Raw genomic sequence first — 72,089 nt, 5'->3', positions numbered from 1 at the left:
CACTCACACACCCATCATTGATCTGTAATTTTGATTTCTTCTGTTTTTATTTCAGTCTCTGTTCTTTTTATACCTTTTATATTAATGATTGAGTTGTTTTTCAAAAAAATAAAACAATCCATCCAGTTTGGTATATATTATTAGAAATTATTTTCTATGCATATACATATGTAAAAGAAAACTTTATTAAATCAGGGGAGAATTACATAATAAATGTGAATTTCTTCTTTAAGGATAGTACAAAATTATGCTTCAGAGCAAGATGAAAGTTTAAAGAAAATAACGTTTTAAAGTCACTACATTTTTTCTATTTCTCTGTAAAAGAAACTATTGTTCACTACTCAACTAAGTTTTTTTAATGAATACACTTATTTTCTAATGCTAAAACTTGTAACAATTTCATGGTCATAAAAGATTATTTGTCCTTTTTTATTTCAAATGCTTTAAAATAAAAGATTGTCTTTTTATTTCAAATAGTTTACGACATTAGAAACATTGTAATATAACATGGGTCATAAAAGATTAGTGGGAAAATTATTGTTGCTTTAAAAATTCTAACAGCAAATGTAAAACAACCCTTTGTTAAGTTTAGTAAGATTTTATTAAAGAAAACTTTGTATTCAAATGCTACTAAAACTCAGGTTTTCCTGATAATATTAATAAACATGGTTCAAGATAAACCTCTCTTTTATAGTAGAAATAAAGGGATTCCACTGTCTTTCCTAAATCTTAAACACATTACAAAAGTTGTTTGCTTCTATAGTAGAAATAAAGGTGATTCTACTGTCTTTCCTAAATCTTAAACACATAACAAAAATGTGTGCTCTATAAAAATATGTTACTGAAAATAACACATACTTTACATATGCATATATTTTAATTGAACAATACAGGGGCCAGCAAAAGTAGGTTTACAGTTTGGGATATACGAAATACAAAGTTTATTCTTGTATTATTATTTATTAATTATTGTACTATTTTCCATATGAAAAACTGTAAACTTACTTTCCCACCCCTGTATATACTTTTTTGAGATTTGCTTTCTTTTTTTTCTTTTTTTTAATATAGTTTATTGATTTTTTACAGAGAGGAAGGGAGAGGGATAGAGAGTTAGAAACATCAATGAGAGAGAAACATCAATTAGCTGCCCCTTGTACACTCCCCACTGGGGTTGTGTCCGCAACCAAGGTACATGCCCTTGACCGAAATCGAACCTGGGACCCTTGAGTCCGCAGGCAAACGCTCTATCCACTGAGCCAACCCAGTTAGGGCTGCTTTCTTTTTTTAACCTAACAATATATTTGGGCATATTTCCATATCAGTAAATAAAGTAAAATCTGTATTTGTTTTCTATTGCTATGTAACAAATTACCACAAACTTAGAGGCATATACAAAAAATTATTATCTCAGTTTCTATCGAACAGAAATCAGGAACAGAATGCCTAGGTTCTCTGCTCAGAAAATAAAGGTGTTGGCTTTTTGTGTCCTCATCTGGTGGTAAAACCAGGGAATTGCTTCCAAGCGCATTTTTGTTATTGGCAGGATTCAATTCTGTGGGGATATATGACCAAGATCCAGGTTTTCTTACTAGCTGTCAGCCAGGGACTGCTCTCAGCAACTACATGTGGTTCCCTCAATCCCAGCAAGAGTGAACAGCCCTTATTTCAAATCTCTCTAACACTTAGAATTCCTTTAATTTCTACTTCTCCAGCTGGAGAAAATTGTCTATTTAATTTTTTTCCTTTTTATTAAATTTATTGGGGTGACACTGGTTTAAAAAATTATACAGGATTCAGGTGCAATTGCACAATACATCATCTGTACACAGTACCATGTGTTCACCATCTCAAGTCAAGTCTTCTTCCATCACCATTTATCTCCCCCTATACCTTCCTCCACCTCCCCTACCCTGGCAGTCACCACACTGTTGCTCATGTCCATGAGTTTTTTCTCTTTTTTTCTTTTTTGCTCAATCCTTCCATCCCCCAACCCAGCCCTCCACCCCTCCCCCATCTGACAGCCAGCTTTCTATCTATGACTTTGGTTCTATTTTGCTTGTTACTTCATTTTGTTCATTAGATTCTACATATGATGAAATCATATGATACTTGTCTTTATCGGACTAGCTTATTTCACTTAGCATAATACTCTCCAGTTCAATCCATGCTATAGCAAAGGGTAGATAAGATTTTCTTCTTTTTTACAGCTGAGTAGTATTCCATTATGTAGATGTACCACAGCTTTCTTATCTACTCATATACTAATGGACACTTGGGCTGCTCCCAAATCTTTGTCATTGTAAATAATGCTGCTATGATCATAAGGGTGCACATAGTCTTTTGAAGTAATGTTTCAGGTTTATTTGAATAAATTCCCAGAAGTGGAATCACTGGGTCATAAGGTAGTTCCATTTTTAATTTTTAAAAATATTTTATTGATTTTTTTTTTTTAGAGAGAGAGAAACATCAATGTGAGAGTGAAACATATATTGGCTGCCTCCCACACGCCCCTTCCCCTCCCTCCCCCAGTGCCTGTAACTCGGGCATGTGCCTGACCTGGAATAGAACTGGCAACCTCTTAGTCCACAGGACAATGCCCAACCAACTTAGCCACATCAGTCAGGACCCATTTTTTTATTTTTTTGAGGTAATGTCATATGGCTTTATACAGTAGCTGCACCATCTGCATTCCCACCCACCAACAGTGCACAATGGTTCCCTTTACTCCATATCCTCGCAAACACTTACTGTTTGTTGATTTATTGATGATAGCCATTCTAATAGGTTTGAGGTAATATCTCCTTGTGGTTTTAATTTGCATTTTTCTGATGATTAATGACATTGAGGATCTTTTCATATATCTATTGGCCATCTGAATGTCCTCTTTGGAAAAATGTCTATTCAGATCTTTAGCCCACTTTTAATTGGATTGTTTGGGGGTTTTTGGTGTTGAGTTTTTTAAGTTCTTTATAAAATTTTGATATTAACTCCATATCAAATGTATCAGAGAATGTTTTTCCCATTCAATGGGTTGTCTTTTCATTTTTTTGGTGGTTTCCTTTGCTGTGCAAAAAGTTTGATGTAGTCCTGTTTGTTTATTTCTTTTGTTTCCCTTACCCAAGGAGGTATATCAGAAAAAAAATTATTGCTATGAGAAATGTCCAACATTTTACTGCCTATGTTTTCTTCTAGGATTTCTATGGTTTTGAGTCTATCATTTAAGACTTTAATTCATCTTGAGTTTATTCTTGTGTATGGTATTGGTGGTCTAGTTTCATATTTTTGTACATACCTGACCAATTTTCCCAACAACTTTATTGAATAGACTATCTTTACTCCATTGTATGTTTTGCCTCCTTTGTCAAATATGAACTGACTATAAAGGTGTAGGTTTATTTCTGGGCTCTCTATTCTGTTACATTGATCTATATGTCTGTATTTATGCCAGTATCATCATGTTTTGATTACTATGGCCATGTAGTATACAAGTAGTTTGATATCAGGTAGCATGATTCCTCCCAGTTTGTTCTTCTTTCTCAGAATTACTGTGAATCTTAAGGGTCTTTTATGGTCCCATATAAATTTTTGGAATATTTGTTCTAGTTCTGTGAAATATGCCATTGGTATCTTGCTAAGAATTGTATTGAATCTATAGATTGCTTTGGATGGTATTGACATTTTAATAATGTTAATTCTTTTTTTATATATTTTTTATTGATTTCAGAGAGGAAGGGAGAGGGAGAGAGATAAAAACACTAACGACGAGAGAGAATCATCGGTCAGCTGCTTCTGGAATGCCCCCTACTGGGGATTGAGCTTACTAGTACAACTGGGCATGTGCCCTGACCTGGAATTGAACTGTGACCTTCTGGTTCATAGGTCCATGCTGAACCACCAAGCCACACCAGCTGGGCAATGTTAATTCTTCTTATCCATGAACATGGTATATGCTTCTACTTATTTGTATCTTCTTCAATTTCTTTCTTCATTGTCTTATAGTTTTCTGAGTAAATTTCTTTTACATCCTTGGTTTAATTTATTCCTAGGTATTTTTTTGGCATTTTTATTCTTTTATTATTTTTAAATATTTTCCCTGTATTGAATAAGATATTACAAATGTGTCCTTATCCCCCCAATGTCCCCTCATCCCCCAATCCTGCCCTCACCCTCACCCCCTGTTGTCCACATCCATCGCTTATGCTTATATGCATGCATACAAGTCCTTTGGTTGATCTTTCCCCCTCACCCCCACCCTCCCCTGCCTTCCCTCTGAGTTTTGAGCATCTGATCGATGCTTCTCTGTCTCTACATCTGTTTTTGTTCATCAGTTTATGTTGTTCATTATAATCCACAAATGAGTGACAGCATGTGATATTTATCTTTCTCTGACTGACTCATTTCACTTAGCATAATTCTCTCCAGCTCCATCCATGCTGTTGGAAATGGTAGGAGTTCCTTCCTTTTTACAGCTGCACATGGGATATATTGGAACGTGAGTGACCAGTTTATTATGACCACCCCATCAGTACTTCATTGGGACCACCTTTTGCCTTCAATACTGTAGCGATTCTTCTTGGCATTGACTCCACGAGATGTTGAAAGGTGATGCAAGGAATCTGACACCATGCCTGATGAATAGCACTGTCCAGTTCTGTGAGATTTGATGGTTGTGGAACCAGCTGCTTGATGGCTCTTTTAACTAAATCCCACAAATGCTCAATTGGATTGAGATCTGGTGATTGTGGGGGCCACCTAAGCAAGGTAAAGTCTCCCTCATGTTCTTGAAACCACTCCTGCACAATATGAGCACCGTGGCATGGCGCACTGTCTTGTTGGAAGAAGCCATCTCCATTGGGATACGCCATCAACATGATAGGATGAACTTGATCAGCAACGATACTTAGGTATGTTGTGCTATTCAGATGTTGTTCCACACGAATTAAAGGTCCCAAATCATGCCAGGAAAACATGCCCCAAACCATAACACTGCCCTCACCAGCTTGAAGGGCTGTGCTCATGCATGTGGGGTGCATGCTTTCATGCTGTTTCTGCCCAATTCTCACTCTGCCATCTGCATGATGCAACTTGAAACGTGATTCATGGGACCACATGACTTTTTTCCAATGCTCGACTGTCCAATTCTTGTGTACCTGTGTGAATTGGAGACGTTTTATCTTGGTAACTGCAGGCAGCAAAGGTGTTCGAACAGGCCTTCGGCTTCCATATCCCATATGATGCAGTGTACGGCTAATCTGCCTACAAACGTCAGGTGGTCATAGTAATCTGGCCACTCATAATAATATATATCCCACGTTCAAAGGCTGTTAAATCACGTTGTTTACCCATATCTTCAGAAAAAAATCACTTCTACTGTCATGGTAAACAACCTGCTTCCCTATTTATAATGGTCTGGCCCTCTAGCAACTTCAGCGTGAAATTGTAGCTAATTTGTCTACAAACTTCAGGTGGTCATAATAATCTGGCCACTCAGTGTATTTTACAATCCAACTTTTGAAAGTTCTGATATTGCATTTTGTATTACACTTTTAGTTTGTATCTCATATCTGTGGTGAAATGATTTTTTGTAGGATTTGGTGAAATTCAAATATAAATTCACACATAAATATATTAGATACTTTTACAAGCTAGAAATAAAGCATGATTGATTAATAATAATTTTTTTAAAAAACTAAAGGAATCAGAACTGGTAAAACAGCCAAATATCAGGAATTTTACCTTAGTTATTAAAAAGTTATTAGGTAATATAACAATCATGAAAATGCACCACTCAGATCTAATTAGTGGTGAGCATTGCTGACTGATGGTCTCAGCTGCTGCCCCTCTGAATTTACCCCCACATTCATAATGAGGCAATGCATCCATGGGCTGATCCCTGCCAATAACTGGTGCTAATGTACTCGCATTTCTGTAAGGTGTGAGACTTCTCTAACCAGAGTCTTTGGCTCCAGGTCTCCCCTTCAGCCTGGCTTAAACCCTAAGATGCCACTACAGTCTAACTAAGGCTCTTCCTGTTAAATCCTCCTTCCTTTACTCCTCCTCACCAATATCAGACCTGCATTGTCATCTGAAGGCTCTCCCCACCTTCTCCCATTCCCTCCCTTTTATCATTCATGGCGTTTACTCCAGTTAATCTCGTAATCATCTATTCCCATTGGGACAGCTATTTCTCAGAGGACAGTGCTAACACAAATTGTCCAAGAAAACTGGTGGTAAAGTGAGGTTGGGTTCTGGCTCACCGCCCAACAGGCAAATAAAAAAATATCCTGAGTGGCATGGTGACACAGAGAGTCCCTACCATAATATGGCCAAATGGCTAGAGATTTCATCAGTCTTGAAGTGGAAAAAAAGCCTCCATGATAAAAACACCCTTGCTGGAATACAGGCATTTTAAAAGCTAGGAAAGGGATAATGCCTATTAGGAGAGTGGAGTTGGCTGCTTACTAGTTGGCTAAATTTATTGATACCCTGCAGAGGAAAAATGAGAACTAAAGGTCCTCAACAAGTATGAGAATCTGAAAACATTGCTGGTAGCTTTTAAAGAGGCTCTTATCTTTTTCAGTGAAAGGGCAGAAAAAGCTGAGCATAAGACTTTGGAATTGATAGAGATCCAGAGCTTCAGATACATTTAAGTCAAGCATGTCAAACTCATGGCCTGCGGGCCACATGCAGCCCACAATGAATATTTTTGCAGCCAGCCAATATAATGGTATGTAAGAAACATTTTTAAAAAAATTTCGTGACTTAATTTTTACAATATCCTGTTATACATAATTATTAATCACAAACTACAACGTTCGCTAATGACTGATTACTATAATCGTGTTGCATTCATTTCCCTAAGCGCCTTATACACAGGAGCACCATTTCTCTCCACTATACTAGCAGAAAATATTTTAGCAGCTGATTGCCACATCATTAGTCTTGTACTGACTTGTTTGGTGTGTGAATAGGAAATATTTCGCTTTCAGAGAACAAGAAAAATAGGTTTATTTTTTTGTTATGCTTATTAAGTTGTGCAATTATTCAGTATCTGGTAAGTTAATGTTCAAGAAAAAATACTAATTTTTATTAAAATGTTCTATTATTTTATGTTAACGATTACTCATTTATTTCAGCCCTTTGTATTCAGCATGTCTCTATGGAAATAAACCTACATTTCTATGAAAATTGAAGCTTTTGTTTTTTTGCAGCCCACATAAACTTAAACCTTGTTTATTTGGCCCATGTTAGCCTTTGAGTTTGACATGCTTAATTTAAGTACTCAGGCAAGACAGGTGTTATATTAATGTCAGGACTCTGGTTGAAAAATCTGGGATTCGGAAATATGGGGGCAACATCTGGATGAATACTTGTGAGCACATCCTTGAGGATTTTGGTTTTGCAGATTACTTTGAACCTCAGAAATTACAGATAGCCCATGATTGTTTAGTTACAATACACTCCCCTATATTTCTATCACCTCAACAATGTAACAGGTACTACCCTCCGAAGCTTCTTCTACACAAGGCTGCTAGACCATTAATTAATGTTAAGTCACAGCATGAACTAACTGTGGGTATTCTGAGCTTCATAAGGAAGAAAAGATATTTGACATTGAAGTTGCTGCATGTAAGAATTGCCTAGCATGTACCAGTAAGAGCTAAGGAAATACTCTCAGGATTGGGTTCTACAGGTACTTGATCAAGGTGGCCAGAATATAAGACTGGATAAGCAAGAATTCATTTACTTGGGAGCACTTTCTGGGGACATAGGATTTAATATCAGCAAGGACCCCAAGAGATAGGGCAAATTTGCTGTTAATGCAGTCATTAGAAGTCTGGAGAAAGCAATTATCTATGCTGAATTACATGGAAATGCCTCAGGTACCCTGGTATACAAGAGAGGGGGAAAATGCAAAGTCTCGTAGAGGTGGCCAGGATGAAATGGCTATTTTATAGGAGAAGAGAAGACCCAGCTGAGGATAATGTTCCATAGAAGGGCCAAGAGGAAGCACTATTCATCTAGACCAGTGGTCGGCAAACTGCGGCTCGCGAGCCACATGCGGCTCTTTGGCCCCTTGAGTGTGGCTCTTCCACAAAGAGCTGTGGCTGGAAGGGAACCCCTTGTGCGACACCTTCCCAGACCAGCCCACCCAAGGTTGGTGATAACCACTGTCACTCTTCCTGAGAATCTTGCCCCCTGGGAGACTGAACTACCTCTGAGAATGCATGTGTGCAAGAAGCTACAACCCTTATCCTCTGAAAGAACCACAGACCCCACTCTCTCCTCTCTCTGTTTCCCTTACCAGTGAGGAGTTTCCTTCTTCTGACCTGCTCACCTGTTCTCCTGGTCTAAGGTAAGTTCCCCACTCCTTTGCACCTAGCTTTTCTAGCATGCCCTCCCAAGAGTGTGCTCCAGAAGCATCAAGACCAGGAGGGTCCAGCCTTGAGTCAGATGTGGTGCCCTGCACCGAAAAGGGGCCAGGGCCTCATGCTAAGAAAGCCTTCCTACTGGGTGCTGAGATGGGGCTTCCTTCTCCTTCCCTGAGAAGAGCCCTGTTTCCCGTACACCAAAAGGGTGGCTGTCATGATGACATCTGTTCCTCTGACCTACTGCCATGAGCTGGGCCATCCTCAGAAAAAAATAGGTTTCCCTGAGTTAAGAGGCCAGAAGTGAGCCTCCACAAGTGAGCAGAGAGCCTCTGGAGGCAGCAGTGGAAGGCAGAGGGCAGAGTGGTTTGAGGAGACAGAAGGACAGTCCTCTCAGGGGCACTGCCCCTCCTTCCATATATCATTTCAAATGCCTGGCCCTTCAGAGTAACCCTGAGTAGCCTGACATAAATAGGATTCCTCAGGCAAGGAATCAGCTAAGACAGGCACAGATGCACAGGGGCCATGAGGTGAGAAGGCAATGATTATAAGAGGGCACCACAGACACCCCATCCCAAGCTCAGCTGGGGCCTGATGCTTTATTCCTTCTGGGAACGTCTCCTGATCCTGTGGCTGGTGTGTTTCCCCTGCTTAGTTCAGACTGAGCTCCCATGTGTGATAAAGGCTCAACTGGCTTCCTATGGGACTCAGGCCAACAGGTGCATGTTTTCCATTCTTAACTGGAGACCCAGGGCCAGCCAGGGGCAGATGAAGGAAAGGGCTGCTGCAGGGGAGCCATGTCCCCATTCTTCTCTTTTCTTCCCTGACCCCACCCCCACTGCCAGGGCTGAGCTTCTTTCCCGTCCCTTTGCTTTGCTTTCTCTTTCTCCCTTGTATCTGCACTCCTAGGTCTCCACAGTCCCCACTATCTTCACTTCCTTTCTGTCTTTATCCCTCTCCCTTCCCCACTCTGCCACTTTAGTCCTCCATATCTCACCTCCCTGCCCCAGTGTTCTGGGGAGTGTCCTGGTCCTGGAAGGATGGTGAACTCCCAGCGAGGTAGCAGAGCCCTAGGCTCCCATCCCATTCCTTCTCTGGGGATTTGGAGAAAGGAAGAGAGAGGCAAGAAACTTGGAGCCTGGGCTGCAAATGCTACTAGTTGTGGCACTGGAGAAGGGAGTCAGAGCTATTTAGGTGGAAACTACCTAAAGAGGAGGATAAAGAGCGAGAAAGGAGAGCTAGAAAGAGGCTTCACAACCCTGAACCGTGAGTACTTTCTATTTTTGGATTTGGACAGTACCATCAAGGATGGTTTCCCAGAGTTATGAAGGCACAAAGGCTGGCATGTGCTTTCATTCATCATCTCTTACTAACTTGACGACCTCCACACCTGCCCTCAAGCCCTTTGAGTCCTGCCTAGATTACATATTTGTATCAGACTATTATCCATTTGGGGGGATATGAACTGAAAACGACATGAACGTGATCTCTGGAAAAATGTTCTACACACAAACACACATACACATACACACAGGAAAAACTGAATATAACAGTAGAGATTTCCAGGATCTCATGATGCAGATGCCCACTGTAATCTTGCCATGAAATTTCCAGGATCCTTTCATTCTTGACCTCTGGCCTTCACCGTCTCCTGGGCCCATCCTTTCCCCTAATCATCCAAGACCACCTCCCTGGTCTATAGTGCTGACTTCCTCTTCCCTTTTTCAGGATGGCCAGGAGTTAGTTCTACTAATTACCATTGACATTGATGGACACCACTTAATAAAGTTCTGCAAAATGAGAAAGAAGGATCTAACATCATTGGGGGTATTATAAGGGAGGCTTTATCAGCGACTTGGTCTCAAATGTATTTGATTCCAGGAAAGCTGTAAAGGATCTGGTGTTCTGAAGACTCAAGACCTGCATTTCATGCAGCAGTAAGTACCTCTGAAAGTTTTCAAGTCCCCTTTGAGGCTCTGTCCATAGAGATAGACTGTATTAATTGCCCCCTCACATATATTACTTGATCTATGACTCTGGAGACCGGCACTGTCTTCTCTGTGCTTATCAAGATGAAGTCTGCTGCTCCCTGAGCATTCCTTTCATGCCCATGAGTATCACAGCTCAGATTCTCATTCTGGGGGCAGGGGGTGTCTCTCCAGCAGAAACTTGCCAGCTGATGCAAACACCCCCACTGGCCAGACCACCACACCCTGTTTTGTCTTTTTCCTCCTAGAAGCAGCTTGTTTGAGTACTTCAAGGATAACAGGAATATGAAGAACCTCCAGGACTCCAGTGCGTGTGGGATGGGGAAGATTGGGCAGGGAAATGGGGCATGAAGGGTCAGTCATAGGAACCAGGATGCAGCAAACCTGACTTTTGCTGTCCTTCCCCCACAGACTTGGCATTTTCAGCTGCTGAAACAAACACAACAAAACATGACATTGTGAGTTCCCTCTGTGTGTTTCCCAAAACTCAGCATGACCACAGCTCCTTCGTGGTGGACATGTGGTTCTAGTAACCTAGTTAGTGAGTTACCTGCTTTCTCCCTCAGGCAGTCCCAGAAAGACACAGGTGGGCAGGAGGCATAAAAGGTGCTGCAGCTGCACTCTTTTTTTTTTTCTTCAGGAAAGGATGCTCTGTTTCTCTGTCAGTGGGGTAAGGGGTCCTGGCTGGGCTCTATCTTAGAACTCCCACAGCTTTCCTGATTTCTTCCCTTTCCCTCCTATTTCTTCTGTGTTATTCTGCCTCCACTCTGCTCCTGAAGAGTAACCTGTGCTATTTTTAAATCGTAAATTCAATAAAAATTTAGAAATATATTTTGCACTGCCAAAAGAAAAAATTAAAGTGTGAAAGCAGGAAGAACATATTTGCAAATAATATTGCAGACTTTGTGCTAATATGCCTGTACATAAAGAACTTTTGCTAACCAGAAGTAAGGAAGACAAAGATATCAAAATTAATTAAAAAGCAAACTGTTTCTCCAATATATGTCTGCACAGAAGCCAAACCACATTGCCCAAAGAAATATTCAGAGATGTCACAATGAGTAAAAATCCAATTTGCATAAAATCATTTATATGATTGAAAAATTTAAATATATATATTCATATACACATGCACACACATGTATGTGTATATGTATATATATGTATATAAAACTGGGAAATATCTTTAGATAAACCCCAACCTTACACATCTAGAAAATCTGCACCAATTTATTTAAAGTGGGTTTCTTTGGGTCATGTTGAGAGGATCATATAGATGAAAGATATGGGATGATTTTATTTTCTAAATATATATTTAATAGTGTTTAATATTTTGTAATTAGACAAATTTGTTGAGACACTTGAAAATATCTAACATGTTGACAAAAATTCCTATATTTACTAACTTAGAAAATTGTTCATGTTATAGTGTTTTACAAAAAATTATAAAAACACAGTTTGACAGTATATATGTGTGTGTGTGTGTGTGTGTGTGTGTGTGTGTTTTGTCTTATTTTTCCCTCATTCCAAATATGCACATTCTTGCATGCTTATTTTTCTTCAGCTAATTCAGAGGTTGGATGTCCTCTTTCAGGGTATAGAAACCCAGGAAGGCACTGCTGCTGCGGGGAGGGGTGGCTGAAAAACAAGTTAAGTTCTGGCGAATTCATTGGAGCTCAGGCCCTTATCTCACTCTCTTCCCCTTAGGAAGCCTTCAGGTCAGACTTTCAAAGCTACAATTCTGGCTGTGACCACTAGGGGGAGCTTCTCCCGGTGCACCATCCCTTTCCACTAACCCGCCCCCCCCCCGCCCCTCCTCCCCCCCACACACACAGCCCAGCCACCCAAAGGAAAAGGTATGTTTTTTTTCCTACTTTCATTCCAGTGTCCCACCAAACTGTTTGCTATTTTCTTTATAAATTTCAGTTCGTCCCCTAGTATGACCTCTCTAAGGTGAACTGGAGTTATTTTTTGCCACGTGACTTATTTACAGATCTTTAACTTGGTCCTTCTTTAAGTCAATCTTATATATTTCACAGAGAGTTTATTAAAGCAATGCAAGGTGGAATAATGTCCATTCTATAAAGCTCAGCACCAGTGCCTGCATTACCATTTAATATCTTTATTACTCCAAACAAGCTTCTACACCTTCCTAAACCTCAGCAACTTCAGGGAGGACAAGGAGTGTTAATTTGCAGATACAGGTGTCCTCATGAGGAATACATGAAGGAGTACAGTGTAATACAGCCCACATAGAAACTAGTCACAATTGACTATCAGAGTTCTTTGGGAACTCTACGTGCAAACACCTACCTGGGAACCAGTCCTATTAAATCTACTTAAAGCCTACGTGGAGCTGGCTTGGTTGGAAACAGTTGCCTAGGTGTTAGGCTAGCTAGTAGCAAACGCAGGGGGCAGTGAGAACAGGAAGTTAAGTCTTCTCTAGCTGCTAGGACCCTCCTCTCTATGGCCTTGGGGGAAGGGATTTCCGGTAAGGACTCCATCTTACTTGCGTCGTCTCGATTTAAGTTTGGGACCCTCCTCATACGTGCCACAACCCGCCAGCTGCAGACTCCACAGATTCTCCTCATAAATACCGTGTGAGGACAGTGGTGACAGGTTACTGCCTTCAGACTACACCAGCGGTGAATTGGTCAGTGTGAGTACTCACAGGAACGGAGGGAGTCTAGGCCCCCTCCCCCACCCCATCCCACGGTATACCCAGCCAAGCCGCGTTTAGATGGGGGAGAGTTGAGAGGCCCAGGCTGACAATTTTCCACTCTCTTGAAGAAATGGGTAGAGTGGTCCCTGACACACCATCCTGGTTTCACATGGAAAACCTCCCACCCCCTGTGGGAAAACCTCCCCTCCTGTGGCTATGGTTATGACAGCTGAGATGTTCTCCTTGGATGAGGGGGAAAGTCTGAGTCATCTACTAGTATACCTCTCTGGTCCAGGATTTGGTGAGTGGGGAGGGTTACCTGAGGAAGGTAGTATTGGAAATTAACGTTCTTTGGATGCATACTAGAGGTAGGGGAGGGGCAAGGAATGCAGCATTATTACTGAATTTTTACACCAACTAGTCAGCATATATTGTACTAGAGGCCTGATGCACAAAAGTCGTGCAAGAGTAGGCCTTCCTTCACCCAGCTGCTGGCACCAGCTTCCCTCAGGCCGCCAGCAGGCACCCAGGACCCAGGCTTCCTTCACAGTCCCAGCTTTGTCCAGAAGGTCATCCCATCTAATTAGCATATTATGCTTTTATTATTATACTGTATTATCTCAATAGCAGCTTCTTTAGGCTTGCTTTATAGTCCAGCATATGATCTGTTCTAGAATGTTGCATGGGTTGTCATGTGCAGTGTTCTATGTCAATTAAGTAAATTTTGTTGTATGTGTTATTTAAATATTCATTTAACTCATTTTTTATATGAATGTTTTATCTGTCATTCAGTGAGGTGTGTTAAAATTTCCCACTGTGGATTTGTACATTTTTTTTACTTCTGTCATATTTTGCTGTGTGTATGTTCTCTACTTACTTCTGTCAGTTTTTGCTTTGTATTTTTTGGTTCTACGTTAAAAGGTACATACAAATTTAAAATTTATTAATATTTGCATGTTGAATTGAACCTTTAGTCATAATGAAATCTCCCTTTTTCTCTAGTAATGTTTTTACTTAAGCTATATATTTTTTTCTCTTTTGAATGTTTATGCCATCAGTCAGTCAGTGTTTAAATGGTATATCCTTTGCTATCTTTCTTTAAATTTTCTATACCGTTATATTTATATATGTTCCTTTTAACGAGCATATGACTGAATAAATGTTTTTATCTAGACTTAATGATCTCTACTTTCTCATTTGAAATCTTCAGTCAATTTGCATGTAAATGTAATTCCATATACAATTTCATTTAAATTATTCTGTTTGACTTATATTTATTTTTCTGTTCTAGTTTTATTTTCCTCTATTTTGTAACATTTAATATAATATATTTTTAATCAAGTTTTTGCCTTATTTGGCTTGGTAGTTAAACATTCTTTTGTTGTTTTTGTCATATTCATCCTTCAGATTACAACTTATATTTTTGCCTTATCACCGTTTAATATGAATTAGGTCTTTTACATCTTCTTGGTTAATACAAGTAACTTCCAACACTTAACTCCATTAATGCACCTCCTGATTTATTTTCATGCATTTTAATTATATATACACTAGGGGCCCAGTGCACGAATGCGTGCACCTTGAAAAGAACTGTGGGCTGCAAGGCTGCGGTGGGCACAGGGGTGGGTCACGGCCCATCCCCCACTCCTTGCCTGGCCCCTCCCATCGCAGCCCCCGGTCCCCTGTCTGCTGGCAACCCCGCTCCCACCACCACTGCTCCCATGTGCTGACTGTACTGGTCCCACTCGCACCTCCTGAGGGCACAGAGCAATTGGGGCCAGCACCAGCAGCAGGTGTGAGCAGGGCCAGCGCCGTCAGGGGGTGTGAGCAACAACTGCTTCCCTCAGGAGCAGGGGGAGGTGGAGAAGCCCTCAGGGGCAGTCAGGGCCGGCAGCTGCTGCTCGCACACACTGATGATGCCAAGTGATTAGGACCAGCACTGGGCACCAGCAGTGGGTGCAAGCAGCGGCTCTGGCACTGGCTATGGGTGTGAGCAAGGCCGCCACCAGCAATGAGTGCGAGAGGTGACTGCCAGCCCCGATCAACCCTCAGGAGCACAGTGGGTGGAGAATCCCTGAGGGGCAATAGGGGCTGGCAGCCACTGCTTGCACCCACTGACAGTGCCAAGTGATCAGGGCCAGTGCCATCAGTGGTGTGAGTGGTGGCTCTGGTGCCAGTAGCAGGTGAGAGTGCCGGGTGGGACCATAGCAGGCAGGAGCAAAGAATTTTCAGTAACCACCAGAGGCTCACCCTGATGACAACAACTGGCTCCTCACCTTGTTCTAGCACCCCTGCTCACCTGCTCCACCATCCCACCACAGCCAACACCCACCATGTTCCATAGTCTGCCGCCTCCTGCCAACACGCCCCCTGGTGGTCAGCACATGTCATAGCGGCCCTTTGTTCAGATGTTCCACCATTCGGTCTATTTGCATATTAGCCTTTTATTATATAGGACTAGAGGCCTGGTGCACAGATTCGTGCACCGGTGGGGTCCCTCGACCTGGCCTGTGGGGATTGGGCTGAAACCGGCTCTCAAACATCCTCCAAGGGATCTCAGATCACAAGAGAGTGCAGGCCAGGCTGAGGGATCCCACCAATGCACAATTGGGGCCGGAGAGGGACTGCAGGAGGGCCCCAGGGCATGTCTGGCCCATCTCGCCCAGTCCCAAGCAGCCAGACCCCAGCTGCAAGCTAACCTACTGGTTGAAGCGTCTGATCCCTGGTGGTCACTGTGCATCATAGCAACTGCTCAAACGTTCGAACAAACGGTCGGACACTTAACATATTAGGCTTTTATTATATAGGATATTCTCCAAAGAAATTATCACTATATTATACAGTAAATACTCATTTAGATTTTCCTCCATATTTTCCACTGAGCCAAACCGGTTAGGGCTTTTCCTCCATATTTTCTAAAGTCATTATTCTTTTTTTTTAATTAAACCTTTATTGTTCAGATTATTACAGTTGTTCCTCTTTTTTTCCCCCCCATAGCTCTCCTCCACCCAGTTCCCACCCCACCCTCTGCCCTTACCCCTCCCACTGTCCTCATCCATAGGTGTACGATTTTTGTCCAGTCTCTTCCTGCACCCCCACACCCCTTTCTCCCCAAGAATTGTCAGTCCACTCCCTTTCCATGCCCCTGGTTCTATTATATTCACCAGTTTACTCTGTTCATCAGATTTTTTATTCACTTGATTTTTAGATTCACTTGTTGCTAGATATGTATTTGCTGTTCATAATTTTTATCTTTACCTTTTTCTTCTTCCTCTTCTTAAAGAATACCTTTCAGCATTTCATATAATGCTGGTTTGGTGGTGATGAACTCCTTTAGCTTTTTCTTATCTGTGAAGCTCTTTATCTGACCTTCAATTCTGAATGATAGCTTTGCTTGATAAAGTAATCTTGGTTGTAGGTTCTTGCTATTCATCACTTTGAATATTTCTTGCCACTCTCTTCTGGCCTGCATAGTTTCTGTTGAGAAATCAGCTGACAGTCATATGGGTACTCCCTTGTAGGTAACTGACTTTTTTTCTCTTGCTGTTTTTAAGATTCTCTCTTTGTGTTTTGCTTTTGGCATTTTAATTATGATGTGTCTTGGTGTGGTCCTCTTTGGATTCCTTTTGTTTGGGGTTCTCTGTGCTTCCTGGACTTGTAAGCCTATTTCTTTCACCAGGTAGGGGAAGTTTTCTGTCATTATTTCTTCAAATAGGTTTTCAATATCTTGCCCTCTCTCTTCTTCTGGCACCCCTATAATTTGGATGTTGGTACACTTGAAGTTGTCCCAGAGGCTCCTTACACTATCTTTATATTTTTGGATTCTTTTTTCTTTTTGCTTTTCCAGTTGGGTATTTTTTGTTTCTTCGTATTTCAAATCTTTGACTTGATTCTTGGGATCCTCTTGTCTGCTGTTGGATCTCTGTATATTATTCTTTATTTCAGTCAGTGTATGCTTAATTTCTAGTTGGTCTTTTTTCATATCCTCCAGGGTCTCACTAAATTTATGAGCGGTTTCTAGAAAATTCTTGAAAAACCTTATAACCGTGGTTTTGAACTCTATATCCAGGCGTTTGCTTTCCTCCATTTCTGTCATTTGTGACCTGTTTCTTTGTCTCCGCATTTTTTATGCTTCCTTGTGTTAGTAGAGTGGCTTTGTGTGCTAGGTGTCCTATAGGGCCCAGTGGCTCAGCCTCCCCAATTACCTGAGGTGGACACTCTTGGTGCACCCCCTTGTGGGCTTTGTGCAGTCTTGTTGTAGTCTTGTTGTAGTTAAGCCATGATTGTTGTAGGTAACACTGGGAGGAATTGACCTCCAGGCCAATTGGCTGTGAGAATCAGCTGTGTCTACGGTGGGAGAATTTCTGTGCTGAAGACACCCTTCTGGGGCAAGACTTGCTTCAGTGGGGCTTTGGTGCTCACTGAGTCTGCCCCCTGAGTGTGTCACTTATGGATCTGAGGAGTTGTAATCTGGATGGTCCCACTCTGACCACTGGGTACACTGGCTCTTGGATCTAAGGAGGTGCTAATTTAGCCTCTGCCTGAGGCTACCCAGCAGGAGCTACGAAGAGATCTGCAGATTCCCCTTCCTTTTTGGAGGTTTGGAGGTGCCCAGATGAGGCCCAGCTGTGAAGCAATGCAAGCTGCTGTGGGTCCATGGGCCTTCTCTTGGAAGTTCTGGGTCTGTCTGGCTTAGCTGCAGTTTGTTAAGTAATTTTCAGATTGCAAAGGGCCAGGGAATTCATATGCAAAAGCCTCTGCCGCAGCCTGGGTGAGGCGGAGTCTCAAGGAATCAACAGGGCGGAGCAAGCAGCTATGGCTGATCCTCAGCCCTGCCCTAAGGGGCCCCACATTTCAGTGTCCCAGTAATTGCTGCAAGCACCTCTGAGGGAAAGCCGCCTCCAAGTTCCGAGTTCTGCCTGCTGCCAGACAGTCCAGTTTCTCCCTGTTTGAGTCCTGGGTCCCCAGAGACTTCCTGGAACTGGAGTTCAGAGCAGTCGGGAGCTTGTGACTCCCTCCCAATTCAAAAAGACAGTTGCGTCCTCAGGTGCCAGCCCCTTTCGGCGTGCGCTCGAGCCTCCGTATCTCTGCTCTTTACTTCCGCAGCTCCTCTGACTCTCAGTGTGCTTTTCTCTTTCCTTCTAGTTGTAGAATTTCCACTCAGCCAGCCTTCCTGTAGTTCTGGATGATGTCCATTTTGTCTTTTCGTTGTATTTTTGAAGTTGTTGTGGGAGGCAGCAATTTCCGGTGTTTACCTATGCTGCCATCTTGGTTTCTCCTAATGTCATTATTCTTTACTCTTTTTGTATCTATGTTTCTCCATTTGGGATTATATTTTGGCCCGAGGCAGTAGTGCAATGAAGGCCGGGGGAAGGGGTGGAAGTGGGGAGGAGGGAGTCAAAGGGGAAAAAAGGGGGAAATTTTTAATACTTTCAACAATAATGATACATTTTTTAAAAAGAGGATGAACCTTTAGAGTTAGACAGTGATAAATTTGCCTAGCTTTTCTTTGCATTAATATGCTTATTTAACTTCCATTTTCAAAAGATAAGTTTTTTAGTATTTATTATTTTTTTACTTTAACTATTTTTTATTTTTCAGTTACAGTTGACATGCAATATTATGTTCTTTTCATATGTACAGCCCAGTAATTGGACAAGATTTTTGTGAACACAAAATTCTGAGTATTCAGTTATTTTACTTCAGCACTATGAAGATATAATTTCAGTTTCCTCAAACTATCATTATTTCTGTTTCAAATTATATGTCAGTCTTATTTTTTGCTTCTTTGAAGATACTGTGTTGTTTTTCTCTCTTATCTTTGAATATTTTGGTTATCTACTATGATAGGCCTGGTTTTGGTTTTCCTTATACCCCACTATACTTGGCATGTATATTGCTTTCTACATCTGTTACTTGATGTCTTTTGTTACTTTTCAAAACGTCTCAAACATTACTAGTATATCTTGAAATACTATTTCTGTAATATTCTCTTCCCTTTCTTATAGGACTCCTATTAAACATATGTTTGATTTATTTATTGTGCCCTCTATTTCTTTGCCCCTTTTCTTACTGTATTATTCATCATTTTGTCACATCATACTTCATCCTGGACATTTTCTTCAGATATTTTTTGTATTTATCTAATTCACCCTTCAATGTGTCTAATATGCTGCTAATCATATAATTGTTCTTAATTCCAGGAATTACATTTTTGTGTTCTATAAATCCTGTTCCTTTTTTAAAAATTCTTTGTTGTTTAAAGTATTACATATGACTCCATTTTCCCCCATTGACCTCTCCCCAATCTTTCCCACTACTCCAGCACATGCCCTCACCTCCCTACTGTCTGTGTCCTTGGGTTATGCTTATATGCATTCATACAAGTCATTTGGATGATTTCTCCTGCTCTCTCACCTCACCTGCCTTCCAGCTGAGGTTGGATGGTCTGTTCAATGCCTCTATGTCTCTATGTCTCTGGATTGATTTTAATTCATCAGTTTATGTTGTTCATTATATTCCACAAATGAGTGATCATGTGATATTTATCTTTTTCTGACTGGTTTATTTCACAATGCATAATGCTCTCCAGATCCATCTGTCCTATTGAAAATGCTAAGAGTTCCTTCTTTTTTACAGCAGTGTAGTATTCCATTGTGTAGATGTATCACAGTTTTGTAATCCACTCATCTGCTCATGGGCACTTAGGTTGTTTCTAAATTTTAGCTATTGTAAATTGTGCTGCTGTGAACTAGGGGTGCATATATCCTTTGTGAATGGTGTTTCTGGTTTCTTGGGATATATTCCCAGAAGTAGAATTCAAGATGAGGTAAAACTTCCAAGTTTTTTTATGAGGCCAACATTATCCTAATTCCAAAGGCAGATAAAGACACCATAAAGAAAGAAAATTACAGGCCAATATCCCTGATGAGTATAGATGCTAAAATCCTCAACAAAATATTAGCAAACAGGATCCAGCAATACATCAAAAAGATCATATACCATGATCAAGTGAGATTTATTCTAGTGATGCAAGTTGGTACAGTATTTGCAAATCAATAAATATGATACATCACATAGACTGAAGGATAAAATGGAGAATAAAAGCCACATAATCATATCCATATTTGCAGAAAAACATTTGATAATATCCTGCACTCGTTTATGACAAAAACTCACAGCAAAGTGGGAACAGAGAGATCATACCTCAGAATAATAAAGACCACATATAACAAACCCACAGCCAACATCATACTCAATGGACAAAAACTAAAAGCATTTGTGCTAAGATCAGGGACAACACAGGGATGTCCACTTTCACCACCTTATTCAACATAATACTGGAAGTTCTAGCCACAGCAATTAGAAAAGAAGAAGAGATAAAAGGCATCCAAATTGGAAAAGAGGAAGCAAAAATGTCATTATTCCCATATGACATGAGACTGTACATAGAAAACCCTAAAGACTCCACCAAAAAAAACTACTAGAACTGATAAATGAATTCAGCAAAGTAGCAGGATACAAATTAATATTCAGAATTTGGTGGTATTTGTATACACTAATAATTTACTATCAGAAAAGGAAAATAAGAAAACAGTCCCATTTACTATTGCAGCAAAAGAAAATAAGGTACCCAGGAATAAATTTAACCAAGGAGATAAAAAACCTATACTTGAAAAAGTATTGGATACTGAAGAAAAAAATTGAGGAATTCACAAATAAGTGGAAATATATACCATGCTCATGGATAGGAATAATTAACATCATTAAAATGCCCATACTACACAAAGCAATTTATAGATTCTACGCAATTCCTATAAAAATACCAATGGCATATTTCACAGATTGAGAACAAATATTTCAAAAATTTATATGGAACCACAAAAGACCCCAAATAGCTTCAATAATCTTGAGATAGAAGAACAATGTTGGAAATATCATACTACTTGATATCAACCTATACCACAATGTCATTGTAATGAAAACCACCTGATACTGGTGTAAGAACAGTCAGATCAATGGAACAGAACAGAGAGCCCAGAAGTAAACCCAGGTCTTTATAGTCAATTGATATTTGACAAAGAAGGCAAGAATATATAATGTTGTAAAGAGAGTCTATTCAATAAATGATGTTGGGAAAATTGGAAAACTAGACCACCTTCTTACACCATACACAAGAATAAACTCAAAATGGATTAAAGACTTGAAACCATAAAAATCCTGGAAGACAGCATAGGCAGTAAAATCTTGGACATTTCTTGTAGCAATATTTTTTTGATATATTTCTTCAGGCAAGGGGAAAAATAAACACAACTACATCAAAATAAAAAGGTATTGCACAGCAAAGGATCATAAATAAAATGAAAAAATAACCTACTGAGTGGGAGAACGTATTCACCAACATAGTTAGTAAGGGCTTACTATCCAAAACATTTAAGGAACTTATGAAAAATACACCCAAAAAACAAACAATCCAATTAAGGAATGGACAAAGACCTGAATAGACACTTCTCCAAAGAGGACATACAGATGGCCAATGGACATATGAAAAGATTTTCAACATCACTAATCAACAGATAAATGTAAATTAAAACCACAATGAAATATTACCTCACCCCTGTCAGAATGGCTACTATCAATAAATCAATGAACAACTGTTGGTAAGGATATGGAGAAAAGGCAACCCTACACTGTTGGTGGGAATGCATATTGGTGCAGCCACTGTGGGAAGCAGTATGGAATTTCCTCAAAAAAATTAAAAAGGGAACTGCCTTATAACTCAGCAATTCTACTTCTGCGAAGATATCCAAAGAAATCCGAAACATTAATTTGAAAGAATATATGCACCCCATGTTCATTGCAGCGTTATTTATAACTAGTGGCCCAGTGCATGAAATTCATGCACATTAAAAGGGTATCAATTAGAGGAAATATTTTAATATTGCTATTTGCCCTTTCTCTATAATAGAAGTGTCAGAGATGAAAGAAAATAAGTAAAATGTATATGAAAATCTTCCTCCTGTCTTGAGGTCCCCCATCAGCCCTGCCAGGTAGGGGACATGGCCTGAGATCCCCTGGCCCAGTGCCGGGCTTTGGGCGCAGCCTCAGTTCCCCCGGCCCATCACTGGGTTGGGGGCGTGGCCTCAGGTCCCCTATCAAGGCCTGCCAGGTGAGGGGCACAGCCTGAGGACCCCCATCAAGCCCCACTGGGTGGGAGGCACAGCCTCAGGTCCCCTGTCAAGCCCCGCCGGGTGGGGGGTTCAGCCTCAGGTCCCCTGGCCCAGCACTGGGGTGGGGGGTGCACCTTGAGGTCCCCCATCAAGCCCCACCTGGCAGGGGGCATGGCCTGAGGTCCCTATCAAGCCCCACCAGATGGGGGAGCACAACCTCAGGTTCCCTGCCCTGGCCCAGCACCATGCAGCCTCAGGTCACTGCTGATTGCTCGTTAAGGCTCGTTACGGGAACTCAGCCTCCGCTGTGGGCACAGCCATCTTGTGTTACGGAAATCCTGCCTCTGCCGTGGGCTGCCATCTTTGTGATGGCATGGTGGTCAATTTGCATATTCCCTTTTTATTAGATAGGATAGCCATCATTTGGAAGCAGCCCAAATCTTTAACAGTAGATGAATGGATAAAAAAGCTGTGATATATTTGCACAATGGACTACTACTCGGCAATAAAAAAATAAGGTAATCTTACCTTTTGTGACTGTATGGATGGACCTGGACATTGTTACGCTGTTAAATAAGCCAGTGAGAGAAAGACAAGTACCATATGATTTCATGTATATGAGGAATCTAATGAACAAAATAAACTTACAGAGTGGAGACAGGCTCATGGATACAAAGAACAGACTGACAACTGTCAGAGGGGAGGGGCTTGGGGGCTGGGTGAGAAGGATGAAGGAATTAAGCAAAAAATAAAGACTCATAGACACAGACAATAGTAAGGTGATTATTAGATGGAAGGGGGGTGGGAGAGGTAGCAGAGGGTAAAGGAAGGATAAATGGTAATAGAAGGAGATGACTTGAGATAATGTACTGTAGAATTATATACCTAAAAGCTATACCATTTTCTTAACCAATGTCACACCAATAACTTCAATAAAAATAAAAAGAATTGAAATAATACAGACTATGTTCTCTGACCATATCAAACTATATATCTATAACAAAAGCAAATAGAAAAATATCTACACACTTATAATACACACTATGGTTCCAGTTTATTGTTGAGATTGCTGTTATAAAAGAGCAGAAGTTAGAATTTTCCAGATGAACAAAAAGAAAGCTTACTTAGGATATTTCAAAGTATTGTTGAGAGCAAGGCTGGAGGGAGGGGGACAGTTTAGGAAGCTGTTACATCAGTCTCACCTGCATTGAAGTTTGGACTGTACTAAAAAAGAAAGTACAGCTTGCTAATTAGTCATGAAATCAGTTTTGTATCTGATTAAATTTGGGAGGTATGAGTTTGCTTCCCAGGTTGTAGCAGGGTTAATAGATTAGAGAGTCCTGAAAGAAGGCAAAATTCATATGCCTTCCTAGTGTATAGCCCATGTATGTTCATACTTTTGTTCTTTATAAATCCTGTCTCATTTTCTAAATGGTTCCACACAGTTACTCCCTACTTCAAGATTTCTTTCCTGATTATGCCATCTTTCGAGTAAGGCTCTCAAATCTAGAGAGATAGAGGAGTTTTCTTTCTGGGGTTTGTGTGATTATTCCACTCAGGCAGGTTGACATGTGGCTTCCCTACAATAATGTTAGGCCAAGATGTGGTACACAGTACGTGACCACTGATGTGTCTTCAAATTTATTTTTGTTCTCAATTTCAAATTACAATAATAGCGGTAGTTCTCTTCAAGGGAAAATAAAGGTTGGGATTTTTCCATCATTTTGGGGAAACTTCATTATGAATATGGTAGTTATGAGCATCAACCTTTCACCTTCAGGAGGATGATGGAAACAAGGCAATGAGGGGTTCCCAGAAGGACCCCTCAAATATGACAGTAACTATTCAGATAGCCTAGTTTGCATGTAGCAGCACCTAGGACTATGCAACTCTTTCACTCTCCGTGGTCTTCTTTTTCTTTTCTTGTTGTAAATGTGAAGAGTGATAGAACCGGAATAATGGTTGAACAATCCCATTTGTAGGCCTGTTATAATTGAGGTGAGCATATATAGGTGCCAGGGGTCTTTCCCTGCATATAGAAGGGTTCAGGAATCTGGAGAAGGGGCTGCAGTAAATTAATAGAGACTAGACATGAAATATACATTTGGAAGGCATTCTTGGGGGGATCCAGAGAAGACTTAGCTATAGTAACCAAGTTCTCCAAATCTCTGGACCCCTTGCTTTTTATTAACACAAATTTCCCTAAAGCAAAGCAGATATACATATCAAAGGTAAAGTTTGGTAAGCAGTAAAGTATTGTCAGGTTGGGGGAACTGCCCTCAGCTGTTTGGCAGCAGGCAATAATATATGCAGATTTTCAGGTTTGGGGAAATGCTTTCAGCTATTTCAGCAGCAGATAATATGATTCAGCCCTGCTGAATATAGAAGCCCATCAACCTTTTGAGGACTTCCTGCCTTTATTAGGACCTGCTGGAATTATCCCCCAGCATATAGGAAACTTTTTAGCATTTCTATACATTTCTAAACACTCACTTCTATACACTTCTCTACAGGACCCTCTCTAACTTCCAAACTAACAATATTGGTGTGAAGTAGATTAAAGCATACCAAAATAGAACTCCAGAAAGACAAATGGAAAACAGACAGGATGGAAACCTTGGGGACTGGTTCAAGGTCACAGTGAGTATCCTGAAAAAATGTAGGAAATGTGTAAGAGAGGCAGATCAAGGGGAGTTGTGTTGATCTCATATAGAGATGCTAGGAACGTTTTTAAGGTCAGGAGGAATTAACATCTTTGATTATCCAAAGGTCAGGTTCAGATTAGCAATAAAAAGGGAACAGAGTGACTGAAGGAAGGTCGACTATAGGCAAAGGTAGAAACTACTGCCAAGGAGATGGAGCAACTCCTCACTAGATATCTCCATTTGATTCTCTAAAGTTGTTTTTTGTTGTTGTTGTTTTTTGTTTGTTTGTTTTTTATCAGAGGGACAGGTAAGGTCTTTAATAGGTAGGATCTTCCCTGGGACCTTATTAAAGGAAGCTCATTTTAAACATCTAAATTTGATTATTTGGGAGGTAAGTATTGGAATAGAGAAAAAGGATAATTAGAAAATCCATATCTGGTGAGCAACAACAAAACACGTTGAAATCATGTTAATGGTCCCTACTTTAAAGTCTTTTAAAGTTTGGTAGGAGGTCAGAATAAAACACTGTGTTGGGCTATTCTCTAGCCTTATTTCCATGTTGTCTCTCCTCTCTCCCACCCCTTCCCTTTGTCTCATCCTTAGGTCCCTTATGGGATAAAATATGACAAGACATGGCTAATGAATTCAATCCAAAGCCATTGCAGTGTCCCCTTCACTCCAGTGGATGTAAGAGGGATGGTGAAGCCAGATGAGGAGGCTCAGGGAAGGGGGAGAGGCATGGCTCAGCTAGGGCCAGAGGCCACTGACATTATTGCTGTTGCTTTTAATCCCTGTAGTTCCACTATGTTAAACACCTGGCCCAGTTCTTTGTCCAGGATGCTAGTGCTGCCTCTGCATTGAAGGACATAAACAACAAGATTTTTGATGAGGAGAACCAAAAGGTATGTGTTGAAGCTATTTTTGTACCTAGTCCCAAAGCAGGAACACAGGCCAGAGGCTACTAACTTTCTTTGGCATTAGAGTTCTGAGTGCTTATCCCACCTCTTCTTCCTGCAGATACCTATCTTTGTTAATACTTCTGCTGTACCCTACTCTATGAGCAATAAATTGGAGCCAGAAAAAATGGAACAGCTAAAGGTAATGTAGACATAAGGCATGTTATGTGCCCACACTCAGACCCACATCTTCCTCCTTCAGTCCCCAATTTCCCTATCACCACAATAACCTCAGAGCAGCTCTCTTCATCTCCCTCTACAGCTGACCATAAGCAAACGATATGACGTTTCCCAGAAAGTTCTTGACCTTTATAAGCTCCGCTTTGACCCAGGTACAGCTAATAGTAGTAATTCTTGGGAAGGTGAGGACAGAGGAGTCTGCCTGAGAGGGAGACCTAGAAATGGTAATGAGGGAGGTGCTGGTCCTGGAACCTTCGCAACCTTCTGATTCCCTACTCTTGGTTCCCTGAAGACTTACTGGGCCATGATATTATTATAATCCTGAATCGAAGAAACTGCATGGCTGCCATCCTGCAGACCATCAAAAAGAATATCCCTGAGGTGAGGCCTTAGACCCAGTGCTGGTGTTATGGTAGGGGGTGGAACAGATGCAATAGAGGGCAGATTTGTCTCTCAGGTCCTAGATAATAACTCTAACTCTTATTCCCCAAAGCTGTTGTCCTTGAACTTATGTAAGAACAAACTGTGCCAGCTGGATGGCCTGTCCGATATTATACAGATTGCCCCCACAATCAAGACCCTGAACCTTTCAAAAAATGAGGTGAGAAGAGGGAGCCAGGTCAAAGTTGGGTTGAGAATGGGTGGTAGTGGTCATCAGAGTGATGACAGGAGGGATGCAAAAGTACCTGTGGGGGAGAGAGGCGGTTGTGGGTGCAGGAGCCCAGATGTTCCTCTTTTCCTGATATTTCTTTTCCAATTTCCCCCATGTTTCTCAGCTAAAGTCAGCCAAGGAGTTGGACAAGATAAAAGGGCTGAAGCTTGAAGAGCTGTGGCTGCAAGGGAACCCCTTGTGCAATACCTTCCCAAACCAGCCCACTTACATAAGGTTGGTGAAAACACTGTCACCCTTTCTGGGAGAGATCTTTCCTCCACCCCCTAAGAACCAAATGATTCCTGACTCTGTCCCTCTGCAGGATATAGAACAGCCATGGGCAAACTACAGCCCGTGGGCCGGATCCGGCCCGTTTGAAATGAATAAAACTAAAAAAAAAAAAAAAAAAAAGACCGTACCCTTTTATGTAATGATGTTTACTTTGAAATTATATTAGTTCACACAAACACTCCATCCATGCTTTTGTTCTGGCCCTCCGGTCCGGTCCAGTTTAAGAACCCATTGTGGCCCTCGAGTCAAAAAGTTTGCCCACCCCTGATATAGAACCTCTAGTCCTCTGGGAGGACCACATGCCCTGCCCTCTTATTTCTCACTAGAGGCCCAATGCATGAAAATTCGTGCACTCAGGGGGAGAGAGTCCCTCAGCCCAGCCTGCACCTTCTCGCAGTCTGGGTGCCCTCAGGGGATATCCCTGCAGAGAGTGGGTATAAGCCGCAGTCTGGCCTCCCTCTGCGGGAGGTGACCGGGCAGGCTGATCAGGGGAGTGTGCTGCCGGCAAGCGGCCAACCCCACCTCCCAATTGCCCTTCTGCTGCCACTGCCCCCCGATCGCCATCCCCTCCCTCTGTCCACTGGCATGCACCTTGGCTGGCCTGGCACCACTTGCTTGCCAGCCCCACCCCTCCACTGGTTGTTCTGCCATTCGGTCTATTTGCATATTACCCTTTTATTATATATGATTGTGTGTGTGTCTCTCACCTGAGCTTAAAGTCTCCTTTCCTTCCTCTGACCTGATCACCTCATGTGGAGTTGGTTTCCACTTCTCTGCACCCACCATTCTCTAGCATGCCCTCCCAAGAATGTGCTCCACGAAACAGGACTCTCCCTCATCACAAGAATCAGGGGTGTCCAGCCTTGAGACAGATGCTGGTCCCCTGCATTAAGAAGGATCTTCTAGCCCAGGGCCTCATGCACAGACAGGGCTTCTTGCTTCTTAGATGATATAGAGTGTCCCTATCCTATTCTAGGAAGAACCTTATTTCCTCTTCTTCAAAAGGGTCTTCTCTACAATCCCACACTAACATGAGGACTTTCCCACCCCATGCTGTTGTCAATGCCCTCAGAGAGCTGCCATTGTTGCATCCATTCCTCTGGCCCAATGCCAGGAGCTGGGCTCTCCTTGGGAGAATCCAGAGTTCCCTAGTTAAAGGGCCAGAAATTAGCGGAGGGCCTCTTGAGGCAGCAGTGGAAAGCTGACGGCAGAGAGGGTTGAGAAGACAGAAAGAAAGTCCTCTCAGGGACACAAACCCTTCCTCTACACTTCCTGCCTGATCCTTCAGAGGAGCCCTGGGTAGCCTGACATGGTAGGATTCCTCAGAAAAGAAACCAACTAAGACAGACAAAGATGCACAGGGGCCATGAGGAGAGAAGGTGGTTTTTATATGAGTGGGCCACAGATCCCCAAGGCTAAGCTGAGCTGGGGCCTGGCCCTTTACTCCTTCTGGGAAGGTGTCCTGATGCCGTGGGTGGTATGTTTCCCATGCCCAGATCGCATTGAGCTCCCACAGCTGACAAAGGCTCAACCAACATTCTAACAGGCCAACAGACTCATGCTTTCCATTCCTGCTTGGAGACCCAGGGCCAGCCAGGGGCAGATGAAGGAAAGAGCTGCTGCAGGGGAGCCATATCCCTTTCCCCTTTTCTTCTTCTCTGACCCAACCCCCACTGCCAGGGCAGAAGTTTTTTCCCTTCCCTTTAAGTTTCTTTCTGTTTTTCCTTTGTCTCTACACTTCGATGTCTTCCAATCTCGGCTCCTATCTTTACTCTCTTTCTGTCTTCATCCCTCTCCCTTCCGCTCCCTGTCTCCTAATCCCTCTCTCCATCACCCCCTTGCCCCAGAGTACTGAGCCATCCTTGGGGCATGTGCTGTTCATGGCAGGATGCTGGACCCCCAGGGAAGTAGCAGAGCCCTGGGCGCCCACCCCATTCCCTCTTCTCTCTGGAGCCATCAGTGGTGGCCTGGAAGGAGGAAAGGGAGGCAGGGAGGGAGAAGAAGCTCTGGAGTCTGGGATCCAAATGCTGTGGTTTGTGGCACTGGGGAAGGAGTCAGGGCCCTCTAGGCAGGAGTTAACCAGGAGGATGGAGAGGGAGAGAGAGGCAAGGAGGGAAAAGGTGCGGGACGCAGGAAGGAAAGGAGGCAATATGAATGTGAAGGTGTGAAGAGGGGTGAGGAGACTGTGTTTCAGGGATTCCATATGGCAGATGGTCAGTGCTCAGCAGAGAAATGGACCCAGAAGCCTTGAAATCTGAGGCTGAGGAGGGCAAAGGGGATTCTGGGTGGGAAGAACACCTGTTTTTGTTCATTCCATCAATATTTTAAGTAAATGGAAGCATTGTAACCCAAACTATCAACCACTTTTTCTATTTTTGCATTTGGACAGCGCCATCAGGAAATATTTCCCCAACTTGTTACGCTTGGTAAGTGCCTACAGTCATCATCTCTTACATTGACGACCTCCACACCTGCCCTCAAGCCCTTTATGTCTTGCCTGGATTACATGTTAGCATCAAACTCTTATCCATTTGGGGGAACATGGACTTGTGAAAATATACATGAATATCTCTGCAAAACTGTATACACATACAGAGAGAAAGAAAGAGAGCCAAGGAGAGAGGGAACAAGGACAGGAGGGAGGAAAAGAGAAAGAGGGAGAAGTACATACACACACACACACACACACACACACACACACACACACACACACACACACATTGCATAAAACAGTAGAGACTTCCAGAACCTCATGATACAGACGCCCACTGGAATTTTGCCCATGGAATTTCCAGGTCCTTTTCACCCTTGACCTCTGACCTTCACCGTTTCCTGGGTCCAGCCTTTCCCTTAATCACCCAGGACCACCTCCCTATACTGCTAACTTACTCCTCCCTTCTTCAGGATGGCCAGGATTTACCTCCACCAACTGTAACTGGCATTGTAAACATGGACATAATAAAACCCTGTAAGGTGAGAATAGATCAAGCACGATTGGGGTTTTACAAGGGATGCTTTGTCTACCTACATAGTTTGAAGTTGTCTTTTGATTCCAGGAAAGCTTTAAAGGACCTGAGACCCTGAAGAATCTAGTCTTTCAATTCCTGCTTCAGTAAGTACCCCTTGGATCATGAAGCAAAGGAGGACAGGGACAAGAAAGGCTACACAGCACAGGTCTGCCCATGAGTTACGAGAAGCTTTCAAGGCCCTTTGGTGGGCCCAAATCAGAGAGATAGCTTGTTCCCATCTTTCCCCCAAAGCTATTACTTGATTTATGATTCTGAAGACCGAGAGAGTCTCCTCAGCGCTTACCACGAGGAGGCCTGCTTCTCCCTGACTGTTCCCTTCAACTCTGAAGACCCAGCCCTGTGAGTATCACAGCTCAGACTCTGATCCTGGGCCGTTTTGCTCTCCAGCAGACATAGACCATCTCTTGGAAACACCTACCCTGTCTAGGCCACCACTTCCTGTTTCTCTTTTTTCCCCTAGAAGCAACTTGTGCGAGTACTTAAAAGATAACAGGAATATGAAGAACGTCAAGGATTCTGGTAATTGCATGATAGGAAATCGGCATGGGAAAGGAGTGTAAAGGAGTCGATCATAGTAGCCAAGGGCCCAACCTTCCCTTTTCCTCCCCCCCTCCCCACAGACCTGCGGTTTCAGCTACTGAAGCATACAAAGTGTGAGATTGTGAACTCCCTCTGTGTGTTCCCCAAAACTCAGCATGACCTTAACTCCTATGTGGTAGACCTGTGGGCCCACACGGTGAGCACCAGTTTTCTCTCTCCTGCAGACCAAGAAAGTCAGAGGTGGGTAGGAGGTTTAGAAGGATACTGAGAGCCCTAATAACTGTTCTCTCCTTTCAGGAAATTATGCTCTGTTTTTCTGTCAGTGGGGTTTTCAAGGAAGGTGAGTTCCCTCCCCAGATCCCCCACTGCTCCCTTTCCCTAACTGGACTTACGCCCAAACTTTCCCCCGCTTCCCAGGTTGCTCCCTTCCTTTCCCTCCCCTCTCCTCCCCTTTCTTTTCTTTTCTATTCCTTTCCTTTCCTTCCCCCTCCCCTTCCCTTTCCTCTCTCCAACACCTACCTTGCCCCAAACCTATTGTGTTCTGACATGCATCCATGCCTTTTTATCTCAACACAGCTCAGATATTAGAGACTCAACCTGTAGAGTTTTATAGCTTTCTTCTCAGTTCTTTACTCTGTGACATAGGACCCAATATCAAACCATTCAGTTTTCTCATTTGCAAAATGGGCTGGTAATACCCTTTTCTAGGAATGCTTTAAAAAGTAAATCAAGTGAACATGTGTTTGTCAGAAGATGTGACACATGTTAGGGGTCCTATTACTGGGAGTTGATTATCTCTATTGTTGTCTTCTCGGTCCTTGAAACTCCCTCCTGAGTCACAGTGAAACACTGTCCTGGTCTGGTTCCCATCGGGGTGCTGCAAGAGTATCAGGTTAAGACCCTGATGGGGGAATGCTGCTTGTGTGAAAAGTATGTACAGCTCTAAGAGGAGTTACTTTTTTGTTGTTACTGAAGTGGAAGGAAAGTCTCAAGGTTCTGTCCATGCCTTCACCCGGACCTTCATCTTGTCTTCTGGCACCAATTCCAGGTAAGTGCTGTGTTGTGGGTACAACATGGGAATGAATACCCATCCCAGCCTAATTCCAGTGGTGTAGGAATGTGGTGGTGCAGCTTGGAGCTTTTCTCAGTATTGTAGAAAGCCAACAGGTAGACCCAAAGAGAGGTATAGGTTAGTGGTTAAGACTATGGGCTTTGGAATCAGAATACTATATTCTTTTCCTGACCTCAGTACTCGCTAGCTAGCTAAAGTGACTTTGGTGAAGATATAAGACCTTAGTGACTCATTATCCCCTTCTGAAAATGGGAATTAGAGGATCCATTCCTTGGGCTGCTGTAAGGGGTAAATGCATTTGTACTGAATCTAAAAATTGAGTGAAACTGGTCCTCAGAATCATAAATCAATCTCTTCAAAGGTGAGCTCAGTGGGAGAGGCGGAGGTGCCAGGCAAGGAATCTGGGGGGCAGGCACGCTTGGGGTATGGAAGGAAACTTGTTTCTGAGTGGCAGTGGGGGCAGGATCATTTTTGGGAGTCTAAGGGCTGATCTTTCTTCCAGTATGTGCATCGTGAATGATATATTGACTGTGGGGAATGCCAGGACAGAAGAAACCCAGAGTGCATTCTCCATTCCAGTACCTACACCCACCTTCAGCTCCCTATCTACCCTCTCCCAGGAGCAGCAAGAAATGGTGCAGATTTTCTCCATCCAGTCTGGGATAAGCCTCCAGTGGTCTCAGAAGTGAGTGCTGGGAATCTATGGTAATAAGAGAGAGCTGGGAGGACAAAGGAATGGATAATGCTAACTTGTAGTTAATTTGTAAAAATAATTATTTGGATGTTGTGCTTCCAAAAAGTGAGCTCATAAAATATGTATATTAATTTTATTCTGATATCCTATATAATAAAAGCCTAATGTGCTAAGTGTCTGGTTGACCAGCCGGCCATTCAACCAATCAAAGCGTAATATGCTAATGATACGCTAAGACCGCTCAACCACTTGCTATGATATGCACTGACCACTAGGGGCAGACGCTCTGACCGGTAGGTTAGCTTGCTGCTGGGGTCCAGCCAGATGAGCTAGATGGGCCAGATGACCCAGACAGGTCGGCTGAGTGAGACGGGCCAGATACGCCCTGGAGCACTCCTGAAGTCCCTCCCTTGCTGGTCAACCTCCCACGTCTCTCCCTGGCCCTGATCGTGCACTGATGGGATCCCCTGGCCTGCACCCTCTCACAATCTGGGACCCCTCAGGGGATGTCAGGGAGCCAGTTTCAGCCTGATCCCACAGGAGGAGCTCTGCTCAGCCAGAAACCGGGCTCATGGCTGGTGAGTGCAACAGCGGTGGCAAGGGCTTCTCCCTCCTCAGTGGCAGTTCTAAGGATGGTGGACATCCCCTGAGGGCTCCCAGACTGCAAGAGGGTGCAGGCTGAGCTAAGGGACTACCTCCCCGCCCCCTGCCCCAGTGCACGAATTTTGTGCACTGGGCCTCTAGTATGTAAATAATTTTTAAAAATACATTGTTCAGGTGACATGAACTTGTATATATACAATCTTAAGGAAACCATTAAAATTTTATAATTAATAAACAATTTCAGCATGATTTCAGGATAGAAGATCAATACATAAAAATCAATTATATTTCTATACACTAGTAATAAACAATCTGATAAGGGGTTAATCTCCAAAATATATATGGTATTCATATAACTTAATAAAAGGAAAACAATCCAATTAAAAAATGGGCAAAGGACCTAAATATATACTTCTCTAAAGTGGACAGACAGAAGGCAAAGAGACATATGAAAAAACACTCAAAGTTACTAATCACAGATGCAAATTAAAATGATAATGTGCTATCACTCCCACCTGTCAAAATGGTTATCATCAACAAATCAACAAACGACAAATGTTGGCAAGATGTGGAGAAAAGGTGGGAATGCAGACTGATGGAGCCACTGTGGATAACAGTATGGAGTTTCCGCAAATAATTTAAAATGGAACTCCCATTTGACCCAGTGACCCAATTCTAGGACTATATCCTAAAAAATCAGAAACACCAATCCTATCTAATAAAAGAATAATATGCAAATTGCCATCACTCCAACACACAAGATGGCCACCCCCATGTGGACACAAGATGGCCAACACAAGATGGCTAGCAGGGGAGGGCAGTTGTGGGCAATCAGGCCTGCAGGGGAAGGCAGTTGGGAGGGAACAGGCCTGTAAGGGAGGGCAGTTGGGGGCGATCAGGCCTGCAGGGGAGGGCAGTTAGGAGGGACCAGGCCAGCAGGGGAGGGCAGTTGGGGGCAACCAGGCCAGCAGGGGAGGGCAGTTAGGGGTGACCAGGCCTGCAGGGGAGGGCAGTTGGGGGTGACCAGACCTCCAGGGGAGGGCAGTTAGTAGGGACCCAGGCTAGCAGGGGAGGGCAGTTAGGGGCAACCAGGCCAGCAGGGGAGGGCAGTTAGGGGCAATTGGGCTGGCAGGGGAGCAGTTAGACGTCAATCAGGCTGGCAGGGGAGTGGTTAGGGGGTGATCAGGCTGGCAAGCAGAAGCTGTTAGGGGCAATCAGGCAGGCGAGTGGTTAGGAGCCAGCAGTCCTAGATTGTGAAAGGGATGTCTGACTGCCTGTTTAACGGGCAGTGTGGGATTGGGCCTAAACAGGCAGTCAGACATCCCTTGAGGGGTCCCAGATTGGAGAGGGTGCAGGCTGGGCTGAGGGACACACACACTCCTCCCCCCCCCCCCGTGTACAAATTTTGTGCACCGGGCCTCTAATCAGAATATATGCACGCTATGTTCATACCAGCACAATTTACAATCCTATATAATAAAATGCTGGGGTCCCACCCCAGCAGATTCAGGGGTTCCCAAAGGTGTGGACGGAGTCAGTGAAGAAGGAATGACATGGAGGCAGCATTCAGGTGATCATCATAGCCAGGTTCTCTATCCAGGTTCTATCCAGGTTCTCTAGCTAGGATCTCTAGCCAGGATCTCCAGCCAGGATCTCCAGCCAGGTTCTCCAGCCAGGTTCGGTCGCCAGGTTCTGTAGCCAGGTTCTTCTGCCAGGTTCGGTCACCAGGTTCTGTCCAGGTTCTGTTGCCATGTTCTCTCGCTAGGTTTTCCAGCCAGGTTCTGTCGCCAGGTTCTCCAGCCAGGTTCAGTCACCAGGTTCTAGTCAGGTTCTCTTGCCATGTTCTATCCAGGTTCTGTAGCCAGGTTCTGTCTAGGTTCTCCAGCCAATTTCTGTAGCCATGTTCTCTCCAGTGAAGTTCTTCTGTCTCTAGGTTCTGTGTAGGCTCTGTGTCTAGGTTCTGTGTGTCCTGTTGTCTTGTTACATCTGTATTTATACCAGTTGATTCCAATCCTATCAATCTCTATTCCAAAGGTTAGGGCGTTTCTTATCTCCATTCCAGGGAGTAAAGAGTATGTAGCTTAAGCATGATTGTTCATAGTTAAAGTGATTAATTACCCGCCTGGCACTTAGTTAAGGGGTTTTATTCCCTCCCTAACTTCAGGGGAAAATCCCTACCTGGGGAAACAACCTTTCTCAGAGAGGTGACCTTGGTTAAAACACATAGTGCCAAGAAGGTGAGCAAACATATTAAGAACAGTATGCCATATATGCCAGGCCCCTTGAAATAGCAAGGATGGACCGGCTCCCGGCAAATTCCCCCTTTTTTATTTTTTAAAAGCAGGCATTAAAAAGAAAAACCCCAAATGCTCTCTTGTATCCATTTTAAGAGTAGGATTGGCGCTTTCCGCTAATACCTGAGTCCTGATCTATCACCCCAGGGAGAGCTTGCCAATCCTGCACTTTCCCTGGGTGGAAAGGCTGCAGTGGGGTTAAGGATAAGGCTCCTTGGGCCTACCTCCTCCCACGCCTTTACATTTACCTTTCCTTCCTCAGAAAAGCATGGACATACTTCTTGTATAAAACGTTCTGTCTGACTGGGAGTAACCTTAATTCCTCTGCTAGCAAGCATATGTGTTAAAAGATCAATACAGAGTCTTATTTCTTTAGACTCAGTATGGCACATCTTCTTAATCTAAAGATCAATACAGAGTCTTCTTTCTTTGGACTCAGTATGGCACATCTTCTCAATCTAAGTTCTGTACTATCCACCTTCTTACCCTACTTATCCTCTATAGGGGGGGTCTGCAGTACCCTGGTGGAGTCCTATCCGTCCCGAGTGTGGGGTTCTCAATGGGGGGGGGGGCTTACCTAGGGGAATCCTGTTCCAGGGGTTCCCAAAGGTGTGGATGGAGTCGGCGAAGACTATCCACCCTCTTCCTACGGTGGAGTCCTATCCGTCCCGAGTGTGGGGCGCTTACCTAGGGGTCCCTGTTCGGGCGCCAGATGCTGGGGTCCAACCCCAGCAGATCCAGGGGTCCCCAAAGGTGTGGACGGAGTCGGCGAAGAAGGAATGACACGGAGACAGCGTTCAGTTGATCAGCAGCCTAGCCAGGATCTCTAGCCAGGATCTCCAGCGAAGTTCTGCTTAGGATCTCCAGCCAGGTTCTGTGTCCATGTTCTCTTGCTAGGTTCTCCAGCCAGGTTCTGTCCAGGTTCTCCAGCCAGGTTCAGTCACCAGGTTCTAGTCAGGTTCTCTTGCCAATTTCTGTAGTCAGGTTCAGTCCAGGATCTTTTGCCATGTTCTCTCGCTAGGTTCTGTCTCTAGGTTCTGTGGCCAGTTTCTGTCCAGGATCTTTTGCCATGTTCTCTCCAGCGAAGTTCTTCTGTCTCTAGGTTCTGTGTAGGTTCTGTGTCTAGGTTCTGTCTAGGTACCTGGGGAAACAACCTTTCTCAGAGAGGTGACCTTGGTTAAAACACATAGTGCCAAGAAGGTGAGCAAACATATTAAGAACAGTATGCCATATATGCCAGGTCCCTTGAAACAGCAAGGATGGACCAGCTACCGGCAATAAAAGGCTAATATGCAAATTGACCAAACTATGGAACGACCAGTTGCTGTGATGCACACTGACCACAAGAAGGCAGATGCTCAATGCAGGACCTGCCCCCTGGTGGTCAGTGCGCTCCCATAGGGGAGCGCCGCTCAGCCAGGCTCATGGCTGACAAGCACAGTGGCAGTGGCGGGAGCCTCTCCCGCCTCCATAGCAGTGCTAAGGTTGTCCAACTGACGGCCCAGGGGGAGTGGGCCTAAGCCGTCAGTCGGACATCCCCCAAGGGCTCCTGGACTGTGAGAGGGTGCAGGCCAGGCTGAGGGACCCACCCCTCCTCCGTGCATGAATTTTGTGTACCGGGCCTCTAGTAGGTAAGATTTGAAAACAGCCCAGGTGCCCATCAAAAAATGAGTGGATAAAAAAATTGTGGTACGTTTACACAATGGAATACTACAGGGCTGTAAAAAAGAAAGAACTTTTACCATTTGCAACAGTATGGATGGACCGGGAATATTATGCTAAGCAAAATAAGTCAGTCAGAGAAAGATAAGTATCATATTATCTCACTCATACTAGTATGTGGAATCTAGTGAACAAAATAAACTGAAGAACAAAATAGATCCAGAGACTTAGAAGCATGAAACAGACTGTCAAACCTCAGAGGGAAAGCGGGGAAGGGTGGGTAGGTAGGAAGAGATCAACCAAAGAACTTTTATGCATATATGCATTACCCATGGACACAGTCAATAGGGTGGTGAAGACGTGGGGCGGGCTAGAGGTGGTCAATGGGAAGAAAAAGACATATGTAATATTTTCAATAACAAAGAGTAAAAAAAAGGAAAACGTTTTCATTTATAATAACATCAAAAATAACATACTGAGTCCCTAACCGGTTTGGCTCGGTGGATAGAGCATCGGCCTGCAGACTGAAAGGTCCCGGGTTCAATTCTGGTCAAGGGCATGTACCTTGGTTGTGGGCACATCCCCAGTAGGAGGTGTGCAGGAGGCGGTTGATCGATGTTTCTCTCTCATCGATGTTTCTAGCTCTCTATCCCTCTCCCTTCCTCTCTGTAAAAAATCAATAAAGTACATATTTTTTAAAATAACATACTGAGGAACAAATTTAACAAAAAATGCAAAATGTATACTACAAAATTTGCAAAACATTGTTGAAATAATTTTTAAAAGACCTAAATTAGAAAGATATCCCATGTTTCTGGATCAGAAGAATTAATATTAAATGGCAATTCTCCCCAAATTTATATACACATTCAATGCAATTATATCAAAATCCTAGCTGGTTTCTTTGTACAACTGATAAGTTAATCCTAAAATTCATAGGAAAATGCAGTAGACCCAGAATAGACACAATAATCTTCAAAAAGAATAAAGATGACTCATACTTCCCTATTTCAAAACAGTACAAAGCTACACTAATCAATACCATGTGCTACTGGCTAAGGATAGACACACTAGTATAGATCAATGGAATAGAATTAGAATTTACACACACACACACACACACAAACACCTCACTTTTATGGATAATTGATTTTCAACCAGGGTGGCAAAAATATTCAGTGAATAATGAGTAGTCTTTTCAGCAACTGATTCAGGGACAACTGGATACACACTCACAAAAGAATTAATTTGTACCTTTATCTCACACCATAGAAAAATATAAATAAAAAGTTATAGCTAACACTATAAAAATCTTAGAAGAAAATATTGGGGTAAGTTCTTTATGATTTTGAATTAAGCAACAGATTCTGACATATTATGCTAAAAGCACAACAAAAAATAAAATTTAAATCAATTGTACTTCATCAAAACTTAAAACTTTTGCATCAAAGGACACTAACAATAAAATGAAAAGACAGTACACAGAATCAAAGATAATATTTTCAAATTATATACCTGATAAGGGATGTGTATCCAGAATATACATAAAAAACCTCTTAGAATTCAAAAATTAAAAGGCAAGTAACTCAATTAAAATGAACAAAGATCGCAATAGACATTTATCCAAAGCAATGACCAAAAGGCAAATGAAAAGATACTTAACATCATTAGTCATTTGCAAAATGCAAAACAAAAATATAATGAGATACTAATTAACACATACTAGGATGGCTATAAATGTTGGCAAAATGTGGAAAAATTGGAACCCTCATACTTTGTTGGTGGGAATGGAAAATGTTGTAGCCACTAAGGAAAACAGTTTGGCAGTTCCTCAAAATGTTAAACATGCATTTACCCTATGACTCAGCAATTCCATATATATATATATATATATATATATATATATATATATATATATATATATATATATATATGTATATGTGTGTGTGTGTGTGTGTGTGTGTGTGTGCGCGCGCCTAATATGCAAATTGTTCCTGTGGGAGTTCAACTGGGAGACCTATTGCTCTCTATGATGTGTGCTGACCATCGGGGTGGTGTGGAACGAAGGGAGGCCCTGGCTGTCAGCTGGAAGGCCCCCATCAGCCCTGATCACGGGCCAGGCCTAGGGACACTACCCATGCATGAATTTCATGCACTGGGCCTCTAGTGAATATATATCAAGATAATTGAAAACATGTTCACACAAATTGTATGCAAATATTCACAGGAGCATTCTTTTTTAAAAATATATTTTTATTGATGTCAGAGAGGATGGGAGAGGGAAAGAGAGACAGAAACATCAATGATGAGAGAGAATCTTGGATTGGCTGCCTCCTGCATGCCCCACACCAGGGATGGAGCCCGCAAACCCAGGCATGTGCCCTGATCGGGAAAAGAACTGTGACCTGGTTCAGCGATCAATGCTCAGCCACTGAACCATGCTGGCCAGGCTCACAGCAGCATTATTCTTAATAGCCAAAATGTGGAAACAACCTAAATGTCCATCAATTTAGTAAAGGATAAACAAAATGTGGTATATCTATACAATGGAATATTATCCTATCTAATAAAAGAGAAAAATGGTAATTGGCGTACAACGATACCCTTTTCATTGGCTAATCAGGGCTATATGCAAATTAACTGCCAACTATGATTGGCAGTTAACTGCCAACTATGATTGACAGTTAACTGCCAACTAAGATTGGCAGTTAACTGCCAACAAGATGGCGGCTAATTTGCATATGTAGGCACAATGCAGGGAGGCAAAAGGGAAAGCAGGAAGAAGCCCCCTGCCACTGACAGTGATCGGAAACCCAGGGGGGAGCTAAGAGCCGGGGGGCAGGGCAAAGGCAGCCCTGGGGCCGCCTTTGCCCTGCCCCCCAGCCATGATCGGAGAATCAGGCACCTTTTCCGCCCTGGCCAGTGATAGCAGGAAGTAGGGGTGGAGCCAGCGATGGGAGCTGGGCACGGTCGAAGCTGGCAGTCCCGGGAGCTAGGGGTCCCTTGCCTGGGCCGCTGCAGCTGTGGGTCCCCGCTGCCCAGGCAGGACGCCTAGGCCAGAGGCGTCCTGCAGGGGCAGGGGCAGAGCCTGCAACCGCGGGGAGCTGGGGGTCCCCTGCCCAGGCCTGACACCTCTGCCGGAGGCCTCAGGCCTGGTCAAGGGGCCGATCTGGTGATTGGTGATCGGAGGGTGATGAGGGTCAACTCCTCTGGCCGAGGCATCAGGCCTGGGTGGGGGGCGGAGCCGGGGATTGGGGGGATATGATGGTCCCCTTGCCCAGGCCTGAAGCCTGGGTCAGAGGCGTCAGGCTTGGGCGGGGGGTGGAGCAAGCGATCAGAGGGAGATGGGGGTCCCCTGCCCAGGCATGATTCCTGGGCCAGAGGCCTCAGGCCTGGGCGGGGGCCAGAGCCAGTGATCAGGGGGAGATGGGGGTCCCCTGTCCAAGCCTGACACCTCTGGCGGAGGCGTCAGGCCTGGGCAAGGGGCCGATCAGGCGATCGGAGGGTGATGGGGGTCAACGCCTGAGGGCTCCCAGTATGTGAGAGGGGGCAGGCTGGGCTGAGGGACACTCCCCTCCCCACACACACCCAGTGCACGAATTTCGTGCACCGGGCCCCTAGTTCAATAATAAAATAGAGTGAAGTTCTGATACTTTTCATAACTTGGATGAACCTTGATACTATTATGTTAAGTGAAAGAGGCAGACATAAAAGACCATGTATTATATAAGTCCATTCACATGAAATGCCCAAATAGGAAAATTCATATAGTCAGGTAGCATATTAATGTTTACTAGGGTTTGGAGAAATGGGGGACTAGGGAATGACTGCTAATGGGTAAGGAGTTTTATTTATGGCGATAAAAATGCCTTGGTGTTAGATTTCAGAATTCTGATGATTGCAATATCTTGTGAATATACTAGAAAATTACTTAATTGTGGATGTTTCACCTTAAAATGATGAACACTACAGTATATACATTATAACCCAATTTAAAAATGATTATAAAATTGTATTTTAAAATTTACATTTGTTATTTTCTTGAATATCTTTATCAATATATATTAAGCTCCCTTGTTCTTTTGAAGATCTGTTTTTCTGTTTTGGATTCTAGTGGGAATGAATGCTAGTGACAGACGTTTTGGTTTTCACTAGGTCTTTCTTCCTCCTTGCACATAGTGCTCGTTCTGGTACATGTGTCCCAGCACAGGTTTAGTGGCATAGGTTTAGTGGTGGCATTGCATGGTCAGCGTGTCTGTACTGTGGTACTAATGGAGATCACCTGATCTTCTCCCACTCCAGGTGCCTTCAGGACAATGAGTGGAACTACATCAAAGCTGCTCAGGTATTCACTACGCTCAAGGTGAGATCTGGGTATCAAGTGGGTTAAAGATAGATGTTTCTGGGCCTTTGGGGAGGCCAAGAACATGAAGGCTGGTGCCCTGGAATAAAACTCAGGGAGCTGGCTCTTCTGACACCTTGACTCCTCCTCTCCAGACCCAGGGCAAGATCCCAGAAGAGGCCTTCAAACAAACCTCTTAAAAAGAGCTCTTGGATGTCATCTTTGTCTTCATCCACATCATTTATCTTTTCTCCTGCCTGAGGCCATACCCATGACTGGGCCTGGAGGCCTGCCTGACCAAGAAGCCAAAGTTACCTAACCACCTGAAGTGTCATTTGTTCTGTTTATTCTTCCCATTCATGATCACTGTGGTCGTGCTGTTGTTTTATTCTTTTTCATAATAAAGAGTGATGTTACACATTCTATGTTATGTGTCTTGGATCTCTCTTCCTGTGCCCAACCATGAGCAATGGGTCCAGGACTGAAAGGCCCTTCGCTCTCCATCCCCAGCTCCCCCATTCACTCTGGCAATCTCTAGCAGATGCATCAGTCTTGACTACATGGGCAGTTTGTCAATAGATTCTAATAAGAATGGACACACAGTGCTTCCAGAAATTGGCCTCTGGAGACAGTGTGACTCAGTGATGTGCTTTACCTAGTGGCCCACAGAAGCAGGCATGGGACCTGGCACAAAGGCATTTTGCAAGGAATGCCTACTGCAACATGTATGAACCATTACGCTAAATGAAGGAAATAAGTTACAAAGGACCATATAATGTATGACTCCACTTATATGAAACATTCAAAGTATGAAAATCCATAGATATAAAGTAGATTAGTGTGTGCCAGGGTCAGGAGCAAAATGCAAATGGAACATGACATCTTAATGGATATAGGATCTTTTAGGGTGATGAAAATGTTCTAGAACTATATCGTGATGATGGTTGTACAAAATTTGATTGTACTAAATACCACTGAATTGTTCACTTTAAAATGGTTAAAAATGTAAGTTTATGTTATGTGATTTTTTTTCCACAATTAAAAACACACACACTAAAATGTGAATGAACCCTGAAAGTACTTTGCTAAGTGAAAAAAGCCATTTATATGAAATATCTAGAATAGGTAAACCACAGTGACAGAAAGCAGGTATGTGGTTGCCAGGCCTGGGTGGAGGGAGAATGAGCAAGAGTGCTTAATAATATGGGGTTTGTAAATAATTTGTGAAACTAGATAATAATGATGGTTATACAACATTGCGAACATACATAATGCTACTGCATTGTACAATTTAAAATGATTCAAGTGGTAAATTTTATGCTGTCTATATTTTGTCATAATCTTTAAAAATCTACAGTGGAGTTCTTTTAAAAATGGCACTGAATTTTTCATGAATATAATATATTTACTATTGAAATGTTGAAAATACTGAAGACTATAAAAACCAAAGGGGGAAAACCCTCACAATCTAAATCATGAGCACAATCTTCACTGCTGATTTTTGTTTTTCTTTATACATACTCTATACCCATATAACATCATCTGGATAACATTTTACGGAATATTTTTTCACTTGGCATCATTTCTTTGGAATTTTCCCTATATCACTAAAGTCTTCTAAAACATTTTTAAAGCAATTTGCAAAATACTACAGATAAACAAACAGAAAAATAGTTGACTTCCATGGCAGCTCCCTCCCACTTTCCTCCTCTCTGTGGCCCCCTGAACAGTGAAAGAACTTGGGAAGGCCACCCAGAACCTCCAGAGTCTGGCCTTAAATTGCCTTTCCTCTCTCAGCCTGCTTTCCTGACACGTCCTCTACCCACCTGACGTTAGGTGCAGAACCTGTGGTGGGTCAGGCCTAGAAGGGGCTCACAATGGGATAATGGGATACTTTAGCATTTAATCTGTTCTCATTTTAGTAGTTGCTTACCTCTGTTGTACTTCATCCTCCATTGTAGGTGATAAGCAAACTAACTATGAGATTGGGGGGGAGGGGGGCCGGTATGGGCACAAAGATATTTGAGTATTAATCCTCTTCCATGAGTACAGAATTATTTTTCCTCATGCCCACGCTTGAGCTCCCACATATTTAAGTGTGAAAAATATCGTGGACATCAGGAGGGGAGACAGAACATAAGAATGGGACATGTACACAAAAGGGTAGTTTGGTATTCATATGCTTCTCTCTTCCATTTTTTCCCCCTATATCCTTATCCCACCTTTACCTTGACTCTTTCCCTGTAGGAAATTTGGTAAGCAACAAGGGCGAGAGACTTTGGAGAGAAACAAGACTACGATGTTTGATATTGATCAACAATCAGACCAGAGCAGCTTTCCAGACGCCCCGCCCCATTTCCTGTAGAAAATTGAGTGCCTGGGAGGGCTTCTCTCAAAGAGGGGACGTACAGTTTTGAAATAGGTTAGAATTTATCCTCCTCTCAGTCTGGAGCCTCTCTCCAACCTTACCTCCTCAACCTGCCCTTTTCCGTGGGCCGGGGGACCTGGTGATGTGAGCCCGTAAATACGGCGCTTTGGTGACATGAATGTGTAAATACGACACTTCGGTATCCATCCGCCTAGTCAGGCGGAGCTGGTTCACTGACGTCACCGCCTGAAACCCGCGAACACTACAGGGCGGGGGAATGTAGGCTTGCTGGGGGGAGTTCCTAAAAGAGGGGAACTAATACCTAGAGACCCTTTGACATAAGCCCGCTTCTCTCCATCGAGCGCTGCTTTCTCTATATCCAGATTCCCGCCGCTGCACATTCCAATACCGGAAACAGCCGTGGTAGGCGGGATGGAAGTCAGTGACAGAGAGAGAAGTGGCGTTCTGCACAGCTTGGTATCAATCCGCTTTCATTTGGCCGGATCACCTTAAACTACACTAGCTCCTCCCGCAGTCGATTTTGGTATTGGAGACGAGACAAGGCAGAGCCTGTGGAGGGAAAGGTAGTTAATTTAGTCACTAGGAGCGGGTCTCTGAGGAGCCCTGGGGACGAGAAGGAAAGGGAAATGCCCAAAAGTGACTATTGCTTGGCAATTACGGCCCTTAATCTGAAAAAGCAGGCATCTCGTCCCAGGCGCGGGACCAATCCCCAAACACAGTCGCCGCCATTGTCTCGTGTCCTTGTGTCCATCTGACTCTCCTTCCCTCTTTCTGTAGGGCACGGCAGCCCTTGAGGCAAGGAAATGAGAAAACTGCCCCTGATCCAAGCAGAGCAGGTCAGTGAGAAGGCGGGTATGGTTTGGGAATGTGGATATGAGTATCAGATGAATGTGGAATACGTGACCTGGTCATGAGGCATGGGCGGTGAGAGTGATAGAGGGACGGAGGTAGTTTGAGCGCCACACGACGATAAAGTTAAAATGATATGTCTCTTGTTAGTGTGATTTTTCAGACCCCCACCCCACCTCCGACCGTGTTTGGGAAGGGAAAGGAATATAATAGCAGTTTCTAGTGGAGAAGTGGCGGATTATATAAGGAAGGGCTGCAGCTATTGGTAAGAAGACTTGCCTGGAGAGCCAGGAAGGAAGAGAGGGTAAATGCAGGTTGAAGTGCTTGATAATCAAGGTTCTGAATTAGAAAAGGGTCTCATGTCCTGGTTACTAGTCTGACCAAGTCTCTCTCACCGTCGTTTAATGTGGTCTCTGGATGCATATCAATGCATTTTATATGTGTACGTCTGTTTCTAAGTGTGCGGTACTCCATGCTTCTGTAATCTGTAGGGGGCAGAGGACCTCGAAGGGACGGGATAAGAAAAAGAAAATTAACCTAATTTTTGTTGAGTGGGCAGTGCTTTGAAGGTCGTAGATAGCTAAGACTAGAGCAGGTAGGGGTCTAGGGGAAACTCCAGATCTCCTATTTGCCAGCTTTCTGAATAGTCCTTTATACTCTCATTGTGTTGAAGCAATTGATAGGTTTTAGGGAGAGTATGAAAACATAAGAACTTAGATGAAATTTGAAAATAATACTTTTCATTGAGTTCCCAGCGAACTTCCAAGGCTGAGCATTCCATCCCTATTGACACCACCGCTATCATGCAGGGATGTTTGGGTTGTCAGATTTGGGGAATGAAGCAGAGAAGATTGGAGATTTGGGAGAAGGGGAGGTGGAAAATTTTGGTGAAAAAGTATCTGTATCAAGAAGGCATTGGTGTCCTAGATGCTGCTCTCTACCAAGGACTCAGTTTCCATTGTGTCCTGTGTCTCCATTTGTTTATCTCTGCATTTGTAAATCTCTGTGTGTTCTCTAAATCTGTAGAACTCTCAGTTGTGAAGGTTTATAAATGATAACCCAACTTGAAGCTAGGAAATGATGAAGAGAAAAGTGCCCTCTCTGTTAAGATTGGTGTGATGGTAGAGGGACTAGAGAATTATATCCCTTCTGTTTTACCAGTTTACTAACCCCTGTTGGATCTACTGCTGATTTAGTTGGGAGTCTTCATAAGCATTGGGGTTACAGAAGGGTAACATCTGCTTTTCTAACTTCCCATCTGATTTTTCTATCTGTATATTTCACCCTAGCCCAGTGGTCGGCAAACTGCGGCTCGGCAAACTGCGGCTCGGCAAACTGCGGCTCGCGAGCCACATGCGGCTCTTTGGCCCCTTAAGTGTGGCTCTTCCACAAAATACGGACTTCTGTGCATGGGCCACGGAGTTTCAATCACACTGTATGTGCGCGCCCGCACTTGGTAGTCTGTGGAAGAGCCACACTCAAGGGGCCAAAGGGCCGCATCTAGCTCGCGAGCCGCAGTTTGCCAACCATGGCCCTAGCCCAATTCTAAACAAGGAAAATGGTAGGGTAGTACTGAAGAGGAAAATGATAGGTAGCAGGAAGGAGAGGAGTAGTCCTAAAGCAAGACAATGGGGGAAGGGACCAGAAGGAGGGAAACACTTGAAAAAGTACAAATATAGGGAAAGTACAAGGTCTGGCTACCAAGAGATCAGTTTCCATAACCTGCTGTTTGATTATCTGTCCATAGATCTTTTGTAGGGCTTATCATCATTGGAATCAAGGAAAGGAGGAGAAATTACTCCAGATCAGTGCAGATTGGTATGGATGTGGATGGAGACATCCTCAGTAGTCATGTAGGATGAGGTAGTGGAGATCTGCTTGGGTCCATCAGGGGTAAAGAGCCAATCTAGGGATTTCTCTGTCGCTTTCCCACTCTCCATACTCCTGTTTTGTGTCTGGAAAGAAGATTAGTAGCACCTGCAGTTGAAGAGTGTGAATTTAAGGGGAAGATTGCTAATTATCTATCTCTCCCTTTAACACTGAGTTTCCATACTCTCCTGTCAAAAATGAGAAAAACATTGGAAAATACTCAAAGCCCCATTTCCTTCCTCCACTCCTAGGTCCAACTTCAGTGGCAGATCTGGTGGCCTTGGAGGGGCTGAAGACCACCACCCTCCACAGGGTTGCGCTCAGGCACACAGCCATTCTTCTGAGTGAGCTTTCTCTGCACATTGTTTATATCACTGGCAGAGCCTGTAGTTGAAAAGGGGGCTGAGTGACTACTGGACTTTTTATGAAAACACCAACCTGGGATGGACCTTTGGTTAAGGCTGTGACATGGGTTGGGGTATATAAATTGGTCTTGACTTTAGTTTGGATCATGACTGGCTCTGAGGCCAAGGCAAGGACAGAGGAGATGCCTAGGCTGGCTGGAAAACTATGATGAGTGGTCCTGCCGACACTATAGCCAAGGCTAAAATCCAGGCTGAGGCAGAACGGAAAAGAGGACCAGTATCCCAGGCCAAGGCTGGGGATGGAGCAGTGTCCAGGACAGAGAAAGTGACCTATGGCCATGGCTATGGCAAAGGAAGTGAGCAAGATGGAAGCAAAGATTCAGACTAGAGTCATGGCTGAAACTAAGGCAAAATCCCTGGCAGAACCTCGTATAGTGCCCCAAAACAATTCAAAAGCCATGCCTACATCCAGGTTCAGTGCTGTGCACAAGTATGAAGTCAAGGCTGATGCTGGAAGTGAAGCCAATATCAGGTCCTTTTCCAAGGTGGATAATAAGGCCGATATTGGATCCAGGCCCCTAAGAAGGAAAGAGGCCAGCACCAAGTTCAGGGCTGGGGACAGAGCTGGTATAATCGAGTCCAATGATGAGGATGAAGAAAATGTCTGCTCCTGGTTCTGGACTGGAGAAGAACCTAGTTTAGGATCCTGGTTCTGGCCTGAAGAAGAGAACCCTTATCAAGTTTATAAACCTCCACCACCTAAGATTGAGGAAAAGCCCAAGTCCACACCCAAACCTGAACTTACTATAAAGCAAAAAGCAGCAGCATGGTCAAGGGCCAGGTATAGTGTCCTAGTCCCAATAGATGGAGGGGAACCATCCTTGCCTCCAGAAGGGAATTGGACTCTGGTTGCGACCTTGATTGAAACTCCTCTGGGTATTCGGCCTCTGACCAAGATCCCACTCTTTGATGATGGGCCTTACTTCCAGACCTTAGCTGAGATCAAAGAACAGATTAGGTATAGGGAAAAGTATGGGCCCCATCCAAAAAACTGCCGCTGCAAATCACGTGTCTTCAGTTTAGAGCCTAAAGAGTTTGATAAACTTGTTGCCCTACTTAAGTTAACTAGGGATCCTTTCATTCATGGAATAGCAAGGATGATAATGGGCATCAGTCCTGCTTATCCATTTACCCAAGATATAGTTCATGATGTAGGAATTACTGTTATGATTGAAAACCTGGTCAATAATCCCAATGTTAAAGAACACCGTAGAGCTTTAAATAAAGTGGATGACAACTCTGAATCTTCTGAAGAAGCAAAAACAGGAGAGTCATATGTAAATGAAGTTTGTAAGGACATAATCTCTTATCCTTTGAACTCCCCTGTGCAACTTGCTGAACTAAAATTATTGGAGCACTTGAGTGTGAAATTTGAGAATCACCATATGATTGCCAATTATATTCCAGATCTCCTCACCTTGTTAAACAATGGAAATGTCAAAACCAAATTTTATGTTTTAAAAGTGTTTTCGCGCTTGTCTAAAAATCAAGCCAATACAAGAGAACTGATCAGTGCCAAAGTACTGTCATCATTGGTTGCACCCTTTAACAAGAATGAGTCAAAGGCCAATATTCTTAATATTATTGAAATTTTTGAGAATATAAATTTCCAATTCAAAAAGAAGGTGAAGTTATTTACCAAGGAAGAGTTCACTAAATCTGAACTTATTTCCATATTCCAGGAAGCAAAACAGTTTGGTCAGAAACTCCAAGACTTAGCAGAGCACAGTGATCCTGAGGTGAGAGATAAAGTTATACGATTAATACTCAAACTCTGAATAGCTAAATGTTCTCACAAAGCCTTGAATAGTTTTTGCTGTAATATGAAACCAATGCATATTATAAGTTCAGTATTTGTTATCTGTGTTGTCTGAAGGAGGCAATTTTATGGATACCAAATGATGTTGAGAACTTAAATATTTGTTAATTTTTATTGTGCTATATAAATTGAGATATTTTCATTATTTGTATAACGTGACCTGATAATGAAACTGTTCATCCCAAGTAAGTTATACTTCTGTGCTTTATATTGACATAAGTGTATTCATTTGAGACTTCATTTACATAATAAAGTTGCATGCTGAAACTGGTGAAAAAATTGTCCTAGTTCTTAAGTTGGAAGTATAGTCAGGGATAAAGCACAACCAGTACACTGTTTGTGTCTGTAGAGGGATACCAACAAAACAAGTTCACATTGACAGACTTTAGTTGCATGTTCAAAGAGTAGAATCACTCTGTACACAAGAAGACATGACTGTGCTACTGGCTGACATCTGGACCAATCTGGGGAAAGGGGTGAAGACACAGACATAGGAGAAAGGGAACACAGATGGTTTCATCCCAGTCTGAGTCCCAGAACTTGTGTTCAGCCTTTCACATAGGATATCTCATCAGGATACCTTTAACTTTTTAACCCCCAAAATAATTCCCAGTTCTCACACTCATTCAGCAAAGCCATGGAAGTGTGGTTGTGATACGACAACTCCACCCTCAACATCCAGGTAACCCATCTAGAGGTACCAGATTTACGGCTTCATCTGAGATCTCTCCCCCTGTAGTCCTGAGCCTCAGAGGAGGATCTTTCTGGGCACCAACTACAGAAACAGCTTCATGGATCGTTTCATTGTCCTGCCTTGGTGACTAGTCTCATCCTTGCTTTTTTTTTTTTTTTTTGCTGGCCAATCCTCTGGACTTATTTGTGCCTATCCTTGGTGGCAACCCTGTTTTTTTGTTTTGTTTTGTTTTGTTTTTTGGTTAATCCTCACCCCAGGATATTTTGCTCATTGATTTTTAGAGAGAGTGGAAGAGATGGGGAGAGACAGAGAGAGAAAAACATCTATGTGAGAGAGACACATCTATTGGTTGCCTCCCACACACACCTGGACCGAGGCCGGGGATCAAACCTGCAACCAAGGAATATGCCCTTGACTGGAATCGAACCTGAGACCCTTCAGTCCACAGGCTGACGCTCTAACCACTGAGCAACCAGCCAGGGCACAGCCCCTGTTTTCACTGATCCCTTTTGGTCAGAGCTCAGTTCTAAGAGACAGTCATAGGATACCAAAGTCTTTTAGGAGTATGTTGCCAGAAAGAAATTAATTCCCCTATCTCACTATCCTATTTGTTCAGTTGTCCAATTTACAGAATTCACAATTTAGTACAGCCACGTTGTCTATACTATCTCAGCTCCTCCTGTTTAAACTTAACTAAAGTTAGATTCTGGCTTGGGGATTGTGGCATAGAATGCCAAAGTATAGATTGGGTTGTGGGGTCACCTGTGTCTCTTCTAACCTCTGCTTCCTTTGCTGTTATTATCCACTTTACTGCCCAGAATTGAGAGATAGATATATTAGGATCAGTGTACAAATATTGGTCTTTCTATTGAACTTCTCTCTCTCTTAACATTTTATGTATTGGGCAGAAGGCCTAAACTGAAAAATCTTAACAAGGTGTTATGTACCCCTAGTTTTAGCAGCTATCCCTGGTTTAAGTTCTATTAAGGTAAAATCTGAACTACTACATACATCCAGAAATTAAAATGAAAGACAACTGGTCATACTTGGGCATTAAGCTTACCTGAAAAAAAAAAAGCAGGTAATCTTTTTGGAATGTGCAATTGCAACTTATATGATTTTTAAAGTTATTTATAACTTGCTTTTTAATCCACAGAACTCCCATAGCCTGGAATTCCAGCTCTGGGTACTGCTTTCAGAGTTGGGAACCTGCACTATACAATTGGACCAGACCCTTTGGAATACCCTGTGTCTCAAACACCCTATGGAGCACACACTTAATCAGTTGATGACTATAGATTTTTCCATCAGCTAAAGAGAAGGGTGAGTGTGGGTTATGTCAGTATTTGTATCAAAGCAAGTAACTGGTGGTCTCTTTTTGGGTGGGAATCAGGGGAGACAGAATCATTTGCCAAATTGTTCTTAGGGTGTCCTTGAGATCCAAACTTAATCTCTGTTTCATCTCCTTTCCTGGTAAAATAATTCAGGCAAGCCCATGTAGTATCAGGGCTAATCAAGATGTTAATTATATTAAAGTGTTGCAACCAGGAGTAAAAATTAGTGTGGATTTCTCATCTTGCAAAAGGAACAAAATAGAGGAACAACAACAACAAAAACACACCTCTGGAAATGCAGAAGGAGCTATTAATTACAACATGGGGGAAGGGAAGATAAGGGTGTCCGAGAAGACTTCAAAAAGGACCTGGACTCTGCAAGGAATCTTCCTCCAGCACAGCTGGGCTATTAGCACCACTGGCCCTCTACTATGCCCTCAATTTTAAAAGAGGAACTTTCAGTGGACATTTATCTATAAAATATCACCAAGTTCCCTAGTAAGGCTTTCAAAACTCTGTATTCTTCACACACACACCTGGACCGAGGCCAGGGATCAAACCTGCAACCAAGGAATATGCCCTTGACGGGAATCGAACCTGATTCCCGTCCCCATTATATCCCACTAAGTGATCTACTAGTATATTCAAGTCACACTGGACTATTTGTTGACTATTTCATGTACTTTTCCTACTTTTGTGCATTCCTTCATGCTGTTCACTCATGGGGAAACTAATTCATTATTTTAAGCTCCGTTAAAATGCCAGGTCCTTTTTGAAGTCTTCTCCGACAGCCTTATCTTTCCTTCCTCCACATTGAAATTAATAGCTCCTTCTGCATTTCCAGAGGTGTGTTTTTTATTTGATTGTCTTGTTCCTTTATTTTAGCATTTGTGTCTTTATACCATGTCTTGGATTCTTAATTTTAAGTTTGAACTTGTGTTTAGGGACAGTTAGTATAGAGGGGGAAGCTTGGGTTTGAGAGTGTCTGACTCCAAAGACTGATTTTTTAAATTATGTACAGTAATAATAATTAACACTTATACATTTATTGAAGTGCCTACTATGTGCCAGATACTGTTCTATGTGCTTTACTTGTATTAACTCATTTAATTCCTAAAACAGTCCAATGGAGAAGGTACTGTTGAGATACTGACTGGTTAAATAACTTGACCAAGCTCATTGAGTTGGTTAGTAGTAGAGCTAAGATTCAAACCTTTTGCATTCTGAATCTGGAGCTAGCATATGTGACCACTTTTTAACTCTGTATCCCCACATAGCTCCTAGTAAAGTACATTGCCCATCCCAAATTTAATTTGTATATTGATACACCTGACCCTTATCTTTTCCCTTTGTGTAGACCACTTCTGCCTTACCTTCATTTCCTATCTAAGCATTTATGGTTCATCACTTTTCAACATGTTGTTAAATTTTCCTTTTTATTGTGATAAAATATATAACATGAAAATTGGCATTTTAATGACTTTAAGTGTACAATTGACACCAACACTACAATCTATTTCCAAAACGTTTTCATCACCTGATAGAGAAGCTGTGCAACCATTAAGTAATAATTTCTCATTCCCCTCTCCCTCTAGCCCAGGGGTGGGCAAACTTTTTGACTCGAGGGCCACAATGGGTTCTTAAACTGGACCGGAGGGCCGGAACAAAAGCATGGATGGAGTGTTTGTGTGAACTAATATAAATTCAAAGTAAACATCATTACATAAAAGGGTACGGTCTTTTTTTGTTGTTGTTTTATTCATTTCAAACGGGCCGGATCCGGCCCGCGGGCCGTAGTTTGCCCATGGCTGCTCTAGCCCCTGGTAATTACCAGTCTACTTTTAAGAGGAATCATGCAGTATTTGTCCTTTTGTGTCTGGCTTATATCACTTAGCATGCCATTTTCAAAGTTTATCCATGTTGTAGCATGTATCAGAACTTTATTCCTTTTTAAGTTTTTTTAAATTGTTATTTATTGATTTGAGAGAGAGAGAGAGAGAGAGAGAGAGAGAGAGAGTAATATTCCTATGTGTGTTTACCACATTTTGTTTACCATTCATCTATTGATGGACACTTGAATTGTTTCCACTTTATGAATAACACTGCAGTGAACATTGGTGTACTATTCAAGTTCCTGCTTTCAATTCTTTTGAATATACCTAGAAGTAGAATTGCTGTGCTATATGGTAATTCTGTGTTTAGCTTTTGGAAGAATTGCCAAACTGTTTTTCACAGCAATGGCACCATTTTACATTCCCACTTAAGGGTTTGTTTAATAGTCTATTCTTTTCCCATTGAATGGACTTGGCACCCTTGTCAAAATCACTTGGTCCTAGACATATTGGTTTATTTCTGGACTCTCAATTCCATTCCATTCATTTCTGTATCTATCTTTATGCCAGTAGCACAGGGTTTTGATTACTATAGCTTTGTAGTAACTTTAGAAATCAGGAAGTGTAAGTGCTCCAAAGTTTCCTCTTTTTCAATATTGTTTTTGTTAATCTGTCTCTTTCCATTCTATATGATTTTAGGATCAGCTTTTCCATTGATAAAAAAAAGCTATTTGGATTTTGACAGGGATTGCATTCAATCTATAGATTGCTTTGGGCGTATTGTCATCTCAATAACATTAAGTCTTCCAATCTATGAACACAGGATTCTTTCCAATTTATATAAATATTTAATTTATTTTAGCCCTAGCTGGTGTGGCTTGGTGGATAGAGCGTTGGCCTGAGGACTAAAGGGTCCCAGGTTCAATTCCGGTCAAGGGCACATGCTTGGGTTGTGGGCTTGACCTCCCAGTGGGGGGCGTGCAGGAGGCAGCTGATCAATGATTCTCTCTCATCATTGATGTTTCTATCTCTCTCCCTCTCCCTTCCTTTCTGAAATCAATAAAAATATATAAAAAAAATATTTAGTTTATTTTAGCAATATTTTGTCTGTCGATGGGCATTTTGGTTATTTCCACCTTTTGGCTATTGTGAATAATTCTGCTAAGAACACTGGTTGTACAAATATCTGTTTGAGTCCCTGCTTTCAGTTATTTTGGGTATATAACTAGAGTAGAATTATTAAAAATAGAATTACCATATGTTTAATTTTTTGAGGAATTTCCATACTGTTTTCCAAAGCAGCTGCATTTTACATTTCCACCAGCAGTGCACATAGGTTTCAGTTTATCCTCATCCTTGCCAACGTTTGTTATTTTCTGTGTTTGACCAGTTTGAATGTGTGTGAAGTGGTATCTTGTGGTTTTGCTTTGTATTTCCCTAATATCTAGTGATGTTGAATAGATTTTCACTAGAGGCCTGATGCATGAAATTCATGCAAGGGGCTTGGCCCTCACAGCCCCAGCTTCATCTGGATCCAGAAGGTTGTCTAGACAGTTGTTCAGCTGTTCGGCCATTCGGTCGATTTGCATATTACATTTTTATTATTATAGATTTGATTACTGGCCATTTGTATGTCTTCTTTGAAGAAATGTCTATTCATGACCTTTGCCCCTAAACTTAAACCTTTAAAAACAGGTTTGTTTGGTCTTTTGTTGTTGAGTTTTAGGAGTTCTTCATGTATTATTGATATTAACCCCTTATCATATGATTTGCAAGTATTTATTCCCATTTGGTGGGACTGCCTTTTCACTTTCCTGAAATGGTCTTTTGATACACAAAAGTTTTTAATTTTGATGAAGTCCAATTTATCTATTTTTCTTATGTTTTTTATGTCATATCTAATAAATAATTGCCAAACCCAATGCCACGAAGTTCTTCCCTATGTTCTAACAGTCTTAAAGTTTTAGCTCTTAAGTTTGTCTTGGATCCGTTTTGAATTAATTTTTTGTACATGATGTAAGGTAAAGGTCCAAATTCATTATTTTGCATGTGGATATCCCATTTTCCCAGCACCATTTCTTTAAAGGAATGCTTGTTTTCCATTGAATGGTCTTGGTACCCTTGTCAAAAATCATTTGGGAATGATTGGGGGTTAATGCAGGGGGTTATTTCTGGGCTATCGATTCTGTTTCACTGGTTTATTGTCTATCTTTTTGTCAGTACAGTAAAACCTCGATATAATGGACTAATTCAGGTGAAGGGAGTCCATTAAAGCCGGAAGTCCATTATATAATAAAGTAGGTTTTCCAAATGGGTATGTTAAAAAATCTACAAATTAGTTAGTTGACCTGTTTTTACTTATGTAGACACATTTGTGTAATGAAAATTAAGTATTAATTTCACAGAAAAGTTTTCTGTATGTATTACTGTAATTTTAAATTTATACTGAAGAAGTCTAGTAAATGTGTACATTCACCAGTCACCTCGAGTAAACAAATGCATGCAGCTGGGGTGTGGCTGAGCACACAAGGGAACATTGGCCAGCACGCTTTAAAACTGCTGTACAAAGTCACTCCAGGTGACAACAAAAACAATTACCAAGCGTGATGCTTTGTGATCACATGCTAATCATTCACCGAACATTGTTTACGATTCGTGACTCTTGGATTTAAATATGTAGACTATAGTTGTAGATATGTAATATTTATTTATGTTGGTGAAATTACAGCAGTGTTTTTCAAACTTATGACCTGTTAGCTAAAATTTGTTAAAAATAACAAAAAAAGCTGTTAATTTAACTGTAAGCAAATCTTAGTTCAAAGCATTTTAAAATGAACGGGGTGTTAATTTTCACATATGACATACGGACTGGAAATTTTGTCTGGTAAATACGAAATCCATTAAATTGAGGTCCACAAAATTGAGGGTTTACTGTACCATACTGCTTAGATTACCAGAGTTGTTGTAACAAGCTTTGTGTGATATTGTGATTTGTAAGAAATATGCATATATTTGGTCATTCTAATAACCAAAATATACTTCTCATATATAGTTTGTATTTGTCCACAGTTCCTGACTGACAGTTCCCAAAACAGTTGAAACTTCCTGAGTGGTAAGAGTAATGGGGGCTTATTTTGTCATTATATTTGGTCTCGTCTTTAGTTCCTGAAATTTACTTCAGAGCCACTAAAGTAAAATGGGTGTCTTGTTATTTATAGCAAGCCCCTTTTCACCATGACTGGGTCTATATTAATGAGGTGACTTTTGGAAAGCACCTAAAGATGATAGCTGATTGGCTGAGGAACCAAGTATGTGATTACAGTTGAAACTTTCAGTCCAACCACCCCACTATTATCTCTTAGGAAAGGAGAAGGGCTGGAGGGTGAATCAATTACCAATGGCCAATGATTTAATCAATCACATAATAAAACCTCCATAAGAAAACCAAAAGATAGGGTTTGGAAAGCTTCTGGGTTTGTGAACACAAGAAGATTCTGGGATTGTAGAGCACTGGGAGACAGCATGGAAGCACTACACCCTTTTCCCATACCTTGCCATAGCTCTTTCATCTGTAGTTTCCTGAGTTATATCCTTTAATAATAAACCAGTAATCTGGTAAATAAACTGTTTCTCTGAGTTCTGTGAGCCACTAGCAAATGAATCAGACCTAAGGAGGTGGTCACTGGAACTTCCTATCTGGGAGAAAGCTGCATCCCCCGCTCTCGCTCTGATGCCAGACAATTCAGTTTCTCCCTTTACATCTCTGGTGCCCTTCAAACTGCTGCCCCAGTGCTGGAGCTCAGAGAAGTGAGTCCAAATAAGTGCATGGGCCTTTTAACAGGAACTGTCTGGGACTACAGCATCCTTTTGTCTCCCTCAGCCTCAATCCCCACTGATTTATAGTCAGAAGTTATGGAGACTTCTCTTTCTGGCACTGGAACCCTGGGCTGGGGGGCTGGTGTGGTGCTGAAACCCCTCATTCCTCAGGAAGGACCTCTGCAGCCGAGATATAGTCTACATGTGAGTGTGGACTAGCTCATTCTGTGTCTCTGCCCCTTCTGTGAGTCTCAATATGGCTTCTTTATTTCCCTAGTTTTAGTACCTCCCTTCAGCCAGATTTTAGGTGGTTCTGAATGATGGTTGTTGTGTAGTTTAGCTGTAATTTTGATGTGGTTATGGGAGGAGGCAAGTACTACATCTACCTACACTGCCATCTTGATCAGAAGTCTGTTCTTATATTTCAATATTATGTTGGCTATTTTTGTTTTTCTGCCTTTTTTATAAGCGTTTGAATAATTTTTCAATATCCACAAAGTAATTTGCTTAGATTTGAAATCCAAGCGAAGTTGAGAAGAACTGATATCTTTACAATACTGCGTCTACTTATCTATAAACATAGCGTGCCTCTCTCCATTTATTTTGATCTTTGATTTCTTTCAGTGGTTTTGTAGGTCTTGTACATATTTTGCTAATTTATACCTAAGTATTTTATTTTTGGATATAGATGTAAATGTTATCGCACTTTTAATTTCAAATTTCAATTTTATTCCTGGTATGTAGAGAAGAAATTGATTTTTGTATGTTAAACTTGTATCCTGAAACCTTGTTATATTTGCTAATTAGTTTCATGAGTGTTTTGGTTGAATCTTTGAGATTTGTACATACACAATCTTATCATCTGAGAACAAAAATAGCTCTATTTCTTCTTTTCTAACCTGTGTACCTTTTATTTTCTTCTTATTCCTTTAGTTGGGATTTCCAGTATGATGTTGATTAGGAGAGGTGAAAAGGGGTCACCCTTACCTAGTTCTTGATATTAGTGTGAAAGCACCTACTTTCTCACCATGAAGTGTGATGTTGGCTGAAATTTTTTTTTAGCTTCTCTTTATTAAGTTGAAGAAGGTACCCCATTCTAATTTTCTGAGAGTTCTTTTTTTTAATCATGAAGAGGTGTTATATTTTGTCAAATGCTTTTACTGCATGTATTGATGTGATCGTGTGATTTTTTTTCTTCACCATGTTGATGTGATTCGTTACATTAATAGATTTTCCAATGCTGAAATGAGCCATATATACCTGGGATAAATCTCACTTAGTTATGAGATTATATATATATATATATATATATATATATATATATATATATATGTATATATATATATATATATAATATTTTAGAGTTAACTCATTAATATTTGTTCAGGCTTTTTACATCTTGCTTTATGATATATATTTATCTGATTTTGGTATTAGGAAGTATTATCTCTGCTTTCATTTGTAGAGAGTTGGTATAATTGCTTACTGAAATATTTGATAGAATCCATCAGTGAAAATACCTGAGCCTTGCACTATTTTGAAAGTTTATCAATTATTGATTCAATTTCTCTAATAGATATAGATCTATTTCCTTTGTGTAAATTTTGGTACATAGTGTCCAGGAATAGCAGGAAAATAATAAAGCTTGTCCTTTTCAAATTGGTTATCAAATATGTGCATAGAGTTGTTTATAATATTTCTTTATTACCATTTTAATGTTAATAGATTCAATTGTGCTGGCACCTCTTTCATTTCTGATATTGATAATTTGTGTCTTTTCTCTTTTTTCTTGGTTAGTCAAGATAGAGGCTTACCCATTTTTCTAATCTTTCCAAAGAACCAACTTTATTTTAGTTGATTTCTCTATTGATTTTCTGCTTTCAATTTCACTGAATTCTGCTCTAATTTTTATTCTTTGGCTCAATTTAGATTTAATATGCTCTTTTTCTAGTTTTCTAAGGTGAAAGGTTAGCTTTTAAATATAAGATCTTTTTGTCTTTACTAATATATACATTCAAATGTATAAATATCCAACTAACTTTTGATTTTGTTATATCCCTGAAATTTTGAAAGTTGTATTTTTATCTTGATTCATTTTAAAATATTGCTTTAAATTTAGAGTTCTTTCACCCATATGTAATTAAGAAGCGTGTTGTTTAATTTTACAGTATTTTGAGAACTTTCAATTATTTTTCTATTATTGATTTCTAGTTTTATTCCATTGTATCTGAGAACATATATTGCACAATTTCTATTCTTTTAAATTTGTTAAGATCCAGAATGTGGTCCATCTTGATGTGTTCTATGTGAGTTTGAGAATTTATATCCTGCTGTTGTTGGATGATATAGTCTATGGATGTCAATTAGATCTAGTTGATTGACTGTGCTGTTCAGTTCAATTGTGTCCTTATTGATTTTCTGCCTTATGGATCTGTCAGTTACTTTTAAAGGAGTGTGGAGTTTAAATATCATAGTGGATTCATCTATTTATGTATGCAATTCTATCAGTTTCTGCCTCACAGATTTTATTTATTTATTTTTTTTTTAAAAAAATATATTTTTATTGATTTTTTACAGAGAGGAAAGGAGAGGGATAGAGAGTCAGAAACATCAATGAGAGAGAGACATCGATCAGCCGCCTCCTGCACACACCCCACTGGGGATATGCCCGCAACCAAGGTACATGCCCTTGACCGGAATCGAACCTGGGACCCTTCAGTCCACAGGCCAACGCTCTATCCACTGAGCCAAACCAGTTAGGGCCAGATTTTATTTCTTGTATATGGGTTTGTTTGTTTTGGCTTAAACAATAAATATTTATTTCTCATAATTCTGGAAAATGGAAAGTCCACAATCAAGATAAATATAAATAAATAATCATAATAATAAAAGGCCAGAGGTGTCACAACCAAAACGACCAAATGACTGGTCACCATGAAGTGCATGGAGCACCTCTCGTTCCCTCCCCCGCAGCCCACAGACTCCGATCGTAGCAGGGCTGGAGGCCGGTGGGCAGGCAGGGTGGCGGGCTGGTGGGGCGCAGCAAAGGGAGCATGGCAAAGGGCATGGGTGGGTGGGCCTGCAAGTGTGGCAGGGCAGCAAGGCAGGTGGGCGGGACATGAGCACAGCAAGGCTTGCAGGTGGGTGGTGCTGCATGATTTTGCACGCTGGGCCTCTAGTCATACCTAATAATAGACAAACGTGTAAATTAACCGTCCCTCCGCTACACTCACCAGCCAATCAGGAGAGTATGCAAATTAACCCAACAAAGATGGAGGTTAATTTGCATACATAGGGGCGAAGCGGTGGAGCGAAGACTGAAGGCTTCGTCCAGAGCCGCGAAGACTAAAAGCTCCAGACAGAGCGAAGGCCTGGGTCCCGGGTGCCGGAGGAAAACTGGTTCTGGCAGCCAGGGGAAGGGAAGGCCTATTGCACGAATCTCTTCGTGCAATGGGTCTCTAGTAATATAATAAAAACACAAAGCAAATAATTATAGAATGTCAGTAAACCATTTATTTTATTATTCAAAGCCCATTTGGAGCAAGTCTCTATAAAATACTCTATTCAGAACTTTCTCTCTTTCCAGATTCTTCCCATTCCTCTATTTGGAGGTTATTAACCTCTCTCATGGGATATTTGGCTCCCATTAGTGGTCTTATTTGCCATTAAAGAATTAATTTTCTTCTTATAGTAAATTCTGGCTTTCAGGTCTAATGTTTTTAGTCCTTATCTTGCCACAAGGAACCACTGTGTACTTTTAATAATGGAATCTAGCTCTATCTGGTTTGACTCAGTAGATAGAGCGTCAGCCTGTGGATTGAAGGGTCCCTGGTTCAATTCCAGTCAAGGACACATGACCAGGTTGCAGGCTCTATCCCTAGTAGGGGGCGTGCAGGAGGCAGCCAATCAATGATTCTCTCTCATCATTGATGTTTCTATCTCTCTCTCCCTCTCCCTCCCTCTCTGTCAATAAAAATATTTTTTTAAAAAATAGAATCTATTTGAATTATTTATTTCCTTTGTGTGACTTTTGATACATGGTGCCTAGGAATTGGTCCTTTTCAACTTGATTATAAAAATTAATGTGCATAGAGTTGCTTATAACATTTCTTTATTATCCTAATCTAAACTTGAAGAAGCCTGTATGATATAACTTTTAAACCTTCTGTGAGGTCAAAATATTTAAGTTATACTAATCTGACTTGATCCAATGATAGAACCTAAACTACTTAAGGAAGTGAGATGATAGCATGCACTTATATGCTTTCCATAAATAATTTTCTTATGCCTCATATATTTTTATACTCTTTTGTTAAGGCATACACACTAAGGCAAGTATATCAAACTCAAAGGCTAACATGGGCCAAATAAACAAGGTTTACATTTATGTGGGCTGCAAAAAAACAAAAGCTTCAATTTTCATAGAAACGTAGGTTTATTTCGATAGAAACATGCTGAATATGAAATAAATGAGTTACCGTTAACATAAAATCATTTTAATAAAAATTAATATCTTTTTCTTGAACATTAACTTATCAGACACTGAATAACTGCACAAATTAATAAGCATAATGCAAATAAACCTATTTTTCTTGTTCTCTGAAAGCGAAATATTTCCTGTTGCACACACCAAATAAGTCAGTGCAAGACTAATGACATGGCAATCAGCTGCTAAAATATTTGCTGCTAGTATTAGTGGAGAGAAATGGTGCACCTGTGTGTAAGGCACATGAGGGAAATAAATGCAACATGATTATAGTAATCAGTCATTAGCAAACGTTGTAGTTTGTTATTAATAATCCTGTATAATAAAAGCCTCATATGCAAATCAACCAAACAGTGGAACTACTGGTCAGCTGGGGGCAGGGCCAGCAAATGGGTGGTACCAGGCCAACCAAGGCAGGTACCAGCGGGTAGAGCAGGGGTGGGCAAACTTTTTTACTCGAGGGCCACAATGGATTCTTAAACTGGACTGGAGGGCCGGAACAAAAGCATGGATGGAGTGTTTGTGTGAACTAATATAAATTCAAAGTAAACATCATTACATAAAAGGGTACGGTCTTTTTTTTTTTTTTTTTTTTTTTAGTTTTATTCATTTCAAATGGGCTGGATCCGGCCCGTGGGCCATAGTTTGCCCACGGCTGGGGTAGAGGGAGGGGAAGGTGATCAGAGGTGGTGGTGGAGGGGCGATTGGGGTGTGGGGCTGGCTGCTCGCTGGCTGGTGCTATCCCCCAGTCAGCCCACGGGTCGCCTCCCGAAGAGGGAGGCTAGACTGCTGCTTAGGTCCACACCCCACATCATCAGTCAGACATCCCCCGAGGGCTCCTGGGCTGCAAGAGGGCGCAGACCGGGCTTAGGAACCCCCCCACCCTCACCCCCAAGTGCATGAATTTTCGTGCACTGGGCCTCTAGTTATATATAACAGGATATTGTAAAAATTAAGTCAGGAAATTTTTATTAAAATGTTTTTTATATACCGTTATATTGGCTGGGCTGCAAAAATATTCACTGTGGGCCGCATGCGGCCCATGGGTCACGCGGTTGACATGCTTGCACTAAGGGTTATTATGTCTTTGATTTGATCCACTTATCATTTGTAGTGTGATCTTTATTCCTGATAATTTACCTTCCTTTGAAGTATGCTTTGTATGAAAATAATAAAGCTTCTCCAACTTTCTTTTTGAGGTGCTAAAAGTATTATGTTATTAATTTCAAACTTAACTTGTTCATTACTAGTATATACTAAAGCAAGTGACTTTTGTTTATTAACCTTATCCTCTAAACTTGTTAGAATGTCTTATTAGTTCCAGGAGTTTTTTGTTTATTCTTTCAGACTTTCTACATACACAGTCATGTCATCTGTGAACAAAGATAGTGTTATTTCTTCTTCCAATCTATATTCCTTTTATTTCCTTTTCTGGTCTTAATGCATTTGGTATGAATTCCCATATAATGTAAAGGAGTGGTGTGAGGGAACATACTTGACTTTTTCCTGATCTTAATGATAAAGCTTCTAGTTTTAACCATTAAGTGTGATATCAGCTATAGAGTTTTTGTAGATATTCTTTATCAGGTCAAGGAAGTTCGACTCTCCCTGATTTGCTGAACCAACTTTATTCTTTTACATGTGAATATTTAGTTGTCTTAGCATTGCTTGTAAACAGGATTTTCTATAAATGGTGATTGAATTCCAGTCAGTGCGATATGAGTGAAAATTATGTGGGCATTTCTTGACTGAGGATTTTAAGAGGCAGGTGGACTACCTCTACTCTTTTTTTCCCCTACTTTGCTGGCTGGACACAGGCTGTGATGATGTCCCATGGTACTGATGCAATAAGTAAGTGATGACCCAGCCAGTGTGGCTCAGTGGTTTAGTGTTGACCCATGAACCAGGAGGTCATAGTTAGATTCCTGATCAGGGCACATGCCCAGGTTGCAGGCTCAATCCTCAGTAGGGGGTGTGCAGGATGCAGCTGATCAATGATTCTCTCTCATCATTGATGTTTTTATCCCTCTCTCCCTTTCCCTTCCTCTCTCTAAAGTCAATTAAAAAACAAATGTTTAGAAATAAATAAGTAAAATAAGTAAGTGATGGTTAGGTAATCTGAAACATAACAAAAGGTACTGTATACTTCTCATTTTCTTTCTATTTTGAAAGTAATTTGACATTCAATTAAATGTCAGTATTTGCTGGCATTGTGGAAATTCAGGATTTCCTCTCCCAGCAAATCTAATAACCTCACCTCATCAACCCCTTTAGATCTAGCATTCCTCAAGGAGTATTTTCCATGTCCTGAATATCAGTGGCTTTCACATGATTTTTTCAAGTGTTGTTGCCACACTAAGTTTTACTGTCAAACACTTAAGTCCCTCCAACTGCTCCTTCTAATTTTCCCAACCACTTCCCATACCTAGAGTCCTCATCATGTCAGAGCTGAGTAGTCTAGAGAATAGAGAGAAGGATGTTTTCCTCTCTTTAGGTTGCACTTTATAAATGAGATTTGCACCCCAAAGTATAAAAGAGTTTATTTTAAAACAGTGCTTTCTGGGATAACTTATGAACCTGCCTTTGTTATGACAAACATACAGTTGAGGGCATATGTTAGAACAGAAAAAAATAGGAGCCCTATTCCACAGGCTTCCATTAGAATAGCTGTTTTCCCCTAATGACCAGGTAGTGTTCCTGGGCTGAGGTCATTGTGCCTGGCTCTGTTTTCCCTCAGGATAAATTCTCTTAAAGCAGAACCCACACCAAATGTGAACTGAAAATATTCTTGGGTCAAGTCTACCCACCAGTTCTCCAGATATGCCTTGTCTCAAGTAGTAAAGTTAGGTTGAGATCTTTCCCAGGAGGCTCTTCAGCCTCTATTGAAAGTAGACATCTGTTGAGTCAATTTTATCACAAGAACTCAACCTGGTCTGCTTGGTCCCAACTGCAAGTGACTTGAGTTCCTATGCAAGGCTCTTGAAAATCAGGGAGAGAAGAATAGATACATTCTAAGAATGAACAGGGTTTGGCTCAGACTTGGACAAAAGGGAGATCCCAGAAGAAAAGTTTGTCTGTGGCACATGAAGGAGAGAACAGAGGCAAATTAAATTAAGTGGGCATAAACCCAGGTCCATGCCCACAATGTTTGAGAGAGAACGGAGATCATTTGAGCTGCAAAGGCAAGGGATATTCTAGTGTGAAAGTTCACTTGCATGGATGTGGGATGTGGGGGTGGGGGTGTGGGCAGAGTTGTAGGTATGATGAAGCATCACAGCTGCTTCTCTAACCTGGGCTTAATGCTTGGGAGAATGTTTGATTCTGAAATTGTTCCATAGCCCTTCTGTATCCTGGGGTTAATTCTTGGGAGAATGTTTGGTTCTGAAGTTGTTCCATAGCTCTTGAGCCTATTGATGGTAGCTCCCTCAGTTAGTAATGTGGGGGGCAGGCGAGGGGGGTGACACAACAAACCTGGGACTTTGCTTTTGTTAGGTCTGAGGGTGAGGAGCTTCGGGTTTCTAGAGGTTCACTCTTTATTGGCTTATTTAAAGTATAAGAGCAGGGCCCTGACCAGGTGGCTAAGTCAGTTCGAGCATAGTCCCGTACACCAGAAGGTTGTGGGTTCAATTCAAGATTAGGCCACATACATAGGTTTCAGGTTTATCCCCAGTCGGGACACATATGGGAGGCAGCAGATTGATGTTTCTCTCTCACATTGATGTCTCTTTTTCTCTCTCTCTTTTCCCTTCCTCTCTCTAAAATCAATAAAATCGTATCCTTGGATGAAGATTAAATAAATAGAGCATAAAAACTTTATTTTTATACTTTATTTAAATAGGTTGTGGAATGGATAAAGTGGAGTCATTCAAGGACTCAGTTATCTACATTACCCAGGGTTTTCTGAGAACTTCATAGATGAGGGTGGCCTCATTCATTATCCAGTTGTTTTCCTAGTAGCTGTGTCATACAGCTGGCAATGTCTTTGTGCAAGATGGATGTCTTTTGAAATAGATACCTGGGCAATCAAAAGCTTAATGTCAGGTACTTAGACTAGAGAAATTTAAGGAGAACCAAGATGGCGGCATAGGTTAACGCTGGAGTTTGCTGCTTTGAACAACTACTTCAAAAGTGAAACCAAAAAACGGAAGGGACATCACCCAGAACCACAGGAACGCTGGCTGAGTGGAAGTCCTACAACTAGGAGGAAAGAGAAACGCATACGGACACTCAGAGGAGGCGCAGTGCTGAAGTCAAATTCTGAGGTGCGGAGTGCGTGGAGCGGGCTGGCGGCGGAGGGCGCGGTTGTTGTTTTCAATCGGGAGGGAGTCGCAGACTCTGAGCTCCAGATCCGGGCGAGTCTTTAGGGACCTAGACTCAAACGGGAGAAGCGGGACTGTCTGGCTTTGGTCAGAGCGAGTGCAGCTTTCTCTCCGAGCTTTGCAGCAGGTGCTGGGACTCAGAGAGGCAGAGCCCCTTGGGACAGGACTGAGAGCCGCCATAACTGCTCTCTCCGGCCCACCCTGTTGATCCTGTGCGACCCGCCCCGCCCAAGCCCTGCACAGAGGCATTTGCCGGATAGCCTCAGGCAAAGGCTAGATTAGCACCTCCCTAGAGGACAGAAGTTCTCTCACTGCTGACACAGCTGATTCTCATAGCCACTTGGCCTGGAGGTCAAACCCTCCCTGGAATTAGCTACAACAATCAAGATTTAACTATAAGACTGCGAACAAAGACCACTAGGGGGTGCACCAAGGAAGCATAACAAAATGCGGAGACAAAGAAACAGGACAAAATTGTCAATGGAAGATATAGAGTTCAGAACCACACTTTTAAGGTCTCTCAAGAACTGTTTAGAAGCTGCCGATAAACTTAATGAGATCTACACGAAAACTAATAAGACCCTCGATCTTATATTGGGGAACCAACTAGAAATTAAGCATACACGGACTGAAATAACGAATATTATACAGACGCCCGACAGCAGACCAGAGGAGCGCAAGAATCAAGTCAATGATTTGAAATGTGAGGAAGCAAAAAACACCCAACCGGAAAAGCAAAATGAAGAAAGAATCCAAAAATGCGAGGATAGTGTAAGGAGCCTCTGGGACAGCTTCAAGCGTACCAACATCAGAATTATAGGGGTGCCAGAAGATGAGAGAGAGCAAGATATTGAAAACCTATTTGAAGAAATAATGACAGAAAACTTCCCCCACCTGGTGAAAGAAATGGACTTACAGGTCCAAGAAGCGCGGAGAACCCCAAACAAAAGGAATCCAAAGAGGACCACACCAAGACACATCATAATTGAAATGCCAAGAGCAAAAGATAAAGAGAGAATCTTAAAAACAGCAAGAGAAAGAAACTCAGTTACCTACAAGGGAATACCCATACGACTGTTAGCTGATTTCTCAACAGAAACTTTGCAGGCCAGAATGGAGTGGCAAGAAATATTCAAAGTGATGAATAACAAGAACCTACAACCAAGATTACTTTATCCAGCAAAGCTATCATTCAGAATTGAAGGTCAGATAAAGAGCTTCACAGATAAGGAAAAGCTAAAGGAGTTCATCACCACCAAACCAGGATTATATGAAATGCTGAAAGGTATCCTTTAAGAAGAGGAAGAGGAAGAAAAAGGTAAAGATACAAATTATGAACAACAAATATGCATCTATCAACAAGTGAATCTAAGAATCAAGTGAATAAATAATCTGATGAACAGAATGAACTGGTGATTATAATAGAATCAGGGACATAGAAAGGGAATGGACTGACTATTCTTGGGGGGGAAAGGGGTGTGGGAGATGTGGGAAGAGACTGGACAAAAATCGTGCACCTATGGATGAGGACAGTGGGTGGGGAGTGAGGGCGGAGGGTGGGGCGGGAACTGGGAGGAGGGGAGTTATGGGGGGGGAAAAAAGAGGAACAAATGTAATAATCTGAACAATAAAGATTTAATTAAAAAAAAAAGAAATTTAAGTATCAGAGGCTAGTCAGGTTTACACAACTGCTAGTAGAGATAATGGGGAGTGGAACAATGTATATTGCAGTCAGACTGGAATCCATTTTTAGGAAGAACTAAATATTATATTAATTAGCAGTCAGACAGCCATAAATCAGTAGCATCCTATTTCAATCTTTACTTTGCTCTCTGGATTTTAAAGATGACATTTCACCTATCTGGTATCTTATATAATAAAAGCCTAATATTCTAAGTGTCTGGTCGACTTCGGTCGTTCAATCAAAGCATAATATGCTAATGATATGCTAAGGCCACTCAACCACTCACTATGACATGTACTGACCGCCAAGGGGCAGTCGACTGGTTAACCAGTTGCTATGACGTGCACTGACCACCAGGGGGCAGATGCTCTGACTAGTAGGTTAGCTTGCTGCTGGGGCTGGCCGATCAAGACTGACCAAGACGGGCCCTGGAGCCTTCCTGTGGTCCCTTCCCAGCTGGCCAACCTCCCGCATCCCTCCCAGCCCCAATCATGCACCAGTGGGTTCCCTTGGCCTGGCCTGCACCCTCTCACAATCCAGGACCCCTCGGGGGATGTCGGAGAGCCAGTTTCGGCCTGATCCCACAAGCCAGGCTGAGGGACCCCACTGGTGCACAAATTCATGTACCAGGCCTCTAGTATACAGATAAAGAGCTTAAAATAGGACTTTCCTCAGTTCAATAAATGTTAATTGGCATATTGTGCCTGTGTTAGCATAGGCAGCTAGGAGTTAACAAAAGAGAACGGAGCTAGATTGGCTGGGCCTAGCTGAGTCTGGAAGTTATACTTATGAGACATAGGTCTGGAAGTTACAGCTTCAGACACCCCAGGGGATAGCTGAATCCTGCCAAGGGGATAACAGCTCTCTGTACCTCCCTTCCCACCTGTAGGGAGGACAGACCAACTTTCCAATCTCCCAAGGGGACCACTTGTCCATTGCCTCATGACACAGGGGTAGGTCCTTCTACTGAGGCATGTACAGTAGAAACCAAGATGGTGCAGGGATGGGCCTTCTACTTTGAGACATGTGCAGTAAGAGCCAAGATGTTCACCATAAAGGGGCAGAGTCTAGCCTGGAAAATGTGGGAATAAAGACAGTAGGACCCAACACAAGCCTGCGAAGAGCCAAGCAAGAAATTGGTTAGTTTAAAAGAAAAGCCTTTCCAAGAGCATACAATGGAGTCAAGACAGTGTCTTCAATAAATGGTGTTGGGAAAATTGAACAGATACATCCAAAAAAATGAAACTAGACCACCAACTTACACCATACACAAGGATAAACTCAAAGAGGATAAAGGACTTAAATGTAGGACAGGAAACCATAAAAATCTTAGAAGAAACCATAGGCAGCAAAATTGCAGACATCTTTCATAGCAATGTGTTTACAGATACATCTAGGACAAAGGAAACTCAGGAGAAAATAAACAAACAGGACTACATTACAAAAAAATTTCTGCACAGCAAAAGAAACCATCAATAAAATGAAAAGGGAGCCCGCTGCATGGGAGAACATATTTGACAATGATATATCTCATAAGGAATTAATTTCCAAAATATATAGGGAACTCATATAATTAAACAAAAGGTAGACAAACAATCCAATTTTAAAAATGGGCAAAGGACCTAAATAGACACTTCTCCAAAGTGGACATACAGAAGGCCAAAGACATATGAAAAAATTCTCAAAGACACTGATCATCTGAGAGAGATGTACATCAAAATGACAATGAGGTACTATCTCACACCTGTTGGAATGGCTGTCATCAACAAATCAACAAATGACAAGTGTTGGTAAAGATGTGGAGAAAAGGGAACCCTAATATACTGTGGTGGGAATACAGACTGATGCAGCCACTGTGGAAAACAGTATGGAGTTTCCTCAAAAAATTAAAAAAATTAACTCCCATTTGACCCAGTAATCCCACTTCTAGGAATATATCCCAAGAAATCAGAAACACCAATCAGAAAGAATATATGCACCCCCATGTTCATAGCAGCACAATTTACAGTAGGTAAGATTTGGAAACAGCCCAAGTGCCCATCATCAGATGAGTGGATAAAAAAACAAACAAACAAACAAACAAAAAACACCTGTGATACATTTACACAATGGAATACTATGCAACTCTATAAAAGAAAGAACTCTTACCACTTGCAAACAGCATGGAAGGACCTGGAGAGTATTATGCTAACCAAAATAAACCAGTCAGAGAAAGATAAGAACCACATGATCTCACTCATATGTGAAGTCTAATGAACAAAATAAACTAATGAATAAAATAGAACCAGAGACATGGAAGCATGGAACAAACTGAGGAATTTCAGAGAGAAGGTGGGGGTGGGAGGGAAGTGATGAACCAGGGAACTTATATGCATATATGCATAACCCATGGACACAGACAATAGAGTGGTGAAGGCCTGGAGGGGCGGGTAAGGGGGGAAAGGGGGGAAAAAACACAAAAAAAGAGGACACCTGTAATACTTTCAACGATAAAGATAATTTTTTTTAAAAAAAATAAAAAGAGCCCTGAGCGGTTTGGCTCAGTGGATAGAGCGTCGGCCTGCAGACTGAAGGATCCCAGGTTCAATTCCAGTCAAGGGCATGTACCTTGGTTGCGGGCACATCCCCAGTGGGGGGTGTGCAGGAGGCAACTGATCGATGTTTCTAACTCCCTATCCCTCTCCCTTCCTCTCTGTGAAAAATCAATAAAATATATTTAAAAAAATAAAAAGAAAAGCCTCTCCTAAGCCTGAGGTAATATAATCAAAGCCTAACAAAGGCCCCTCTTGGTAGCACATGTTTGCCACTTCCGTCGCCTATTTGGGTGAGTTCTCTCTCCACAGTAGCTGCAAGGCTCCCGGCGCAGGTTTGGTGCAGTAGCACAGCACCAGCTGGAGCACAGCAGGGAGCAGAGACTAAGCTAGCTGAATGGAGATAGAGACTGAGCTGGACTAAGCTTTGGCATGGTCTTACCTGAACTATGAAAGCCTTGCATGCCCTGCTGATACCGGGTAATGGCATAACATCTCTGGATTCTGGCCCTTTTTCTGGGCTTGGTGAAGACAATGCTTGGCTTCTTACACAGCTGGACGGAGCTAAGTCACCTGATAGTAGATGAGACATTGGGCACTTAGGGACAGTCCTTTGTGTTTGCTCCAGCTCCAATAAATCTTACCGCTACATCTCATCCTTCCATGCATGGGTCCCCAAAATGCTTTTCTCTTGATTCCCTGGAAGAGCCTTATTTTCCACCAGCAACACCTATTCCAGTGATGGCGAACCTTTTGAGGTCGGCGTGTCAGCATTTTGAAAAACCCTAACTTAACTCTGGTGCCGTGTCACATATAGAAATTTTTTTGATCTTTGCAACCATAGTAAAACAAAGATTTATATTTTTGATACTTATTTTATATATTTAAATGCCATTTAACAAAGAAAAATCAACCAAAAAAATGAGTTCACGTGTCACCTCTGACACGCATGTCATAGGTTCGCCATTACTGAGTCCTATTCTATCAACGAATTGAGAACAAGTTACACAAAAAAAATATTTCAAAGTCTCACAGTAAAGTCAACCTTTTGCAGATCCACTCCCCTGTCAATAAATATCTTGGAATCAATATTCCAGCACCTTGAGAATTACCAGATACCTTATGCTGGCATGATTGAAAACTTTTTATTAGGAAATTAAATAATATAGAAACCACAAGTGAATGTAAGCTCCATAAGAACTGGAAATTCTTTTTTTGTTGTTGTTGTTTACTCTGCATCCCTAGTGCCTAGAACAAAGTCTATACTCAATATATACTTGTTGAATGAATGAAAGACACAAGTAGCTTTAAGAAAGAGAAGGAGCAGTTTAGAGTCAAAGAGATTCACACCCACCCACAGATCCAAGCAGTAGTCATGTCACTGGAAAAGACCAGGACCAAGGCGGTCTGCCCTGCACAGTTTGGAACGTGTGGGTTCTTCACTTTGTGCAGGAAGGATTTCACAATACAAGTCCAGGTGATTTTGAGAGTACATTTATTAAAGCTGGGGACAGTGAGACAAAGGAAGGGCTCCAAATAGAAGAGGCAAGATCACAGCAACAGGAGTGAGCCGAGGTAGAACTGATTTTTGGCTCACTGAAAAGTTAGGCAAAAGGAGAGCCCTTTGAGACAGGTTCAGGGGGTTAGCCCAGGAAAAGCTACCACTGCCTGCTGCTCCCCTGGTTACTCTTAGAGCAGCGGTTCTCAACCTGTGGGTCGCAACCCCTTTGGGGGTCGAACGACCCTTTCACAGGGGTCGCCTAAGACCATCGGAAAACACATATATAATTACATATTGTTTTTGTGATTAATCACTATGCTTTAATTATGTTCAATTTGTAACAATGAAAATATATCCTGCATATCAGATATTTACATTACGATTCATAACAGTAGTAAAATTACAGTTATGAAGTAGCAACGAAAATAATTTTATGGTTGGGGGTCACCACAACATGAGGAACTGTATTAAAGGGTCGCGGCATTAGGAAGGTTGAGAACCACTGCTCTAGAGAGAGCATACACTGGGTCCTTTGTCTTAATGGCTTTTATCTGTTTTCTAAAGGGGGGAATTTTAAGGGAGGTTTCAGGGGAGGATCTCAAGAGAATAGTCTTCAGCTTTCCAAGTGTGTCCTTTAATATGTTGATTTGTCAAAATGAGTCTATAGAGGGGTCAGGGTCATTCTCTGGTCAGTTTCACCTTCAAAGAATGTCACTGAAGAGGGACCAGGACCTAGGTGGGTCTGCCCCTGCACCTTCTGTAATGTGTAAACCACTTGCTAAGTGTCCTTGGTTAGGGAAGATAAGACCTGGTGATTTAGTATCTGGCTGTAAATTGCTTGGCCAATTAACTATGTCTCAGTTTCCCTATTCCACTTGCCAAGGAATTTTCCTTGCTTCTTACTAACCTGCTTCACTCAGATTCCCTTCTTCAAGCCTGGTATTCACCCAACAGAGTATACTGTGGAACAAAGAAAAAAAAATCCACAATTCAACTAACGCCATTTAAACTGTATAGTAAAAGTGGCTGTCCTCTGATAATTGGCATCCATTATCTCCAGATTCTGGGGCTGCCTGCATTCCTTGACCCCTGGCTTCCTTTCATCTTTAAAACTAGTAATGGCCTGTCAGCATGTCCAGTCTTTGTCATGCCACTTCACTGTAACACTGATTCTTCTACCTGGCTCTTCCACATTTAAAGTACCTTTGAGATTACATTGGCCAGGATAATGCAGCATATCCATAATCTTTAAATTCAGCTGATTAGCAATCTTAATTCTCCTTTGCCATTTAACATCACACTTTTATAGGTTTGGGAGAATTAGACATGGACATGCTTGAGGGACCTTCATACAACCTACTGCAGTGAGGGGTGCCATTTAATTCGGTTTTC

General features: G+C 42.0%; 2 protein-coding genes and 1 long non-coding RNA gene across 3 annotated transcripts; all 3 read left to right on the top strand.

Annotated features, from left to right (window-relative positions):
* Positions 1-23,790: 23,790 nt before the first annotated feature.
* Positions 23,791-41,472, top strand: LOC132223501 (nuclear RNA export factor 2-like). Its single transcript, XM_059678654.1, is given in 22 exon segments — positions 23,791-23,795; positions 23,883-23,956; positions 23,959-24,026; positions 24,746-24,829; positions 25,438-25,521; positions 25,632-25,736; positions 25,852-25,932; positions 26,053-26,122; positions 26,263-26,351; positions 26,464-26,571; positions 26,747-26,856; positions 29,303-29,339; positions 29,818-29,886; positions 29,970-30,025; positions 30,174-30,281; positions 30,403-30,461; positions 30,563-30,678; positions 30,780-30,822; positions 31,458-31,530; positions 32,057-32,239; positions 41,110-41,170; positions 41,305-41,472. Coding segments are annotated over 22 exon segments (1,728 nt in total). The 3' UTR covers positions 41,350-41,472.
* Positions 41,473-43,849: 2,377 nt separating this feature from the next.
* On the top strand, positions 43,850-50,472 carry LOC132224835 (uncharacterized). The gene is made up of 3 exons (XR_009450739.1): positions 43,850-44,101; positions 44,316-44,374; positions 50,351-50,472. It is a non-coding gene; the product is annotated as an uncharacterized LOC132224835 (long non-coding RNA).
* Positions 45,962-48,779, top strand: ARMCX5 (armadillo repeat containing X-linked 5). The gene is given in 3 exon segments (XM_059679935.1): positions 45,962-46,377; positions 46,508-46,954; positions 46,956-48,779. Coding segments are annotated over 2 exon segments (1,632 nt in total). The 5' UTR covers positions 45,962-46,377; positions 46,508-46,826; the 3' UTR covers positions 48,460-48,779.
* Positions 50,473-72,089: the final 21,617 nt, after the last annotated feature.

This window comes from Myotis daubentonii, chromosome X, assembly GCF_963259705.1.
Source record: "Myotis daubentonii chromosome X, mMyoDau2.1, whole genome shotgun sequence".
NCBI lineage: Eukaryota > Metazoa > Chordata > Mammalia > Chiroptera > Vespertilionidae > Myotis > Myotis daubentonii.
Note: the sequence above shows the minus strand (reverse complement) of the source record. Positions and strands in the feature narration are given on the sequence as shown.